General features: G+C 42.8%; 1 protein-coding gene across 4 annotated transcripts; it reads left to right on the top strand.

Annotated features, from left to right (window-relative positions):
- The first annotated feature begins 12,391 nt into the window (after positions 1–12,391).
- On the top strand, positions 12,392–69,928 carry IDO2 (indoleamine 2,3-dioxygenase 2). Of its 4 annotated transcripts, XM_061592412.1 has the most exons (12): positions 12,392–12,616; positions 16,224–16,319; positions 20,805–20,924; positions 23,658–23,776; positions 25,218–25,232; positions 31,299–31,398; positions 33,032–33,149; positions 36,693–36,744; positions 53,881–54,029; positions 55,277–55,412; positions 61,228–61,361; positions 67,645–69,928. In XM_061592412.1, exons 1-11 carry the CDS (start codon positions 12,506–12,508, stop codon positions 61,316–61,318), a joined length of 1,107 nt encoding a protein of 368 aa, XP_061448396.1. In that variant the 5' UTR covers positions 12,392–12,505; the 3' UTR covers positions 61,319–61,361; positions 67,645–69,928. The 4 variants fall into 4 exon arrangements, with proteins under 4 accessions (XP_061448396.1, XP_061448395.1, XP_061448397.1 ...); XM_061592413.1 differs by lacking the exon at positions 61,228–61,361 and having other exon boundaries at positions 12,393–12,616; XM_061592410.1 differs by lacking the exon at positions 67,645–69,928 and having other exon boundaries at positions 12,393–12,616; positions 55,277–61,319.
- The last annotated feature ends 2,161 nt before the right edge of the window (positions 69,929–72,089 follow it).

Here is a 72,089-nt window from a genome sequence, read left to right as displayed (position 1 = left end):
AAAGGATGGTTAAAGAAAAGATAGACGGCGAAGCTCTAAGCACAGCTCCTCCACCTACACCGCCATCTTGCTTCTCTATGGTTCTATATGCAGGAATGATGTGTTTTTACCACCTTAAGACTACAAAAGCTATAATGGAATCTGCCACCCATGACACCCTGATAAACGGAAATATCAGGTGTCTTTATTTAAAGGGGTGAATTGATTAAAGGAAGCACAGTCAGAACTAGGGATGGGAGAGATATTCAACTCAGTTACATTTAAAGCTGAATCTATGGAATTTACAATTTCCAAAACCGTATGAGAACTGAAACACAGCTATTGTTCAAAATATGCACACATCTAAATTTTGCAATGCTGTTCTCCAACCAAAGAATGTTTACAAAAATGAATATATTGAGGGAATGTGTGTATAAAAATGAATATATTGGTGAAAATAACACACAGTAATAACATAGTAGGTGGGTTCCTAGATATTACTTCTTTTACACAAACTTCTTTAACAGAAACAGAGTTAGGAATAACATGGAAAAAATAGGGATTGGTTCCTACACCCCCTCATAGATGGTGGGGGCAGTTTCAACAGGGGCTTTAAAGGCTGCCTACCTGGCACACACCTACTCCCCCTTCTCCCTTCCCTCTTCCCTCCTTCCTGTCCTCTTGAGTCATATTGACTCCTTCCCTCTCCAGCCCTGGGAACAAGCAAGAGACCTCTTTAATTCAGAGCAAACACATAGGCATGTCAATTTCACCCTAGCAAAGCAAAGGCACAGGCCGGTCAGTTTCACCTTAAAGCAAAGGCACAGGCTTGAAAGTTTAGCCCTAGCAAAGCAAAGCTGCTCAGTTTCACCTTTAAAAAAGTCTTCCTTAAAAGGAGCTTTGATCCTGGAGGATTCCTTAACTGAGGCATTACTGCACAAAAATGCATTCTATTAGGAGAAATTGCTTGCAAAAATATGTACATTCTGAGGAAGGCAATGGTAAACCACCTCTGAATACCTCTTAATATGAAAACCCTATGAATAGACTATCCAAAATGCAACAAGAGATAGTGCTGGAAGATGATACCCCAGGTCAGAAGGCACTCATCAAGCTACTGGGGAAGAACAAAGGACAAGTACAAGTAGTGCTGTGACTAATGACGCAGCTGGGTCAAAGCCAAAAGGAAGCCCAAAGGCTGATGTGCACAGATGCAAAAGTTGTACAACGTACACAATGGGAACATGGAATGTGAGAAGCATGAACCAGGGAAAGTTAGAAATTGTCAAGCAAGAAATGGTATGTAGCAAAAATCTGAACAGGGTGGTTTATAACAGATGCTATTGGAGGTTGGTGGTCATAGGGTCACCATAAGTTGTAATTGACTTGAAGGTATATAACACCACCAAAGTAAAAACCGCATACAAAAATGTGTGCGATAGGAAAAATTCACACTAAAATAGTGAAGAATTTTCATGAGGATATTTTTTAAAGCATTGCAAATTGCTACAGAAATGTGGAGAACTGAATTTAAGTCTAGAAAGATGAGGAGATAACCGAAATGGACAGATCCTTCCATCTCTTGTCAGAACATACCGAATTTCAAATTAGTACCCAATTCAAGGTGTCGGTCTTAACCTTTAAATCCCTATACGGTCTCGGCCCAGTTTACCTGAAGGAGCACCTCCAGTACCACCAACTAAGCTGCCCGACCAGATCAGCCACACAGGGCCTTCTCTCCGTCCCACCAACGAAAACAGCTAGGTTGGTGGGGACTAGAGAGAGGGCATTCTCAGTGGCGGACCCCACTCTCTGGAACTCCCTCCCGTTCGATCTTCGCCATGCCCCTTCCCTAGATACATTTCGCCGAGCCTTAAAAACATGGCTCTTTGGACAGGCCTTTGGGGTCCCCGGGGTGGGCTAATTTCTTTATATTGTTTTAAAATTGTCTATTGATGGCCCTGTACTGCCGCTTTTTAAAATGGTTATTGTTGACTGCACTGTATTTTATTATGTATTGTATTATTATGTATTGTTGAATTTAATGTTGTACGTCGCCTAGAGTGGTTTCGGCCAGATAGGCGACACAAAAATTAAATTTATTATTATTATTATTATTATTACCTGGACTTTTTAGCAGCACATTGAGGACTGCACAGCACTGGAAAAACACTTCTGGACTGAATACATAGAACTGATACACCAAACATTAGGGTTTGGCAATAACAGAGAAAATAATGTGCCACCTTAAGTCAGTAAGAAGCTACAAAGCAGCAGACTCATACTTAACAAACTGGAGTGACTTTATTTCTTTCGTTAATCGGGAAGATGGTGAGCCACAAGTCCCAGCCAGATAGACACAGATTTCGGACTCGTAAAAGGTTTGATCAAATTTGTAACAGCAGACTAGAGTTGGAGATGCCACATTCAACGATAGTCCCCAAGATGACCTAAATGTCAGAGAAACACAAAAACAGAATATAGAAATTCTTCTCACCAGCACCTGGGATTTGATGTTATTACACATTGTTATGAATGACTATACTGTTTAGATATGTTTATGCTGTATATGTTAGTTTGGAATACCACTTGTTAAAAAATAAAATAAAAACTAAGAAAAAAATAAATTCCATCAAATGCCCAGGTGAAGAGGAAAGTCTTCACCTGTTGCTTTACAGATGTCAATGCTGGTGACAGGTAGACCTCACTTAGGAGGTGAGGGAGGAACACAACTGAAAAGACCCTCTCCTTTGTAGCCAACCACCAAGCCTTTCTTGGAGGGGGCACATGGCAAAGACTCTCAGTTGATGCTTGAAAGGTCATCTAGAATAGCAGCCATCTTGTGACAGTAAGATCCATTATGAGTTAGGGGATTCACACAACCCCTTCATACCATGAAAGTGTAGAGCGGGCCAAAGGCCATGCATGCAAGCCCTGGCCCTACCACCAAACTCCACCTCCATTGTCCATGCATTCACAGTATGCCAGAAGGAGTTCTACTCATGTACCAATGTATTATTATAGGACTGAGGGTTTGGATGATATCTGTGAGACCCCTTCCAGCTTATAATTGTGTGCCTGTAAGATACAACCTGCAAAGGAAGAAACCTGCTTCCTTGGTCAGAGAAGTTTCCTTTGTTAATCTAATAGAGTGACTAACGGGTCTGTCAAGTGCCCCCATTAACAAGTGTAAGAATCTGCCAGAGAGGCAATTGGGCCTTTTAGAATTCTTTCAGGAGAGAGGCCCTCCTCCGCCCATCACCTGGCTGGAGGCTCCCCCATCCTGGTGCCTAGGAAAGGCTTGTGTTTTTAGTCTGCTCTGGAGAAGTGGGGAATTAGGGACACATAGAGAGGCTTGCTCTCTACACCATGGCTTTGGGGTGCCTCCCTACAAGCCTGATGGAAGAGCAAGATCTATCTGACTGCTAATGCTGCAAACCCCTGAATTTGAAGCTCAGGTTGCGAATATGTGTAAATGAAAACCATACATTTTACAAGATGCCATAGTCTCCACTGACCTTTCCCCCACTTTCCCCACCAAACTGGCTCCTGAGCAGAATTTTAGGACCCTTTTGGGCAATTTTGAATCTTTTCCCATTTGGGGAATCCTGACCTATGGGTCACATTTTTTGACTTTTTTTGGACTCCTGAGCTGGAGTCAGGGTTTTCAAGATTTTTTGGAACTGAGAGCAGGAAGTCACATTTTCCTCAGTTTTCATGCCAAATTGGCCCCTGAGCAGCATTTTAGGACACTTTTGGGCAGTTTTTGAAATTTTCAACATCATTGGGAATCCTGACCTGGTTCACATTTTTTTTGTGTTTTTGGACTCCTGACCTGGAGTCAGGATTTTCAAGATTTTTTCAAATCTAGAGCGAGGAGTCTATCTCAATCCTCATAACAAACTACAGCCCTCTTCCTGCTTGATTGTTGGGCTTTTCCCCAATTTTGACTCCCTCAGGCTGCAGTCTGATGCAGTCATGGCTTCTCCCAAAGAATTCTGGGAACTGTAATGTATGGGTGCTGAGCGTTATTAGGAAACCCCCTATTCTCCTCACAGAGCTACAATTCCCAGAGTGGTTTAACCAAGCAATCCCACTTCCCAGGAACATTTGGGGGGAATAAAGTGATATAATAGTGCTGTATATTTATGGTGCAGTGGCCCCAGTCATCGCTAGAGAGGTCAAGGCAGCAGCAGAAGATGAATATGGAAGAGGAGAGTTAAGATACTGAGGATCTCATGAACGGGATCTCCTGCTAGACAGGCTCCAACCCTCTCCTTCCCTCACCAACAAGATGATGTGCCTGCTGAAGGAATGGCTGCCTCATCCGATTCAGAGGTACAACTTACAGGCACCTCCAGGTAACCCAGGAAAGGAATGCACTTCCATGTACCTCTCTACAAAGCCTCATCTCCGGGGGTTGTCCTTCAGTCCGGGCAACTCATCTAGTGAGAAGATCCTGCCAGACTGAGGTCCTGCTCTCCACTCTTCCTCACAACTGACTTTCTGTGCAGGTTTCAGAGTTTGGATTTAAGACCAACATCATTCTCTTACAGACCTGTCCCAAAGGACCAGAAATGGGGAAGAATATAGGATTAGGCATTTATTGTCCGTGTGCTGATCCTACTTCTTTTTTTCTGGTTTGTGCAGGCCGAAACAATTGTCGTTAAATGCATCTTTGTATTTAACATGCAGGTTCTTTTTTAAAAAAGTAAAAAGCACCAACTCTGGGGTATGGCTGATAATTTTGGGGATTGCAGCGGGCAAGGAGGAGGAATTTCAATTTAACCATTTCCTCCTCTGCTGCAATCCTGAGGGAAAGGGCTTCTCTGAAGACAGAACTGGCCTTTGGGAGGGGAAATCTGCTATAGACATCAATAAGGAATTGCTTCCTAATACTAATACCAGCTTAAGAGGAAACTAGTTTCCTAAGGACTGCAGCAGGGAGGAAATAATTAAATTCCCCTCTACCATGCCTGCTGCAAATCCAAATCATCAGCCCTCCCTGCAGGCTACTCCTATTTCAATAGTTTTAAAACCTGCATGTTAGAAGCAAAGACTACTTTAACATCATGTCTGCTTTGGCTGTAAAATTGCGTTGGGTGTGGTGTACACACTTTCTTCAGGGGTCTTTGTATCTGCAAGGTCTAAAACAGAGAAGGGGGACGTGTGACCTGCCTGCTGTTGCTGGACTACAACTCCCATCATCCCTGACCGTTGGTCATGGTGGCTGGGGCTAATGGGAGCTGGAGTCTAACCATTCCTGAAGGGCCACAGGTTTTCCATTTCTGGTCTGGAAGCATACATCATCATCATTATCATCATTATCATCATTAATCATATTAGTGATAAATATTATTATTAATATTAACAGAGTGAAACCTCAGTCAGATTGCTGCACCTAGGAATGAGGGAGAAATTCGATCTGGGTAGCATTTAAAGCTGAATTTATCAAATTCCCACTTCTAGAACCAATACGTGAACCAAAACACAGCCACCTCTCAAAATCCACACTTATCTAAATTTTGCAGTGCCATTCTCCAACAAGTGTTTACAAAAATGGGGGGGGGAAATGAGCATAAAAATTAATATATTAGTGAAAATAACATACAAAAACACATCATATCAGGGGAAATTGCTTGCAAAATATGTGTTTCTCAAAACTGCATACAAAAATGCGTTTAGTAAGAGAAATTTGCACTAAAATGCTGAAGAATTTTCATGAGGTTTTTTTAAAAAAATTGCAAATTGCTGCAGAAACGTGGAGAACTGAACTTAAAGCTGGAAAAATGAAAAACGGAGAAAACTGAAACTGACAGGTCTCTCTATTCCTATCTGCACCCAATCTCATTTTTTGTGTGTGCTAATGTGGTGCGAATGTGGAGTGAATATAGCCAGCCTTCTACATGCATAGTTCTTGTGGTCCTTAATGTTACATTCACATTAACTTGAGAACTGCTTTGCTGGGTCAGACCAAAGGTCCATCTAACCACAACAGGCCAGGCAGTGCGGGGCCCGGGGCAAAAGCATAGTTGCCCCCCCCCACATTCTTTCTCTCTCTGTATATATATTGAGAGAGAGAGAGATTTTATTTATTTATTATTCATTCCATTAATTTTTTTCATTCCATTTCTATACCGCCCTTAGCCTATGGCTCTCTGGGCGGTTCACAGCAAGGAATAAAATACAATACAGTAAAATAAAAATCAGATAAAATCACTAAAAAACATACAGCTTGAGCATTTAACCACTTGGTATAAAATTAACTTAACAATAAACATTAAACATTAAGCATTAAAACATTAAGCATTAAAATGCCTGGGAGAATAAAAAGGTTTTAACCTGGCGCCGAAAAGATAGAAGAGTAGGCGCCAGGCGCACCTCATCGGAGATACTATTCCATAATTCGGGGGCCACCACTGAAAAGGCCCTGGATCTAGTAACAGCCCTCCGAGCTTCCCTATGGGACGGGACTCGGAGGAGGGCCTTAGATGTTGAACGTAGTGAGCAGGTAGGTTCATAGCGAGAGAGGCGTTCCGCAAGGTATTGTGGTCCCGCACTGTGTAAGGCTTTATAAGTCAAAACTAGCACTTTGAATCTAGCCCGGAAACAAATAGGTAGCCAGTGCAAACGCGCCAGAACAGGTGTTATATGTACGGACCGTCTGGTCCTCGTCACCAGTCTGGCTGCTGCGTTTTGCACTAGCTGTAGTTTCCGAATTGTCTTCAAAGGCAGCCCCACATAGAGTGCATTGCAGTAGTCCAATCTCGAGGTTACCAGAGCATGGACGACTGAGGCGAGGTCATCATTATCCAGATAGGGGTGTAGCTGGGCTACCAACCGAAGATGGTAGAACGCATTCCGTGCCACCGAGGCCACCTGAGCCTCAAGCGACAGGAATGGATCGAAAAGGACCCCCAAGCTACGAACCTGTTCCTTCAGGGGGAGTGTAACCCCATCCAGAACAGGTTGAACATCCACCACCTGGGTCGAGAAGGCGCCCACCAACAGCGTCTCAGTCTTGTCAGGATTGAGCTTCAGTTTGTTAGCTCTCATCCAGTCCATTATCCCGGCTAGGCAACGGTTCAGCACATTAACAGCCTCACCTGAAGAAGATGAAAAGGAGAAATAGAGTTGCGTGTCATCAGCATACTGGTGACAACGCACTCCAAAGCTCCTGATGACCGCTCCCAGAGGCTTCATATAGATGTTAAAGAGCATAGGGGACAGGACCGATCCCTGCGGGACTCCACAATGGAGAGTCCAGGGCATCGAGTAATGTTCCCCAAGCCCTACCTTCTGGAGACGATCCACCAAGTAGGAGCAGAGCCACCGCCAAGCGGTACCTCCAACTCCCAATTCCGTGAGTCTCTCCAGAAGGATACCATGGTCGATGGTATCAAAAGCAGCTGAGAGGTCAAGCAGAATCAACAGGGTTACACTCCCCCCGTCCCTCTCCCGACATAGGTCATCATACAGGGCGACCAAGGCTGTTTCAGTGCCGAAACCAGGCCTAAAACTGGATTGAAATGGATCAAGGTAATCGGTTTCATCCAAGAGTACCTGGAGCTGGTTGGCAACCACACGCTCTAGAACCTTGCCCAAAAATGGGATGTTCGCAACCGGTCTGTAGTTGTTCAGATTATCTGGGTCCAAGGAAGGTTTCTTCAGGAGTGGTCTCACCACCGTCTCTTTCAGACAGCAGGGGACCACTCCCTCTCTCAAGGAGGCATTTATCACTTCCCTGGCCCAGCCGGCAGTTCCAACCCTGGCAGCTTTCACTAGCCAAGAGGGGCAAGGATCCAGTACGGAAGTGGTTGCACGCACCAGTCCAAGTACCTGATCAACGTCCTCAAGCTGTACCAACTGAAATTCATCCAATAAGTGAGGACAAGACCGTGCTCCGGATACCTCATTAGGTTCAACTGCCATAATATTGGAGTCTAAGTCCCGGCGGATGCATGAGATTTTATCTTGGAAGTGCCCAGCAAACTCATTACAGCGGGTTTGAGATGGTTCTAAGATATCCGGAGGGCTAGAATGAAGAAGCCTTCGGACAACTTTAAAAAGCTCCACTGGGCGGTTGAGAGATGATTTAATAGTGGCAGCAAAATATCGCTTTTTTGCTGCCCTCACCGCTTCTGTATACCGTTTAGTGGAAGCACTTACCAAGGCATGATTGCATCCGTCGGGAGTCCGCCTCCATCTGCACTCGAGCCTCCTCCTCTCTTGCTTCATCGCTCTCAGCTCCGAGGTATACCACGGAGCTGCATGAGCTCTGCAAGCGAGAGGGCGCGCAGGAGCGATCGTGTCCATGGCCTGGGTCATTTCGGTGTTCCATAGTTCGACCTCATATTTACATATGAGGCTAACAACCTATTAAATACAAATATGATTACCTTCACTTCAGGGAATAGGCCTCTAGTCAACCTGTTCCATACATATCCATTTCTTCACTGGTCTATTGACATCTGTCTTCCCTTTGTTGATATCTGCCCACCTTTGCATCACAACAAGCTGATAGTCATTAGGCTATGGCATGACTAACCAGGTTCCACTTGTTGATCTTACTACCCTTACCTGGCATTGAAGGGGAAGCTGGCTTTTCAGACTTAAGGTTGCCTCTGTACATGGTGATAAAAGTATTAGCAATTGTGGCAAATATCCATTGAAGGATCTCCATGCAATTTGCCTCTTTCTGTTTAACACCCTCTAAGCCTGTGACCAGCACTCCATCTTGTGGCAGAGAGTGCCATAAGTTAAAAATGCATTGATATTTTTTAACATTCAGCTGAAGCTCATTGGACAAATGCTACATTTATCCTGGATGTCAGCCTTTATAGTAGATACTGTCAGGCTTAGGTGGGCAACACAGCCAGTTCCAGACAAGACTGTTAGGAGTTAAAGACACAGTGAAGCCGGTAATTGACAGCACTTGGCAGAAATGCCCAAGGTCAGGCTGCAGCTGTAACTGATAAGTGAAGCAGCAATAAAAAGGCTTCAATGAGCACACAGAGGTGTGGGGGTAATAGGAAAGCATTATAGAGTTGGTTGGTGAGAAAGAGATGGAGCACGGTGTGAAAACAGTAAAGTTTTGTTTTCTTAAAGACTTGGCTGATGGTCTATTATTTCGGTCGGTGACTGGCACTGATACACAAGCTAAAATGCTACTGGACTCTACTGGTTATACTGGTAAATTGGTGCTGCACTCTACAAGGGTTATGGGCCCAGTTCCAAACCAGTAACACCCAGTTAAAACCAGTGAGCAAGCTTGTGCTATGCCGGACAACCGAAGGAAGCTGAGCCGGAGAGCTGGTGAGCTGTGGGAGAGTGGCAAAGCAGAGATAGAGAACCGTGTTGCCTGGAAACCAAAGTGATAAGAGGTCTGCAAGAATGACTGGAGTAACTTTGGCTGGCATTCCACTGGAACGTCTCTCTGAATGAAATTACTCATGCTGGTGGCTGCGGATGCAAGCCTATCTAAACAGAGAAGATTTATGGCAGGTAATTGACCAACAACCCCCCTCCGTTCCACCACCTGCTGAATGGCTACGTTTGGATGAAAGAGCGAAGTCATTAATTATCTTGGCTGTTGGAGACTCGCAACTACTGCTTCTAAGAGGTAAAGAGACTGCTAAAGAAATGTGGACTGCTTTAAGAGCATATTATGTTCAAGAAACAGCTAGCAGTAGAATAAGTCTTGCGAGAAAACTATACAGAATGCAGCTAACTGACGAAGTAACTATGTCAGAACACTTAATGAACATTACAAGCCTGTTTGTAGAATTACAAGAAAGGGGAGTGGAACACTCTGAAACGCAGCAGATCTATATCACTCTTTCAACACTTAATGACTCTTGGAATCCTGTTATCAGCGCACTTGAAGTGATGCCCGATTCTGGACTTTCGTTTCAATATGTTGCAGACAAACTAAAGCAAGAGTGGGAGAGAAGAAAAGAAACAAAACAAAGGCAAGAGGGATGGAACGAAAGGAGTGAAAGAAAAGAAAAGACTGAGATAAAGGCTTTTGGGACTAAAGCTTGTTACAACTGCGGCTTCTTGCATCATTTAAGGCGGGACTGTGACTTACTGAGAAGGAGGAGGGACGGAAGAAAACCCTCACACGTGCAGTTGGTGAGTGCAAAGACAAAGAATGAAAAAGACTTTGTTAACAGAGACAATAGTTTGTGGGTCCTGGACTCAGGTTCCACCCATTCACTAATAAAAGATAAAAGTCTATTTAAAACAATGGTGCCGGCTAATGAAGACGTGAGTTTAGCTGATGGCACTAAACAACAGGTGATGGGTAAGGGTACTGTACAGTTATGTGCTTTACAAACAATAATGACAAATGTTTTATTTGTGCCTAATTTAACTAACAACATTCTGTCAGTTTCAAAACTATTGCAAATGAATCATAGTGTGTTATTTAGTAACAAGAAATGTGAAATAATGAAAAGGGGAAAGGTGTGCCTAAAAGGATATTGTGAGGAAGGAATGTTCTATGTAAATGTAAACCCTGCAGTACAAGCCTCACTAGTAACGCATAAGAAAACACATGATAGATGTATCCATGAATGGCACCGAAGGCTGGGGCATGTAAATTATGAGACTGTGAAAAAGGCAGAGCAATTCAGTGCTGATGTACAACTAAAAGACTGCAAGCAATACATGCAGTGTGAAGTATGTCAGCAGACAAAGGCCACTGTAGCTCCAATTAACAAAGTAGCTGAAAGAAATACAGATAAGCCTTATCAGACAATACATGTTGATTTAGCAGGACCATTTCCCAAAACAAAAGGTGGTGCTAAATATTTTCTCGTGATTGTTGATGATTTTTCAAGATTTTGTCATGTAAAGTTATTGAAAACAAAAGATGAGGCTGCAGAGCAATTAAAACATTTTCTAAACAGAGTAGAAGTGCAGCATGGTACACAGGTGCAACACATTAGATCTGACCAGGACGGGGAGTTCACAGGAAAGTCCCTGGAAGAATATTTGGAAATGAAAGGAATAGACCTTGCTGTAAATGTGAATCAGAATGGGACAGCTGAAAACAAAACATTGCAGGATGCAATGAGAGCAATGTTAAAGGATTCAGGCCTTGATCAATCTTTCTGGGGAGAAAGTTTAATGTATGCTGCTTATATTCAAAACAGAGTACTACATAGAACTATTGCCATGTCACCATATGAACTGTTGTACAAAAGAAAGCCCAGACTACCACACATACTGAGATTTGGTTCCCCATGCTGGGTGCATGTTCCCAAGGGAAAGAGAAAGGGAAAATTGGCTCCCAGAGCGAAGAAAGGATATGTGTTGGGGTATCAGAATGTAAATTACCGCGTGTGGGTTCCACAGGATGGTAGTGTAACACTCAGCAGGAGTGTTAGAACACAAGAACAAGACTCAGAGAACCACAAAACATATGTAAATCTAGATTGCAGTGACACAAATGGCATAAATGCAACAGAGCCTGCTCAACAAATAAAACAGGAAAGGGAAGAAACAAAACAGGAGATAGAGACAAGCAGCTCTGATTCCAGTAGCAGTGCATCAAGCACAGACATAGATACAGAACAGGAACAAGAAACAGAAACATTAAGGAGGTCAACAAGACAAAACAAAGGGAAACCTCCAGAACGTTTCCAAGTATCAGCCATACAGGGTGAGACGAACAAAGTGAAAAATGCCTGAAGACTGTACAAAGTAAAAAAAAAAAAAAGCAAATGTATGTAACAAAGGAAATGTATAATTGTACTGTGAAAAAAAAATGTAAAATTGTAACTTGAAATGTCTGTCTGGAAGGTGGGGGCTGTCAGGCTTAGGTGGGCAACACAGCCAGTTCCAGACAAGACTGTTAGGAGTTCAAGACACAGTGAAGCCGGTAATTGACAGCACTTGGCAGAAACACCCAAGGTCAGGCTGCAGCTGTAACTGATAAGTGAAGCAGCAATAAAAAGGCTTCAATGAGCACACAGAGGTGTGGGGCTAATAGGAAAGCATTATAGAGTTGGTTGGTGAGCAAGAGACGGAGCACGGTGTGAAAACAGTAAAGTTTTGTTTTCTTAAAGACTTGGCTGATGGTCTATTATTTCGGTCGGCGACTGGCACTGATACACAAGCTAAAATGCTACTGGACTCTACTGGTTATACTGGTAAATTGGTGCTGCACTCTACAGATACTACTATGCAATGCCCTTATATTGTGCTGTTTTCCTTACAGCCTGAATTAACAAACTTTTCTTGTAGGACGATTCTGTAATATGCCACTGACAGTCATCCCCCCACTTTGATCTACTTAGGGCCTTATCATCAACCTTCAACAATGTTTACTAAGCTACACTGGCTATTGGTCAGCAAGGATGCTCCACCCCAGCCAAAGGTTCAACACTCAGAGTCACAAAGGGAATGCTTTGCACGATCAGCACATACCACTTGTAATTTGTAGCCGGTCCCTGTAGCCTGGCCAGCACCCAATGCAGTAGGGCCAACACTTCCAGAAGAAGCCCCCAAGTCTGGCTGCATGCACATAACCATGGAGATGAACAATGAGCACCCAAAAGAACAGCTGCCATTCACATTGAGGAGATTCCATATTTCTGAAGATTATGGCTTCCTTCTTCCTGACCCACTGGTGAGAAGATGGCTGCATAAACTTATTTGGGCAGAAGGGGTCTGGGGTTGGACTAGGGATGGGCAAATCTGTCAATTTTTTCCAAGTTTCTCACTTTTTTCTAATCTTAAATTCAGTTCTCCACATTTCTGCAGAAACTTGCCATTTTTTTAAAAAAAAGAAAATTCATCAGCATTTTAGTGCAAACATCTCTTTAATAAATGTATTTTTGTATGCAGTTTTTGACTAATATACACATTTTTGCAAGCAGTTTCCCCTAATATAATGCATACCATCATATTTTCACTAATATATGCTTTTATGTGCGCATGTTACCTTCATATGTGCATTTTTCTACACATTACTCAGCTGGAGAACTGCTTTGCAAGATTCAGAGAAGTGTGGGTTTTGAAGGCTCGCTGTGATTTGGTTCGCATCTAGTTTTGAAAAGTGCAAATTTGTTAGGTTTGCCTTTAACTGTGAACTGAATTGAATTTCTCCTCCATCCCTATCAGGGAGAGGAGAGGATTAGAGATCTAGAGGAAGGGGGGATTTGTGTATTTTTTACCAAAGTCAATCATTGATGTCTAATCACAGGTGTGTGGAGAGAGACTGGCTTGGAGACTGTTTCTTTAGTCTGAATGAGCAAGGCTTTCTACAGGCTTTTGAGAAAGAAGGGAAAATTTGAAGAAGAACTTAAGCATTCCAGCATTCTCAGGCCCCATCTGCACTATACATCTAAAGCAATATCATACTACATTAAACAGTCATGGCTTCCCCCAAAGAATCCTGGGAACTATAGTTTGTGAAGGGTGCTGAGAGTCATTAGGAGATCCCTCTTCCCCTCGCGGTGCTACAATCCCCAGAGTTTCCTGACAAGAGGGATTGACTGTTGACCACTCCAGGAACTGTAGCTCTTTAAGGGGTATAGAGGTCTCCGAACAACTCTCAGGCCTCATGACAAACTACAGCTCTCTTAACTCCCAGCTTGATTGTTGTGCTTCCCCCCCCCCAAAGTTGACTCAAAATTATAATTGGGGATAAGGCACCTGTCCGGTGCCTCAGATGTTGTTGTTGGACTACAACTCCCATCATCCCTCTAACCATTAATGATGCTGGCTGGGGCTGATGGAACCTCTGAAACCATTTCAGAATTTTATCCCGGTTCAGTATGATTGCAATCCTTTTTGAACAACAGCATAATTTCAGATATTTAGGACTCGGGTTTAATGCCCAACTTTCATGGAAGTTACATCTGGATACAGTTAAGTTGAAATCCTCCCTTTCTATCCAGGCTTTGATGTGCTTTTCTAAATTCCAAGGGGGGAGCTTGGTTGCACCTGCAGTTGAGGTATTTTGGAAGAAGAGAGTCCCACAACTGCTGTATGGCGCAGAGCTTTGGGGGTATACAAATGTCTACTTTGGAGATAGTGCAGAATTCCTTCATGAGGTCCCTATTAGCTGTCCCTCAAAGTTAACCTGCATTTCTTTTGAGGGCAGAAACAGGGCTCCATTCTATAGAATCTGGTGCACATGCTGCACTTGCTTTGTATTGGCTGAAGCTGTCTTGCATGAATGATTTGTGCCTGCCAAAGAAATGTTTTTTAGAACAATTGCAATCCCCAACCCAAAGTTGCTGGGTAAATTCTGTTAAATCTATTCTGTCTGCTTATGGCATTAGCACGGAAGTTTTACCCACTTTCATTATGGATGGAGTAAAACAGCTGTTCAAAGACAGAATTTATCTTTACACTAAACAGTGGGACCTCTTTTCAGTTTCCCAAATGTCATATTCTATTTGGTACCCACTATATAAAACAACATTTGGCATGGAGCACTACTTTACATTTCTAACAGTGACTCCCTTGAGAAAATCATTCACAGCTTTATGACTCCAGACTATGCCCTCTCCTTTTCTGGATGGGAGGTTTTCTAAAACTCCGATCCAACAAAGACTTTGTATCTGCCACTCCGGTGACGTTGAGGACATTACACATTACTTACTAAGATGCCCCCTATACAAATCTCTAAGATTAAAATTTCTCCTTTGCATCATGCACTCCTTACCGAATAGAATTCCCCTGGAGCACATATGTGTCTTGTTAGCAGGCAATGACCAATTTATTACTACTCAGGTGGCAAAATTTGCATTAGCTGCAGGAAAAGTAAGAGCTGGCTATCTAAAACATTATGCAGGATGAGTGGGCTGTGCCCTTGCGCTATTTTGATGGTAGCATCTATGCATTAAGATATGGGATGGGTCAAGGTATCTTCCAGGAGAGGAAATTTTATTTGAATTGTACTGCTGCTCTTCCATTTTATGCTAAAGAACTGTGTTTTATTGTAATATGATATGTTTTAATATGTATTTTGTATTTTTTTAATGCCTGTTTAATTGTGGTGGCCTATGGCTGTGAACAATAAAGATTCATTCATTCATGAAAATAGGGAGAGCAGGTAGTGGTACTGGTGCATGGGAAGGGACTTGGAAATAATGCCTGTCTTCAAACCTAGTTCACTGTGAACAAGTCTGAAAACTGACCTTGTGTGAGAAACAGCTTCATTAAGACACTTTTGTGCTCTGATCCAATGGAGCATGTGAATAACAACCAGGGCTTGTATCCAACAAAGGCCCCATCCTCATGATACATTTAAAGCATTTAAAGTGTGGCAGCACCTACCATGTGGAATTCCCTCCCCTTGAATATTAGGCAGGTACCATATCTGCTATCTTTTCGGTGCCTTTTGAAGACTTTCCTCTTTTAACAAGCCTATCCTAGTCTGTGTCTGTGTTAGAATTGCTTAATATGTTTTTTAATAATGTTTTTAACCATTTTTTAAAGTTGTTTTTTTTAAAGTGTTTTTAACTCTGTTTTGTTTTAATGTATTTTAAGATCTGTTTTTATGATGTTTTAAAGTCTTTTTAGCGCGTTGTTTGCTGCCCTGGGCTCCTGTTGGGAGGAAGGGTGGGATATAAATTAAATAAATAATAAATAAAAAGTAGTAGTATATTGCTTTAAACAGTCATGGCTCCCTGCTTCCAAAGGATCCTGGGAAGTGTAATTTGAGAATTCACTGATTTCCCTGGGAAGAGGGATTGATTGTAAAACCACTCTGAGTATTGTAGCTCTATGAAGGGAATAGCTTTGGTGTAGATGGTTAGAGCATGCAGGGAGGATGGCTGTGCCTTCTACTTTACAGAGGACAGTTTTCTATTTGAAAGGCTGTCTGGCAAACTGAGCAGGCACACAGGTCACCCGGTCCAGTCTTCCCCTCACTATGGGGAGATGGATTGTATTTCAATTTCAATTTTAGCAATTATATATATATAGTTGTATGCAAATTTGATGCAAATATACACCCTCTATTTTGGCAATGCTTAAGTGGCTAGCCTGTATGCGGAGCTGTTTTCATCTTCTTGGGCTGTGTGTTGGAAATTTTTGGCCTTCCAGATGTTGCTGAACTACAACACCCATCAGCCCCAGCAAGCATGGCTAATGGTCGGGGATGATGGGAATTATAGTTCAGCAACATCTGGAGGGCCAAAGGCTCCCCATATCTGGCCTATATCAAAATCCATCGTAAACTAGTCTCCTGATAGTCATTGAGTCTTCCTTTTTCCCCCCAGAAAGAACTTCCTCCTTTCTACAGTCCTTGGATGGAGATTGCTCACAAACTGCCTCAGCTGATTGAGAACCATCAGCTTCGCTCACATGTGAATAAGGTATCACATTTCCCATCATGCCACTGGGTGATGGCCAGTCACCATCTCCTGACATCTAAGTGTCTTACCTTTGTTCAGAATTGCTGTCACAATTTCTGGTGTGGGTGCATGTCAACGAAATTGTACATTACTCAGAAGTAAGCCCCACTGAATTCCATTGGGATTGCTTCCTCTGATAAGTATGTATAGAATTGCAGCATGAGTTGGGTAGCCTTAAAGGTGGCACACAGGAGTATTAACAAGAGTCCCCATACATCTCTAGACCTTTGCGAAAAGATTATTCCCCTCCCCCACCTTGTTCACTTCTATATCCAGAATGTGGAAGAAGGAAGAAGGATATGAAGAGGATTAGGATCTGGGAGATAAGGTTTAAAATCACCACTCAGCCATGAAGTTCACTGTGTGATTTTGGACCAGTCACTGTCTTTTAATCTAACCTACCTCACAGGGTTGTTGTGAAGATCAAATGGCAAGAAGGAGCCACCTTGAGTTCCTTGGAGGAAAGCTGGGAAATACATATATAGTAATATTACTGAAATGCCATACCAGCTAATTAAACACTGGTTTGGCTGTCAGCCTTGCCCTGTTCCCCACACTTTAAGCCAAATGGCCACTTTTCATTATTAGCTTTAAAAAGAATGCATGCATATTTGTGCACTAATCCTTTCGTTATTCATGTTATTTATTAAAATGCAAAGCTGCTCCAGAAATGGAAGAGGAAGGTTTCTTGGTGACCTCACAGGAGTGTGTGTGTGTGTGTCCGCATGTCAGCGCTGCACAGGGTTAGGTCCTGCAGCAAACTTGCAAATGTCCCCCATGTGACCCCTGCCCAATTCAGTCCTAGAGAGCAAAAATATGTTCAGCTTGAATGCAGGGAAAATTACTTCTAGGTGGGCCTCGCTGCTTTCAAAATGTACACTGCTCCTAAACTGCTTTGTTTACCCCGTGGAGGAAAAGATGGGGGAAGCATATCTTTTCTCTATGGCTGGGAAAGCAGCTGGAGGGAGGAGGGGAATTTTGAAAGGAAAATGGCTGGCAGGCAAAAATGAAGCAGTTCCTGACCTCCCTTCAAAATTCCAACATTCCACCATTGCTCTTCCTTTAATAAAAAAAAAAAGACAAAGAAAGAATCAGGTTAGAGAAAGTTGAATAACGTGTTTTGCCCTTTATGCCACGTAATAAACCTATAAAGCAGCCTTTGCCAACCTGGTGCTCTTTAGACATCTATTCCCCTCCCAGAGCTACAATTGGCAGAGTTCCTTGGGAAGAAGAGCTGACTCTTACACCACTGTGGGAGCTGTAGCTCTGCTATGGGAAGAGGGGTTTCCTAACAACTCTCAGCACCCTTCACAAACTACCTTTCCCAGGATTCTTTGGGGGAAGCCATGCTTGTTTAAAGTGGAATAATAGTGGAATAAATGTCTATTGTGGTCTGGTCTATAACTCCCATCAACCCCAGGTGCAATGGCCATGCTGGTTGGGGCTGATGGGAGCTTTAATCCAAAACTTCTGGAGGGCACCAGGTGGGTGAAAGTTGGTGTTAAGAGTAGGGTGTTTACACTTATCATGCAAGCTACACATGTTGGATTTCCCTCTTCTACCCATCTATTAACGGCACTAGCCACTCTAATGAAGAGGCCTCAGCCAGGTCAAAGATCAGCCTCCACCTACTCTCCAGATGGAAAGACTACCAGAGTGGCTTACATAAGATCAGTGACAAACAAGACAGTCCCTTCATGCAGGTTTACAATCTGTAAGACATGCCGCAAAAGGAAAAAGGGATGGGGTGGGAGAAGGAAAAAGAAGTAAACTGAGGTATCACTTTAAGAATTGTCTGATATTGCTTTTTTTCTCCTTTTCCCTCTCCATTCCCTTGTCCTTTTCTACCATATTGACCAATGGGGATAGAAGCTATTCAAGGAGATGAGGAGCTAAGGGCAGCTGGTCTTTCAGCTGAGTCAATGGAGTGGCCCTGCTTCTCATCTCCCCCTTTCTTGCAACCAGATGGGATGCTTGCTGCTAGATGTCTGGTATATTTTAACTTGGATTTCTGCCGGAGGTTGGACTTGATGGATTTATAGGCCCCTTCCAATTCTACTATTCTATGATTCTATGAAGATGCAGATGCAGCTTGATGCTGAGAATGCAAAGATGAAGGAAACAGGGTGTTTGTGGAACACAATGTTATGTTTTTCCCATAGGTGAGGATGATCTTAGTTCCTTGCAATTTTGGCCTCTAATCTGGAATGCTTTTAAAAAAACCCAAAAGGTGTAGATGAAAGTGTGCTACTTAAATGTAAATGTACTGCCTTCAAGTCGATTCCGACTTATGGCGACCCTATGAATAGGGTTTTCATGGTAAGAAGTATTCAGAGGGGGTTTACCACTGCCTTCCTCTGAGGCTGAGAGGCAGTGACTGGCCCAAGGTCACCCAGTGAACTTCATGGCTATGTGGGGATTTGAACCCTGGTCTACCAGGTTGTAGTCCAGCACCTTAACCACTACACCAAACTTCTTAGCCCAATGCAAATGAAAAGAACCAATTTTCTGCCACATCTGCAATGCAGAGAGAATTCCTCTAGAGGTCAGTAGTGCTATAATAGTGAAGCAACCTGAAGATCCTGCTCTTAGGAATGAGGTGTTCATCAGCATTAAATTCCCACAAGTGCAGGAATTTAAGACTGTTGCATCAGGAACTTTAAAATCCAAGAGCCTATGTGAAATCGACACATAGCTCTCTGTTTCATCCCAAGGGATTCTCACGGAGACACAGATAAAAGCAGAGCTTGGAAAAGTTACTTTGTTGGACTACAACTCCCATCGGCCCACTCTCATGGCCATACTGGCTGGGGCTGATGGGAGTTGTAGTTTAAAAAAAGTATAAATCCAAAGAAATATACACCATTACAAAACAGCAAGGCCTCAAAGGTAGAACTGGCTGGAGGTGTTTTAATACCTGTGCTGAAAAATGCAATGAAGCTTCCACTTTGCTCTGCCACAAATTTATTTAAGCTGCACTTTCCAAAACCGAAACAGATACCCTTCAAAATTCACATTTTTCTGAATTTCACAATGCAGTTCTCCAGCTAAGTAATGTGTACAAAAATACATACATTAGGGGAAAGTGTGCACAAAAATGAATATATTAATAAAAATAACATACAACCATTACATTTGGGGAAATTGCTTGCAAAATATGTATATTGTCAAAACTACATACAAAAATGTGTATGACGAGAAGTTTGCATTAAATATTTGAGAAATTTTATGATGATTTTTTTAAAATAGTAAATTGCTGCAGAAATATGGAGAACTGAATTTAAGATTGAAAAAATGACAAAGTGAGAGAACCGAAATTGACAGATTTGTTAATCCCTAGCCACAGGACTACTGCACTTCTAATAGTTGTACAGAAAAGGGATTTCATCATTGTAGCTTACAGGCTCTGTGGAAAGTCTATTTTCTCTATGGCCATTAAAGGTGCAACAGTTTTGTTTTCTTTTTGATCTGGCCAGCCTACAAGTAATGAATGACTTCCTGCTTGGTGGCAGCATAAATTGACATTGGGAGAAATTAAGACAGGCAATTCAAGTGACAATTAAAAAGCTGTTCATTATTATCCCTCCAACAACCATCAACAGGAGTCAATAAAATGGATGGAACCTGCAAGCAGAAGACTTTCAGTTAAAGGCACACGAGCCACAGAAAAGCTTCAATAGCGTTTGCCTGTCTGCACTGGCTGCAATTGGATTTTATTGAACAGAGAGGTGGAAACCCCATTACATAGTACAAATACATTAGAGCATTGAGAAGTTTTAATGGGGAAGGCTTTCAAGTAGTGCGCAGCCAGGTAAAAAAGAGGGCAGAACTGCTGCATTTTGAATAGTTGCATAGAAGAGGTCATTTGAGCAGGCCTAGGTTGTGCAAGTTACACCTGCTGAAATGTCCTCTTCTACACAACTATTGACTTGCTATTAACAGGAATCTAGATCTCTTTTTCACCAGGCCACCCTACTTTCAAACAGCCTCCTATGTGGCTAATGGAATGCAATAAACTATGGTGGCTCACAAAATAGAAGTGATCAGATAGTGATCCCCAATACAACAGCCCTTAAGGTACATCTTAAGGTATATCTACATATATCACTTCATTTCTTTCATCTTGTTTGTTCAGTATACAGTGTTATTCTTAGGTGACTGTGTGATCTGATTCTGTTGAAAAGTGTTGTGCATGAGACACTGAGGAGTGACAAGCAGGTTCTGTCAATAGCTTGTTTGTGATCTGTGATGGATGATTCACACATGCAAAAAACTGTTCAGTGCTGCAGACATCAGGTGATGAATATGCATGTGGGAGCCAGCCGGCCCCTAAAGATTTCTGAACTAGCAGCTTATAGCATGCTGGAGAGAAGCAGCAATTTCACCAACTTCCATAATAATGAAAGGATATTAATGGAAGATAATATTTCATCACTGTTGTAACAGATGCCTCTGCTGAGCAGCCAGTATCTCCAAGGACACAAAGAACTATATTTGGCTCACGTGGTCCTCAGCTACATCACAATGGGCTACGTCTGGCAGGAAGGTGAAAAGGGGACCATTAAGGTACTGCCCACATCCAATTAAGGATGTTGAAAAAACTGATATTTGTGAATTCTGAAGGAAATCATTCCATATCTTCCAAACTAACCTGCACTTTTTGCTTCCCTAATGTTCTGACACTGTTCTCAGCACAAAATAAATATCAAAATGCCTTTCAAGCATGCATTTTGAGAGGAAATATGTTTAGTATATATTTTGAGGTGAAGTACATTTAAAATGCATATTTAATTGATATTTAAATATAACTTTTTCATATTGTGCATGCATGTGTTTAAAAGTAGCAGTTTGATGCAGAAACAGGATGGAACAGACGAACACATGAAAATATATGAACACAACCATCTTTACATATAATGGAGTCTTGGAAACAAAGTTGCTTTTGGGAGACAAAGAGAATTTGTTGTCATCCATAGGGACCTGAATATAAACCTTGGCATACAGTTATGAACACAAAAGGGGCTAGCAGAAATATGCCCAGTGACTACACCCCTCCCAAACAGTGATGTGTTAGGATCCTGTTCAGATGGAGGAGCCTTATTCTTGTATAGCTATATGGGCATGAAGCCCCTTTTTCACAAATGTTGAACATGTGGCCAATCAGTGTGTGTGAGAACAGGCACATGCCGATCATGTGGGAAGGTGTAGCCAGTGGGAGGATTCCCAGTACCTCTCCCCCACATTCATTGAACATAGGAAGGGTTTCATATCGACATTTATTTATTTACTCACTCACGCACTCACGCACTCACTCACTCACTCACTCACTCATATGGGCATTTATTTATTTACTCACTTATGTATTCCTTTACTCAATTATTAATTTACTCACTCATATAGGCACTCAGTTATGTATATATTTATTCATTTATTAATTTCCTTACTCATATGGAAACTCATTTATGTATCTATTTACTCATTTATTAATTTATTAATTTACATACTCATATGGGCACTAAGGATGGCATCTGTTGGCCAGTGCCAGTTCAACAGCATTCCATCGACCTAGTATTTACTCGAGGCCAGTATCTATTCAAGTTTGTTCTTTGTCCAGTGTCTGCTGCTTTTAAAGGTAAAGGTAAAGGTGTCCCCACACTTTTTGTGCGAGGTGTTTCCGACTCTTAGGGTGACATCTTGCAACATTTACTAGGCAGACCATATATATGGGGTGGGATTGCCAGTTTCTTCCCCGGCCTTTCTTTACCCCCCCAGCGTATGCCGGGTACTCATTTTACTGACCACGGATGGATGGAAGGCTGAGTGGACCTCGACCCCTTTTACCAGAGATTCGACTTCCTCCTTCCGTTGGAATTGAACTCCGGCCGTGAGCAGAGCTTCAGCTGTGTTACCGCCGCTTACCATTCTGCACCACGGAGGATCTTCCTGCTGCTTTTACTAATCTGCTTTTCCCATGCAAAAAATATTGATATTAATATCTATACTTTGAAAAGAAATACTATGTTGAAAGAAAATATCTATAAATGAAAGGAAATATCGATAAAACAATTGTTCTTAATATTCATATTTTAGAAATAGTTTTTTCCCTAAAAAAAACAGTTTTCAAAAATAGCCACGGAAAATCGTTGCATAAAAATCCGATCCACAACGATATAGAGAATAAGCAACTTAATGGAAAATTCAGTACCAAATCCAAATTGGGCAGAATTCTAGCACATCCTTAATGGGCACTGATTTACTTACTTACTTTTTTGACCAAAGAAAAGGTTGCTCACTGGCTGGAGTAAGATCTGGGATTCCTCCCCTAAAGGGCTGGGAGGCTGGGACAAAAGGCAGGCTGGTGGCAGAAGTGGGAAAAGAGGTTCTTTCACCCAGGCTAGAAGCCTCGATAGCAAGCCCAGTCCGGGGGGGAAGCAATGAGCTGCCTCAAAGGGGCACCATGAGGGAACAGGAAGAGGATGCTGCTACTCCTTTCCTAGTGCTGGCTGCAGGGGGGCTTCAGATATGGCATCCTCGGTGGTGCTCTCCGTAACCTGGAAGCAGTGGGATGCAAACTGAGAATTCTCTCAGGCTACATCTAATCTTCTTTGATCCTCTGTGCAAAGTGGAAATAGGATCATTGTCACCCTCTGCCAGTCTTGGAGTCTTGGCAAATGCCTAGAATTGCCATCCTCTGGAGCCAGGCCTTTACTTCCCCCCACTGTTCCCAAGCTCAAGCCTTGGCTGCCCTTAGAGACTGCATCATTAGAACTGATTTGTAAAATGCTTTATTCTCCTATTTCTCCCAACAACCCTTGGTGGGAAGTGACGGTGTCACAGCCCGTTTTATAGATGGGAGGACTGAGGCAGAGAGATGCAACTTGTCCAAGGCCACTGCATGAGTTCAGGGCAGCAGCAGAAGCCTAAATTGCACAAGCAGCCTAATCTGTCACTTGAGGGCAGCAATCTTTGTCTCATCGGACAGGTGTACCCCAGAGTCTCTTGCCATGTCATACCGTAATCAGGGTGTAGCATTTGGATCAGGCGTGTGTGGCTGCATGTGACCAAGAATGGCTCCATTAAGATTCTCTGCAAAATTTTAAAAGATCGCATAGCAGTCACCAGCCATCAAGGGCATGAAGCAAGCATCGTCAGTTAAAAAGCCTGTCCAAAAGCCTCATGGGGCAGTAACTTGCTGCCTCAGTCAGCACAATAGCGTAGCATCCCCTTGATAACAGGTTCAGCTGAATGGCTTAATTTTTAGGAGCACCTGAACTGGCTTGCTGGCCTTTTGATTTCCAGGTCTTGCCGCGAAACCTTGCCATCCCCTTTGGAGAGATCTCGCGGGTATTAGGACTGCCTCCTATCCTGGTTCATGCGGATTTTGTTTTAGTCAACTGGAAGAAAAAGAATCCTTATGGGTAAGTCATGGGACTAATGGACAGAAATCAGGTCAAAGACTGAACTACACTTCTTAGGATTCATTGGACAGAAATGAAAATGGTATCATTAGATGTAGGGTGGCCAGATGGAAAGATGACAGAGCTCTTGCACCTTTAATGGATGAACCGAAGAAGGCATTTCCACAGGTTTAGCATAGTTACACCTGCTGGAAGTTCCTTCTTCAAGACAACTATTTTTTAAAACAGGAAAATAGTCTGATTCCCCCATTCCCCCCCGATTATCATCAAGTACACATTTCAACTCCACACATCCCTAAATATGGGTCTATGTAATTTGTTTTCTTTTTCATTTTTGCAATGTGTACAGAGGGAGGGACATAGAGCATTTAACAAACATTTTGCAGAACAGTTATTAATGTTATGTTCTCCATATTTTTAAATGTACTGTTTAAAACATGGAATTTAAGATTGGAAAAATGAGAAACAGAGAGAACAGAAACTGACAGATTCTTTCATCCCTAGGGACAAGGGTGGGAGAGGGAATGGCCATTTAAACTATCAAACCCATGTGCTGCTTTCTTTATTATAAAATATTGTGTGTGTGTTTAAAAAAGTAATTGTAGCTTGGATAAATTGTGTTTTTATATTTTGGGCTGGGTAGAGGGTGCTTTAAGACCCTCTGTGACGCAGAGTGGTAAGTGGCGGTAATGCAGCCGAAAGCTCTGCTCACAGCTGAAGTTCGATTCTAATGGAAGGAGGAAGTCGAATCTCCGGTAAAAGGGGTCGAGGTCCACTCAGCCTTCCATCCATCCGTGGTCAGTAAAATGAGTACCCGGCATATGCTGGGGTGTAAAGAAAGGCCGGGGAAGGAACAGGCAATCCCACCCCATATATACGGTCTGCCTTGTAAATGTCGCAAGACATCACCCTAAGAATCGGAAACGACTTGCACTATAAGTGCAGGGACACCTTTACCTTTAGAGGGTGCTTTGTTATTACTGGTCCATTTATGTTGTAGATGTTTTGTAGAAATTATCTTTTATTTTGCATTTTTGAGTTGCTGTATTTTTAAAATATTTATCTTGTAAACCACCTCGAGACAGTTCTTCTCAGAAAGGTGGCCCAAAATATTTAAAATAATAATAAAACCATTTTGAAGCAGCAATCCTATTCCCAGTTTACTGGGAGTAAGCCCCATTTAACTAATAGGGCTTACTTTTGAGTCGATATGTATATGATTGGCACTGTAAGTCAGTAATGTAATAATAAAAAAGGAAGTCTCTGGGGTGTGTGTGTGTGTGTGCAACTGCTGCAAGCAAGACAGGGCATTTGGGGAGATTTTGGTTTTCAGGACAAACACAGGATTACCATGTGGACCGGACTTTGCTCCTGAACTGATTTGGTTCTTTCTGTTTCCTTTCCATGTGTGTTTTCTGCTGATAACACAATCTCTCAAAAGACCTCTGGAATTTGAGTAAGTATTCGAGAGATGTTGTTTGCCTTTCTGGTTCAAAGTCTGTTTAGATCTCCGAGGTCACTCTTGAGCAGAGCTTGGAAAAGTTACTTTTTTGAACTACAACTCCCATCAGCCCCAGCCAGCATGGCCACTGGATTGGGCTGATGGGAGTTGTAGTTCAAAAAAGTAACTTTTCCAAGCTCTTCTCTTGAGACTGCTTGAGGTTAGACAGCTGCCAACAGTGGTTTATATTCGAATGATTCTGAGCTTTTAGTCTGTCTGGTTTTGCCTGTATTTATTTGTTTCATTTTCATTTATTATTACATTGTAAACTGCTTTGAAGCTTTATCACAACCAAGCAGCATATAAATTTGCAATAAAGAAATATTTTTTTTAAAAAAAATCACAATCTTTTGCCAAGGTGCTCGCTACTTTGTAGTTCTCTTCCACTTACTTTTATCCTTTCAACAACCCTGCAAGGAAGGCTTGTCTGGAAAATAACCAGTTACCTAGTGAGCTTTGTGGCTTAGTGGAGATATATGAATCCAGTTCTTTTGGTTTCACCAAGCCAACATTTTCACCACTACTCTGCACTGGTGAAAAACATGACTGTTTGTGTCGGGTTGTTTTACAAGCACTATGCTCTGCTTAATTTTGTAAGCCACCTGGAGGTTGTTTCAAGAAGACAAATAGCAGGGTAGAAAATTTAATTTTCCAGCTAAGTAAAATTTGTCACCATACTATAGCCCAGCTTTAGTTGTGAGATGCAGCACTGTTTTTCCATCAGCCTAAAGGTGTGCTAACCTTGGGTGGAGGGTTGGGTGATTTTGTCTTTAGCATAAAGGAGACAGAAATTTACGGTATTGTACAGCTGTATTCAGAATATTACATAGCTGTATTGAGTCCCTTTCTGCCACTTCATCCCTTTGCTTGCACTGACCAAGTCAAAAGCGCAAAAGCATCTAGTCTAATCCTAGTATTTTTTTATTTTTTTATTTATTTTATTAGATTTATATACCGCCCGACTAGCAATAGCTCTCTGGGCGGTGAACATAAAATAGCATAAAAATACAATAAATAACAAAATAATACTAAATAATACAATCAAAAATCCAATACAATAACATTTTTAAAAGTAAATCAATTTAACTTAAAATGCTTCAGAGAATAGGGAGGTTTTGACCTGGCGCCGAAAAGAGAGCAGAGTCGGCGCCAGGCGTACTTCCTTGGGGAGACTGTTCTATAGTTCAGGGGCCACCACTGAGAAGGCCCTAGATCTCGTCACTACCCTCCGGGCCTCCCTGTGAGTTGGAACCCGGAGGAGGGCCTTCGTAGCAGAACGTAATGTACGGGCCGGTTCATATCGGAAGAGGCGTTCCGCAAGGTATCGTGGTCCCGCACTGTATAAGGCTTTATAGGTCAATACCAACACTTTGAATCTGGCCCAGAAACATATTGGCAACCACTGCAAGCGGGCCAGAACAGGTGTTATATGCTCGGACCGCTTGGTCCTTGTCAGCAATCTGGCCGCCGCATTTTGCACTAGCTGTAGCTTCTGAACTGTCTTCAAAGGTAGCCCTATGTAAAGCGCATTACAGTAATCCAAACGTGCTGTAAGGTCCTCTCTACTCAAATAGGGACGTAGCTGGGCCACCAACCGAAGTTGGTAGAACGCATTCCTAACCAACGAGGCTACTTGAGCCTCAAGTGAGAGGGAAGAGTCTAAAGAGACTCCCAGACTACGAACCCGGTCCTTTAGGGGGAGTGTAACCCCGTTCAGGACAGGGTATATATCCACCACCCGATCAGAGAACCCGTCCACCAACAGCATCTCAGTCTTGTCTGGATTGAGCTTCAGTTTGTTAACTCTCATCCAGTCCATTGTCGCGGCCAGGCAACAGTTCAGCACATTGACAGCCTCACCTGAAGAAGATGAAAAGGAGAAGTAGAGCTGCGTGTCATCAGCATACTGATGACAACGCACTCCAAAACTCCTGATGACCTCTCCCAAGGGCTTCATGTAGATATTGAAAAGCAAGGGGGACAAGACTGACCCCTGCGGGACCCCATATTGGAGAACCCGCAGTGTCGAGCAATGTTCCCCAAGCACTACCTTCTGGAGACGACCCACCAAGTAGCAGCAGAACCACTGCCAAGCAGTACCTCCAACTCCCAACTCCGCGAGCCTCTCCAGAAGGATACCATGGTCAATGGTATCAAAAGCCGCTGAGAGATCAAGGAGAATCAACAGAGTTACACTCCCTCTGTCTCTCTCCCGACATAGGTTATCCTACAGGGCGACCAAGGCTGTCTCAGTGCCAAAACCGGGCCTAAAACCCGATTGAAATGGATCTAGATAATCGGTTACATCCAATAGCACCTGGAGCTGGCCAGCAACCACTCATTCTAAGACCTTGCCCAGGAATGGAACATTCGCCACTGGCCTGTAGCTGTTAAAATTGTCTGGGTCCAAGGAAGGCTTTTTCAGGAGTGGTCTCACCACTGCCTCTTTCAGACAGCCCGGGACCACTCCCTCTCGTAAAGAGGCATTTATCGCTTCCTTGGCCCAGCTACCTGTTCCATTCCTGCTAGTTTTTATCAGCCAGGAGGGACAAGGATCCAGTACCGAAGTGGTTGCACGTACCTGTCCAAGCACCTTGTCCACGTCCTCGAGTTGAACCAACTGGAGCTCATCCAACAAAACAGGACAAGACCGTGCTCCGGACATCTCACTAGGATCAACTGCTATAACTTGAGAGTCTAGGTCCCGGCGGATACATGAGATCTTATTCTGGAAGTGATCGGCAAACTGATTACAGCGGGCCTCCGATGATTCCACCGTGTCCGGAGGGTTTGAATGAAGAAGCCCCCGGACAACTCGAAATAGCTCTGCTGGGCGGCAAACAGATGATTTAATAGTGGCAGCAAAATGATGTTTTTTAGCTGCCTTAACCGCTCCTACATAGAGCTTAGTCGAAGTACCTCTCCTCACTGTGTTCTTAGCTCCTTGTGTTGGTGTCATAATAATAACATGCCTTGGTACAGTACTTTAGATCAGTACAGGTTTGTTTTTGCAACACATGGCCCTGATCAGAAGATTCTAGGGAATCTTTGGCCTTCCAGATGTTGCTGAACTCAGTAGTGTAGTGGCAAATTCTGAAATGCAGGGTCCCTTTGTGATAATCACAGCCACCCCTCTCCCATTCTCCCCCCCCCCCACTGGGTTGAGAATGAGATCCTTGTTAATGCCTTCTGCCACAACAACAGACGTCCCTAGGAGCCAATCAGCATGAAAGGAGAGAGGGATAGCTACTGAGAAGAGTCTTCTCTGTGGCTGACTCACCTCCTTTCACTCTGATTGGCTCCAATCAGCAGGGAAGGACAAGGAAGCATGCTATAAAGACTCTTCTCTGTGGCTAATATGCTCCCCTTTCATGCTGATTAGCTCATAGGATGCTGGAGACAGAGAGACCCTGCTGGGACCCTGCTCCCCAAAAGCAAAAGGGCTAAGACCCCCTGAGTCCCTAGACGAGTACACACCTGGCTAAACTACAACTCCCATCACACCCAGCAAGCAGGACCAATGGCCAAGGATGATGGGAGCTGTAGTTCAGCAACATCTGGAGGGCCAAAGGTTCCCCACACCTGGGCTCTAGTCACTATTCTAGTGCAGCCTTCACCTAGTGACCTCCAGATATTTTGGACTAGAGCTTTCAAGGTTTTGTTTTGGACAGTTGTGCTGACTGGGGCTGATGAGAACTGTAATACACCCATTTGGAAGGCACCAGGTTGGTGAAGGATGGACTAGTGCCATGTGTAAGCATCGTGGCAGTGCAGGTTTGCTATGCAGTCTTCTTTGTGCTGGTCACGGAATTGTTTTTAGTGGTTTGCAGTGGACTGTTTAAAAAGTACAGGCCAAAAATGGAGGCAGCATCTTTAGGCCCCCTCCTGCATCAACAGGGCAGGGTCACCTGCCAGCTGCGGCGGCTGCTGGTGGCAATGGGCAGCAGTGCTCTGATTTGCAGTCACTTGCTATTTTAATTCCCCACAATGCCCACCAGTGTAGCATAATTCTGGAGCATTGTGGGAGATGAAAACGGCAGCTACCATTTCAATTTCCTAGAATGGTCTGGAGTGATGCTCCATTGGAAGCAGTGTGGGGAGTTAAAATGGGGAGTGACTTGCAGACCCAACCACCCAGGACCAAGGGTCCAGGGCATTACATTTTTTGGGGGGAGGGGGAAGTGCTGCTAACCTAGTGTGCATAGAATCATAGAATAGTAGAGTTGGAAGGGGTCTATAAGGCCATCAAGTCCAACCCCCTGCTCAATGCAGGAATCCAAATCAAAGCATAATGCACTCTACTATACATTGAAACCTTCTAATGGGAAAGGTAACAGTAGGTCCCCATGTGAGCGTGATTGATTGACTGATTTTGTAAAGGTGATGCCTCACCTTTTTATGATGTACCAAATGCAAAAACATGGCACATGATTCTGGATGATGGCTGAGCACAGGGCACTGAGGCTGCTGAGAGGAAAAAATGGTTCACTTGACATACGAATGCTCTCGAGGCAGCTTTCATTTGGGGTGGGGGAGGTGGGGAGAGAGAAAACAACAAACAAATCCAACCAGTCCAACTTAAGCACAATAAAAACAAATGCAGTTTTATTTATTTATTTATTTAAAATATTTCTATCCCTCCCTTCTACCCTATAATAGGACACTCAGGGCGGCTTACAAAAATAAAATCAAACATGTACATAATAAAATTGTAAACAGTAAAATCACAAAACATTAAAATAAATTTAAAATACATAAAATACAACTAAAATACATAAAATATTATATATATATATACACACACATATATACTAAAGGGTCTACCCATCAAAAGGCCCTAAAATGTTAAAAGACCTGGAAAAAACAAAATAAGTTTTTCCCATTTGGGGCTGAAATGACATTCAAGTGAGTCTTCCTCAAGAGAGCATTCCACAGACTGGGAGCTGCCACTATGAAGAAGACCCTCTCTGCAGCCATCACCCAGGTTGTCTCAGACAACAGGGACCTTTGGAGGAGATCCTCCCATGATGGCCTTGGTGTTAAGGGAGCCTGGATGTATTGGGAGGCAGCCACTCCAGTGTTTATCTGGACCCTAAAGCTGGGGTGGTGAACCTGTGGCACTCCAGGTGTGGTTGGATTACAACTCCCATCAACTCCACCTTGCATAGCCAAAAGTGAGGGATGATGGGAGTTGTGGTCTAGCGACATCTGGAGGACCACAGGTTCCCCATGCCTGCTTTAAAGGTAAGTGTCAGAGCTTTGGACTGGGCTTAGAAAGTGACTGGGAGCCTAACAGGAACAGCGTTGAAGGGAGCTGAAGGTAGGGTTGCCCAGGTTTCCTGATACTCAAGGGGATGGAGTTCGGGGGTAGAAATGGTAGGGAAGTGGCAAAGCCTAGGAACATATAGCAGGGGGCTGAAGACTAGTGGTGCCTGGTAGTCCAGGGTTAGAGTCAATAGCCAAAATTGCCAAGCCAAGCACAAAGTAGCATGTACCCCAAGTCCTTCCCCCTGGAGATTCAGAGAAGGAGGTTAACTCCTGAAATTTCAGATGAAACCTGAGACCTGTCAGCCTGAATGGAAGGTGATTTCGACACGGCTATGCCTGACCTTATTGTGACTGACCTAGCTGAACTTGGTCAAATGCAGCAAACCACCAGGGGTTTGAGAAGCCCTCTTTGGCTGGCTGCCTGGATCACAAAAGCAGGGCTTGGAAGCTATTGCGCAGGTCACCCTATGCAGCTGAAGGTGCATGGTGACCCGTTGGCCAGGCTTTTGACAGTGGCAGCATTCCTTGTGGTATACATAATCATGTATTTGTCCTGCTGCTGTCTCTGGTTAAATAGGTGGCTCAGGTTTTTAAAGCACTGCAAAAACCTACAAAACCTGTGATTATAGTGGAGTGATTTGGACACACCATGTGCATCTATGTTTCTCTCTACCTTTGGTCTCTCCCTCCCCGGTCCTTAAAATCTAAATGTGCACTGCATTTTCTGAGCTCTCAATTCTGCCATCCTCACAGGAATTTGGAGCCCATCATTTGCTTGCCTGGAGGAGCGAGCCTCAGAGGCTTCATTCTTGTCACTTTCCTGGTTGAGAAAGCTGCTGCACCTGGGATCAAGGTATAGTCTGTCCCAGATTAGTTGACATCCTTTGCTTTGGATGCTTTATGAGCTGACAAGGAGTGGATTCTCCATGCCCATTTCCCAGGGCATCATATATTCTATAATAAAATGGAATTTTAAAATTCTGCCATTAAAGAAACTCAAAATACAGCACCAGGCAAAACTGAATTCTGTTACCTGTATACACAATAAGCAAATTTGCACCTGGTTGGCCTGATTTATTCTGTTTCTGTCCGTCAGGGAAGGATCAAGAAGCCGCATATGGAACTGTCTTCTCTGAACATTCTGTACATGCTTGGCCCTCCCTTGCCATAGCTCCTTAGATTTGTCCGCATAATATTTTAGCTCCCTTAAGGACTAGAAACTTGATTTTATTCTTTTTTTTAAAAAGCAGAGAAAGAAACCAAGCAAGGGGCCAAATAGAGATGGGTTTGCCGCAATCATATGTAAAATTGTGTTTGTGTGTGTGGTAGTCTAAAGTGCAAAAGAGCCAGATAAGTGGTGGGGTGCCAAAAGTGTTCATTGTCTGCTGACCCCAGTGCATTCTTCTAGTGGTCTTGTCCTCAGACGGGTTTACATCTGGCATCAATATCTTGAGGGGGGTGGGGGACGAGGAGAACAGAAGCAAAAGTGACCAAAAATGCCAAGGGAGAATTCTTTAATACAGTTGAAATGCTGGAACCATTGCAAGAAATATCTTCAATGGGGGAACATGCTATGTCAACCAAAATGCTTGGGAAGCAGCTTTTGAGACAGGTGACCTTTTCAATTATTGGGCTTTGAAATGTTGGATGTTTGCCTGATCCTTCAGCTGTTAGGGAGGCTGGCAGTACATATTCTCTAGTCATATAAACTGCTTAGAGATTATTATAATTAGAGAGGGGAGAGAAATTTGATTCAGTTCGCATTTAAAGCCAAATTGATCCAATTTGCACTTTATGAAAAAAGATGAGAACGGAAACACAGCCATCCTTTGAAATATGCGGTTATCTGAATTTTGTGGAACAATGTTTACAAAACTGCATATATTATTGGAGGAAGGGCAGGATAAAAATTTAATCTAAATAAATAAATAAAATGAACATATGAGTGAAGATGACATACAAAAATGCATTGTATTAGGAGAAATGGCTTGCCAAAATGTGTACATTAGTCAAAACTGCAGACAAAAATGTGTTTATTAGGAGAAATTCTCACTAAAATGCTGAAGAATTTTCATGAGGATTTTTTTTATCACAAATTGTTGTAGAAATGTGTGAAACTGAATTTTAGGCTGGAAAAATGAGAAACGGAGAGCACTGAAATGGACAGATCCTTCCATTCCTAATTGTAATGAAGCAGTACAGTAGGGCCCCACTCATACGGCGGGTTACATTCCAGACCCCTGCCTAAAAGCAAAACTCGCTGAAAAGCGGAACTCCATCCCAACGCCAAAAAAAAAGCTGTAAAAGCAAAACAAGCACTGTATGAGTGGGGCCTTACTCTAATTACTCTAATTGAAAGCTGGCGTATTAGCGGAATGCTGAAAAGCGGGCTGCTGAAAAGTGGGACCCTACTGTATATAAATTGCCAAAATAAAATAAATAAGCCATAGACTCCCACATGCAACACTCTCTCTTGTGTCCTGCAGGCAGTGGCTCAGGTTGTTAACAGCATCCTTCAGCTTGATAATAGACTTCTGGAAAAAGCACTGCAAGAAGTAGCAAGCAGTCTCAGAGACATGACCAGGGTGCTGAAGAAAATGCACGGTAAGCCTCCTGATGTGTTACTGGCCTGAGAATGTTAATGTTTATCACTCTTTTAAAAAGGTTTCTAATTCATATGGCTGTGATGATAAACTTGAAAATGTTTGGGAAACGCCTTGTGAAATCAGCCAGAAGATCAAAAAGTAGCTGAATGTTGGAAGATTCAGGGGAGACAAAAAAGTCCTTTTTCACACAGCGCAGTTATACTATGGAATTTGCTCCCACAAGAGGATGGCCACCAACTTGGATTGCTTTAAGAGAGGATTAGACAAATGCATGGAGGAAAAGGCTATCGATAGCTCCTAGCCATGATGACTACGCTCTGCCTCTATAGGCTGAGACAGGATGCTTCTGAATGCCAGTTGCTGGAAGCCACAAGAGGAGAGTGCTCTCTGCACTCAGGTCCTGCTTGCAGGCTTCCCACTGATATCTGGTTGGCCACTGTGAGGACAGGGTGCTGGACTAGATGGGCCACTGGCCTGATCCAGCAGGCTCTTCTGATGTTCTTAGGAGTAGCTGAATGTTATTTTATTTATTGCACTTCTATGCCACCACATTCCTCCAAGGAATTCAGGGGAGCCCTTGCTATCCTTATAACAACCCTTTGAGGTTCAACAGTAGGCTGAGACAGACTTGCAGAACCAGCTGATGGGGTCTGCTGTGCTGCTGGTAGGAGTGGGTGCTGTCCTAGTGTTCACACCAACTTTACTGTGCTGTGGGCACCACATCATTCTTGCTTTGTCCATTATATGCTTTGAAGTCTGGCTACTGCTAAAGCAGATGGTGCCCTGAAACCCAGTTTCAATAGACAGTAAGGGGAATGTTGTATGCTTGACGAGGAAATGTATGTGCTCTTACATGTGATCTTTATTTATCCTGTAAGGCATTTGGTGGTGGTGGTGGTGCTAGTGATTGGCTGAAGTGATGTCACAGAAGGGCAGAATGATCAGGGCCTTTGGTTGCCATTTGCTGAACTATTTAGAACCTAGAGACTTTTCTTCTCTCATGAAAGAGGTTTCCATTTTTTTGCCACGTTTGCAGGACATTTTAGAGTGTCTTTAGAATATCTTTAAGATTTCAGTAGGCACAGGATGGCTGAGGGTGGTGTGTGTGTGTGTGTGTGTGCACACTTTTGTATTTCTGTTAAGCATTTTTCCAGTTCTCTGCAGCCTCCTTAGTTGCCCACACTTAGGAACATAGGCAGCTGCCTTATACGAAGTCAGACCAATGGTCCATCTAGCTTAGTATCGTCTAGACAGACTGGCAGTGGGGGAGCTGCCAGGGATTGAACCTGGGACCTTCTGCTTGCAAGACAGATGCTCAGCCACTGAGCTATAGCCCTTCCCTGCTTCCTGACCTAGACAAGCTCCATGGGATGGGTTACTTCATGATGTCTTCCTTTGGACTTTAATTGAAGCCAAGTTGGGAAGGCTGGCTATTGAGCATCTGAGATGAGTGCACTAATGGATTTTGTTTAAAAGAGACATCTTTCTTTAACTTTGTTTTCTAGAGGAACTCCACACTGACTTCTTTAAAAGCAAAAGTAAAAAAAATAAAATAACAACAAACTGCTGACAAGTGTGCAGTAGGAAGCCTTCCCAAAGCCTAGCCAAGGGCAGCATGGGATTTTCTGGAAGCACAGGCACCTAGGGAGGCTGCACACAACTGGAAAGGTGACTTGTACAATGAAAGAAAAGGCACTCAGGAATAGGGCAAATTGAAATTTCAGTATCTCTGAAAGCATAAGCTTAAGTTCAATTCTCCACATTTTCACATTTATTTATTAGATTTATATCCTTTCTCCCAGTAGGAGCCCAGGGCTGCATTGGTTTGTGATTTTTTTTAAAAAAAGTTTTCATGAAAATTATCTGCATTTTTGTGCAAATTTCTCTTACTACACCCATGCTTGTATATAATTTCCTATAATATACACCTTTTTTGCAAAGCAATTTCTGGTAATGTAATACATTATGTATGTTACTTTCACTAATAGAGGAATACCCCGCATTAACGTACGCAATGGGTCCAGAGCGAGTACGTAAACTAAAAATGTACTTAAAGTGAAGCACTACCTTTTTTCACTTATCGATGCATGTACATGCAGGAAACAGGGCGGGCAACAGATCTATCTTATCTATACACAAAGCATGTCGGAGGGGAGCTGGGAAGGTAGAATTAGGTTAAGGGAGGAGGATTTCCTGATCTATGATCAGAGCAGCTCAACAGCGGACTATCCTTCCTCAAAGTTTTTTTTTGGGGGGGAGCTTTAATAAGGGCACCTCATGTATGGAATATTTTGTTTTAATAAAAGGTCTGTGACCCACGAATTTTATTTATTTTAATCATTGCAAATTCGGGGTGTGTGAAACGCCACTTCCTACTAGCAGTTTTTATGCCACTGGCAGATTAGCTCCCGCCCCTTTGCTGTTCACTTCAAATCCTCTTAAAAGGCCAAGGAAACTTTACAATTACAAAAAAAAAAAAAAAATCCAGCCCAGGGGGCTCCTGAGTGGCTGGTGCGAGTTTAAAGAGACTTGATTGGATTGTGCCACACCACACACGTGTGCACATGCACACGCTCACGCGCCTCTAGTCAAGGAAGAACCTGCCCAACTTTTCTTCCTGAGGGCTGGCTGTCACTCCCGCTCGGCAAAGCCAGCCCACAAGTTCTCCCTCTGCTGGATTTAAAGAGGCAGCGAGCATCCTTGCAGACACGCACACACGCTTGCGTTATACATGTGCAGGCACACACACATGTTCTCTCTCTGGTTTTTCCGGTGATACTCAAACTGCCTAACAGCATTTCTGAAGGCTTTCCGTGTCTGTTCTTGCGAAGCGACCGTACATAGACAGGGGAATGGTGCTACTGTAAATATGTCCGTACTAGCGAGTGTCTGTAAAGTGAAGGTCTGTATAGCGGGGTATTCCTGTATACACATTTATATGCACATTTTACTCTAGCATATGATTGTTTTACATGTTATATGGCTGGAGAGCTGCATGGCAAAATTCAGATTAGTTTGAATTTTGAAGGATTGTTTTGTTTTGGTTCTTGTATTGTTTTGGAAAGTGTGTATTAAGGAGGTTCACCCTTAAATGCAAACTGAATGAAATTTCTCCTTTCCCTACTCACATCCCCTGACAAACCCCCTCAGCCATCTCAAAAGTAAAGAAAGTAAGCACAGCAAAAACATTGCACCTCACTCATGAAAATTTCACTGAAATATTCTCTTTTTTTGTAATTTTCAAATGCAATTTTGTTTCTCATTAATTGATGGCAGATGACTGGAAAAAATGGAAGGGATGTTCATCCTGGAACAAGAAAAAGGCTTCTCAATTCATCATTTAATTTTTAAAAAAATATTTATTTATTTGATGGGCAAAGTCTATCAAATCCAACAAGTGGATAGAGAACTGTTTTCTGCGAAAAGCATTTCTTTTCTTAGCTTTTGGCAAAGAAGAAATTGTTGTTGTTGGGTCTTATTAATAGGTTATATTAATAGATCTGTGTTCCCCCCTCCCCATTTTTCAAACTTTGCTTCCTAGATTGTGTGGATCCTGCAATATTTTATGGTGTGATACGACTTTTTCTTTCTGGGTAAGTACAGCATTTATGCCTTTGGCTGTTAAAAAGTTTTCTGAGCATGACTGAAGGGCAGTGGCAAGAAGATGTACATACTTGAGAATATCCACACTCTGGGAATAGCCGCAGTGCAGACTGATTCACACCATCTTTATTTATTTATGTATTTGATTCCATAGATGCATTGCTGTCCATCAAATATCTCAAGGCAATTTGACAGTAAAAATGTCAACAATAAAACCAGTTTCATTTTCATTTCAGCGCCATGTGCATCTGATGGCACTATATAAATAAATGATAACAATAATAACAATAATAATAATATAATCCCATGAAACACCCTGCAGTGATTTCCCATACAATAAAATATATGCAGAATAGCTGCATATGTGAAAATAGCTAAACCATGTGCCTACGTAAAAGAATTTATATATATACAATTTAAAACAACAGCAACAACCAACACATACATGCACACACACACAAATCAATTCAAATCCAATATAGATACCAACTGGGGAAAAAGTATCCACTTAGAAGGCTTGTTGAAAGGGGATCATCTTTAACAGGTGCCGAAAGGACAATTGAGAAGGTGCCTGCCTAAGTTCTAGAGGGTAGGTGTCGCCACACTAAAGGCTCAGTTCTGACATTGTGTGGAACAAGCATCCTAATAGGATGGTAGCATGCAGGATGCTCTCTCCGGCAGAACACAGTGATTGGTTGGGTATGTAGGGGATGAGATGGTATTTTAGGCATTGGAGACTGGTGGCTGCAATGTCAGTGGGGCAGTGATAGGAAGTGGTAGAAAACCACTGAAAATTCTGGGGGGAACAGGGGACTTACCTGTACAAGCAGGCAGTGGCAGCAAATGGCTCCATGTTAGTGGAACAGTGGAATCTGCTCCAGGTTTTAATCCAAACTTTCAGGGAGCTATCCAAGATGCTGAAATAATCTTGGACAGCACCTTGGGTGGCTCCTGGAAAGTTCAGACTAAAACCCAAGGGGATTCCTCAGCCCAGGACCTCAGACAGCTCCTTGAAAGCTCAGGCTAAAATGCAGAGTGGATTCACTGCCCCACTGACATTGGGGCCACCAGCCACCACTGTTAGGCATCCTGGTCCCAGGTTGTATAGGGCTTTGTACACCAATCCCAGCACCTTGAACCTAGCCCAGTAGCTTGTTTGTAGCCAGCATTTTTTTTTTAAAAAAATTCAGATTAAAAAAACAAAACAAACTCAAATCTGAAATAAAGATCTCCACTTACAAGGCTTGTTGAATAAGGAAGGGCTTCACTAGGCACCAAAAAGATAGTAGAGATGGATGTCTGACTGTTATGTGATATTAGGCAGTCCCAAAGGGTAGATTTTCCCCACACTGAAGGCCCAGTTCCTATGTTGTACAGAACAGACTTCCTGGTAAGGAGGTATCTGCAGGAGGCCCTCTCCTACAGAGGGCAGTGGTATATAAGGGGAGAGAGAATCTTGTAGGTGCCTTGCTACCAAGCTATATAGGGCTACAGACTGGTTCTCCCTTCTCATCAGAAGCAGGTATGATCTCAGTGGCAAGCAATAGAAGCAGGAATAAGTCTGTGGTGTGTAGGACGGGGGATACTCTCCTCCAGCAAAAAATCATCCCTCCCCACTACTAATAGCCCCACAAGGGCAATTTCCATTTGTGGTACAAGGAGCTTTTCTCTTTGGGTGAATTACAATTTTTCTTGGGGTTAGTTTGTGGAATTTGAATCATGTCTGCCATAGGAGGGGAGTGTTAACTTCCCTACCCTGTGCACGCTGGTTATGATCCTGCTCAGCAACCTCTCTGTGACAGCTACTGACATTTTTTGCTTACACACAATCAACATAGTGTAGTCTCTTTGGCTCTCCATTTGTAGGGTGCAGACAGCTGTTTGTTACATTTTCCTGGCATTTCCTTACCTAATGATTTCCACATTTTATTTGGTCTTTTACACAACAGCTATATTCACAAAATAAATTTATTCTATTATTCCAATTTAACCAGTCATGGCTTCCCCCAAATAATCCTGGGAAGGGTAGTTTGTGAAGGGTGCTGAGAGTTGTTAGGAGACCTCCTATTCCCTTTACAGAGCTACAATTCTCAGAGTTCTCTGGGAAGAAGGACTGCCTGTTAAACCACTCTGGCAATTTTAGCCCTTGTGATGGGAATAGGGGGGTCTCTTAACAACTTTCTGACCTTTCACAAACTATACTTCCCAGGATTCTTTGCAGGAAGCCATGACTGGTTAAAGTTGAATAATAGCAGAATAAATGTATGGTGTGAACGTGGCCAACATAAAAGCCACTTCTGGAAATCTAATGAAATTTAGTGGAAGTTTAGTGCTCATTTCCGTGTTAATTGCTTCCAGGAAATAAATCTTTTTGCAACCCAGAAAATTGTGGGAGTACAGTGATGACATTTGAGGTGGTCCACTGGTACAATAGTTCTTTCCCACCATTTTCATGGGGGAACAAAAGTGTGCATCTACTGAAATGTACATTTCATTCACACCCCGCCCACTGATGTGAATGAAATGTAGCACGACATGGCAGTATATCAATCAAAAAGCCACAGTTCCACAATGCAACAGGTACTGCAGTTTGAAAGGAATGTTAGAAATCATAACAGATGTTATGCCAGCACATAGTCGTGGAGTGGAGCAAGTGCACCCCTGCCATCTCTGAGCACCTGGCATGCATACCCTGCCTTCAACCTTCCCATAAGGGCTGTCACATTACAATGTGACCAACATGCATAAAATGCTGGATCTTGTCTAGGGATGGGAGTGAAATTCAATTCAGTTTTTGTTTAAAGATGGAGCGTACCTAATTAACACTTCCCAAAACAAAATTTGAATTGAAACACAGCCATCTTTCAAAATTTACAGGTCTTCAAGCTTTGCAAAGCAGTTCTTCAGCCAAGTCTTGTGTACATAAATTCAGATAGCAGGATAAATTGTGCATAAAAATGTGTACTGTATCTTAGTGATGCGTTTTTATTCACAATTTATCTTGCTATCTGAATTTGTTTTTGTACAATGCATACTGTATCTTAGTGACCTCCTCTAGGATGCACACCTTAATGTGGTGAGGGGATTCGAGAGTGTTGAAGAAGCTGAGAGCAATGCCGTTAGGAGTCCAGACCAAGAGGCTAGACTCCTAACAGGGTCACCCAAGGCGGAATGGCCAAAGCTGAGACACCAGACTAAGATGCAGCTAGACTCAGAGGAAAGCAATGGTAAACCACCTCTGAATACCTCTTAACATGAAAACCCTATGAACAGAGAGAATACATGATTCGCTAGAAAAGACAATAATGCTGGGAAAAACAAAAAGGAGTAGAAAAAGAGGAAGGCCAAACAAGAGATGGATTGATTCCATAAAGGAAGCCACAGACCTGAACTCACAAGATCTGAACAGGGTGGTTTATAACAGATGCTATTGGAGGTCACTAATTCATAGGGTCACCATAAGTTGTAATCGACTTGAAGGCACATAACAACAACAATCTTAGTGAAAGCAACATACAAAAATGCATGATATTTGAGGGAAATGACTTTGCCACAATGTGCATATAGGCAAAATTGTGTAGAAAAATGTATACATCAGGAGCAATGAGCACAAAAATGTGGATTTATGTCCATGAGGACCTTAAAAAAAAGAATTTGCAAAATGATGTGGAAATGTGAAGAACTGAACTTAAGATTGGAAAAAGAGAAATGGAAAAGAGAGATTTGCCCATCTCTAGTTGAGTGCTACTCTGCTGGACAGGCTCAGAGACATAATGGTCTTCCCAATCATGCCCTATGGAGACAGATAATCAATCATATGATGATAATGCTTAATCCCCACATGCTTTTCTTTCTTTCTTTTTTTAAAAAAATTCATACAATATAATCAAATAAATTGTTACAGTCTTCATATACCCCACACACCCGCCTCATTTGCTCATGCTTTTCTGCAAGTTTTTTTTATGGCTCTATGTGCTACAGAGAACATGGCTGAAGGTTGGTGTACACCTCCTCCTCCCTAATGCTTGGCTTTCTGGAGCCACATAATCTAATTCTGCTACCTTTACTTAATCAGGCTCCCTCATTAAACCTTCATTAAAACTTGGATGGATTAAAGTAGGGGGAGAAAATGATGACCAGAAGGACTTGAAGGCTAGCTTTAATGCAAGAGCCACACTTTGGGGACTGCAGGCTCCCTGAATGACTGCAATGAGGGCTGTGTTTCTAGGTCTCTGATTGTAATCGTTAGCAAAAGTAGGTTATGTGGTATCCTTTATGACTAAGAAGTGATTTGGCCAAGTCCCCCAAACGGGAGGGATCCTGACATGCAGTACATGAACGCTTGCATGCACATGAACACACCCAGCCACATAAGAGAAGCACCATAGATCCATTTCAGATTGGATCCCAAGAAGCCTGGCTTGGGCCTAGAGATCAGTTTGCATTTAAAGCCATATTTGTCAAATTTGCACTTTCCAAAACAATATGGGAACCAAAACGCATATCTCCTTTACATGCATTTTTGTAAACTGTGCGGGTTGGCAAACTGCCTTGCAAAATTCGGACAAGCACAAATTTCAAAAGTTGGCTGTGTTTCAATTCTCATATTATTTCAGGAACTACAAATTTGGTCAGTTCAGCTTAGAATGTAAACTGAATTACATTTTTCTGTGCATTCCTAGTGTGGATCAATCTGAAATGAATCCAAAGTTGTCCCTGTCCCACCGACAGCATTCACCCAGAGTTATGGGCATTATGGATGGTATTCAGTACTAGTCCTCCTTGGAGTAAACCCATTGAAAATGGACATGATTAACTTGGGTTCATTAATTTCAATGGGTTTTCTCTGGGTAGGACTTAGTTGAATACAACCTCATGCTTCATTGCATCTTTGTTAGATACTGCTGCAAATATGCATAGCCGTGCCCAGAGCCAGAGTCTGCAGAGCCCCCTGGAGCTGTTTCTGCTTTGTAGATTGGCCCAGTAAGTCTGAAGGTAGAGATAGGAACATATGGTGGGGACTAGACTACAGAACAACCTTGGCCAGACAAGTGTCTTCCAGCTGTCTTCCAGCATGCTGGTTGGGGCTGATGGGAGTTGTGGTCCAAAACCTTGGGGGGGCACCAGGTTGGCCCAGGCTGCTGCATTGTCTGGACTGCTTTCCTTCACACTGGCACTAGCACAACAACTAGCATGCAAATGTCCAGAATTATGTGAGGAATGTCTGGGTTACAGAGCGCTAAAGGCCACTGTGAGGTTTTCCTCCAGTTTTCCATCAAAAACTTATCTAGCCTTGAAGATCATCAGCTTGGGGGGGGGGAAGAATGTTATGTTAAAAATATTCTGTGTGTTTGTGTAACTTTTTGACACTGAAGGCTTTCTATATATACATGTCTGGGATCAGCTAAAAATAAGTTTGGATAAAAAAATTGTTTCTCTTTCTGTTGTCGTGCAAGAGTGGCTGTGCCAGAGAAAATATGTGAAGCACCATTCACGTCCCTGTAGAGTTCTCAAGTATGTCATTCTGTTAGAATGAGGAAGTTCATATCTCTGTGGCATGGCTGATGAGCTGCAATTCTGGCTCCTTCCTCTCTTTTCTCCTTTGCTCCTTTCTACTACTGCCACTTCCTTGCATTCCTTCTTTGTTTATTATTTATTTATTTATTTATTTATTTATTTATTATTTGATTTATATCCCACCCTTCTTCCCAGCAGGAGCCCAGGGCGGCAAACAGAAGTGCTAAAAACACTTTAAAACATCATAAAACAGACCTTAAAATTAATTAAAACAAAACGTTAAAAACATTTTTTTAAAAAACTTTAAAAACATCTTTTAAAAAAGGGTTAAAAACATATTATTATAAAAAACATATTAAAAAGCAATTGTAACACAGCAAATTCTAATTGCATATATAAGGCACAACGTGGGCAACTTGTACAGCTCTCGGTAAGCAGAGCATTCCCAGGGTTATCCAGTCCAGCAGCTTTCAGGTTTTCTTTCTGCAGAGGACCCATGTCGCATCAGTTGGGCTGTCAAGGCACTGCTAAGCATTTTCTGTGGAATCCTAGCATACTGCAAAGTATTGTAGGATTTCTAAGGGCTTGGTTCCCATGGTTATTTATTTATTTATTATTAATTTAATTTATTTCCTTTACCTGGAGGTTCCAGGGTGGTTGACCACAATTTAAAATGCATCCTTAAAAACAATTTAAAACAACTTTACAAATTTACTCAGTGGTGAAGCATCTGCCTTGCATGCCGAAGGCCCCAAGTTCAATCCCTGGCATCTCGATATAGGGCTGGATTTTAGAGCAAACTTTCAAGGAGCTGTTCAAGGTGCCGAACCTATCTTGGGACAAGGTTTCAGCACCTCAGACAGCTCCTTGAAAGTTTGCACTAAAACCTGGACCAGATTCACTGTTTCACTCACATCAGAACCACCAGATTCCACTGCTTCCAGGTATTGATTCAAAGCTCTGTACAAATATTTAGCTCAGGGGGTAGATATAGTGGACACTATCCTGCTTCCTCCATCCATGCATTGGTTTTACCCAGCTTCCCCAACCTGGTGCCTTCCTAAGGTTTTGGACTACAAAACCCACCATCCTGGCCATTGGCTATGTTGTCTGAGGCTGATGGGAGTTGAAGTCCAGCAACATCTGGAGGGCACCAGGTTGAGGAAGGCTGGCTTTACCTGAATGGTTGTCTGAACAGGGCTGTGCCTAAACATATAATGCAGTCTCTATCTCCCATAGGTGCTCTACATTCCTTGGCAGAAATGCTCAAAACGTGGGCCCTGTTCACACGTTACAGTCAACGAGTGTACAGTCTGTGTACCTGGGTACAAAAGTAGCTGGGCTGTACACTCGTACAGTTATTCACATGTAACATTCAACGAGTGTACAGTCTGTTATATACACATTTGCTGCCAGGGAAAGAAAATGGCTTCAATGACACTGTTTAAATGCGCCATTGAAGCAAATCCCTTTTACTGGCAACAAGGCAAGGCATGCTGGGTCTGTTATACTTCCTGAAACTGTTTCCTGTCAAGGGGTACATTCAATAGAAAGAGTTTTGGCAGAAACAGGAATGTAGTTTTACTCTTCATTTTTCCTGCAGATTCTTAAGTTTTTAAAATCAAAACCCCAACTTTTAAAAAGAAAATACTCACCTGTAACTATCATAATTATAGTTATTAAAATATTGCATTTTTCATTGCCTGTTATTAGAGTATGTATGGTTTTTGATGAAGGCTTTCATGAAACAATCCTATACATGTCTATACAGTCCTATAGAGATCAATAAGACTTACTCATAGATAAATCTGTGAAAGTGCAGACCTAAATATATTGAATATTTATATATGAAAATATTTTGAGGAGGGGGCTGCAACAAAAACAAGCTGCTTAAAAGAGTATGAACTGAAACTATTCTTCCAACATGGTACACCTGATTATTTCTTGAGGATATCATGCGTTTTAATACACAAAACTACACTCAAAATATAAATGTGGGGAAAATTCTTTATCAGTTGGGCTTTCCAGCCTACTGCTCCCACTGTAACATACTCTGTCCCCTGGAAAGCCTTTCCTGGTATTTGGGAAACAAGAAAGCTCTGGACTGTGGTTTTTATGGTTTTTCAGTAGAAATGTTTGTAGCTCAGTATCAAAGTGATCATCCGTATCTCTTCTTATGATCTATGTCAGTGGTTCCCAACCTTTATGGGTATGGGACCCCCTTTATAAGCTCAAAAAAAATTGTGACCTCCCTCCAAGAAGGCAGCTAGGCTGCCAGGAAGGAAGGGGGAAAGTAGCCTTTGCTTGCAGCCTTGCTTCTTTTTGCTTCACTAAAAGCCCTCATTCTGAGTAAGGGCATCAGCAGCTGTGGTAGTGTGAGGAGACGGCAGACAGTGGTAGTAATTCTCTTTTCTTTCTGGTAGCTTCACCCTCAGCCTCCTTTGGTGTCTGCCATGTATTTTATACCTTTGGTGTGCCTGAAAGATGTTCCAGCACTTCAGCAAAAGTCCTCCCCTCTCAATTGGAGCAAGGAGGTGTCATTTGCAGTGGCAGTGGGGAGCAGACAGTGTCCAGGGAGTGAAGACTTTTTTTAAAAAAATAATTAATTTATTTACTGTTAGCAGCCCCCTCTGGATTACTTCGTGGCCCCCAGGTTGGGAACCGCTGATCTATGTCATAATATTTAGCTTTTGGATAGCACTTTAAATGCAGGGTGGGCAGAAAGTAGATCAAAATGTATTGGTGTATCTCAGGATGACTCACAGAAGATCAGTGAGGATTTCAGACTCCTGTTTCACAATGAAAACAAGAAAACGACCCCCACACACACCATTATACTGCTGAAATGAAGAAAGTGGGGAATATCAGAGTGGAGTTTTGTGTGGAAATGCTGTGAGCTCAGTTCAATTTTGGAACTCCAAACAAATTCCTGGGCTAAGAATTATTTAACTCTAAGTGCATATATTTTGTGGCTTGCTCTGGTTGGTGGATCTTGGGTTTTTGTAATAATAACAATAAAATCAATACAAAAAACCTGAAGTCTAACCATTCTGATCTAGAGTATTAGATCCTGGTCTAACCATGAAGTCTAACCATCCTGATCTAGAGTATTAGATCCTGATTTAGTCTAACCATGAAGTCTAACCATCTTAACCATAGAGTATTTGCCACCCTGGGCTCCTGCTGGGAGGAAGGGCAGGATATAAATCAAATAATAAACAAACAAACAAAACATTACAACCCTACAAGGCAGGTTTGTGTTACCATAAAACCATGTAATACAGCTACTTCTGACAGCAGTTTCTAATGGAGGCAGCCATTATCATGTGTTTGACCATCAGGTGTGTCTAATTTTGATGCATGACACTTGACATAGAAGGTAAGAGCTGCACAGAGATGAGCAAATCCACAATTTTTCTCTTCTCAATTTCTGGATACACAGTAGAAAGGTGACATTGCTTTTTTGAAAATGCCTTCTTTGGCAATGTTTTGAAGAGTCTTACCTCTGCTACTGTAGTTTCATTTTTGCAAGCACTCTTTTGAACCATGCTACAACAACCCTGCAAGGTAGGTCTGTGCCTATACAAATGATTTAGTGCAGGGATGGCCAGAAGATAGACTGTAATCACTTGGTAGATCTCTGGGAGATTTGTAGTCAATTGGCAAGCGCTTCTGGCTTCCAGTTGTTTAACAATAGCAACAAAAGGGCACACATCCGTTTGGAAATTTGACAACTGAAATTAAGAATACTTGTGTAAAGTAGGAATAGATCTATGTGTGGAAAGACTGTGAGCTCATCTCAGTTCTGATAACCCTGTGCTCAGCAGCTTCGCAGAGACACCATGTTCTTTCATACTAGACGTATGTCTTTTGCAGCTGGCTGCAGTTGGTGGTTCTTGAGGTTTTAGCAAAACACAGGGTGGATCCCAGACTCTGCCTGTAATGGCTCTCTCAGTAATGGCAGCATTGCCACTCACTGAATGGGGCAAGGTGCCTGAAAGTTCAGAGCTGGTGACACCACCATCCTGCAGCAGGTGGGCACACACCTGCAAGCTTGTGCTGCATTCCACCAAAGTACCCCCAACTTTGCCATCTCTGTGCCACTGCCATTCTCTCCCCCCCCCATGTATCACTACTGACCTATGTCATCAAATTATTGGAAGAGTCTTGGCCATATTTCTCTTTCTTGACCTTTAGGAGGAAATAGAAAGCACACAACATAACTTACCTTACCATTGATTTCAATAGGTTTTAAAAGACCAAGGAAGAGAAATATTGTGGGTAATTTATATTGGATTTATAGAGGTACTGTAGTGTACAAGTTCTGCAAAGGCCAGTGTGGTGTAGCGATAAGAGTACTGGGCTAGGGCCTGGGAGACCTGGATTCAAACCCTCATTCAGCCATGAAACTTACTGGGTGACTTTTGGGCTAGTCACCTTCTCAACCTAAACTACCTCATAGGGCTATTCTGAGGTGCTGTGTGTACATATGCCACACTGAGCTCTTTGCCAGAAAGTTGAGATGTAAAGGAAATAAGGCATTAAATAAGATTAAGGCTACAATCCTTTGCACAATTACTTGAGAAATTATATATATAATTTCTGGGCAATGTGTTACTTAGCCATTTAGTTATTTTATTATTGTAGTTGTGATAGCAGCTATTATTCATTACCTGAACAAGGGGGTTGGAGCAAGTTTTGGAATCTATTTGTGGCACTATCCTGAATAGTAGGTGTACTACTTGTAACAAGCAACAATAAGAGTCACATGATGACACATTGAACATTTAACAGACATTATAAATTTTATAATATTTATTGATAAATCACCTAGTATTTAAAGGAAAGGATTGAATTTAGAAGTTAAAGGCTGTAATTCTATATTCACATTCACTTCAGGAGTAAGCCCCATTAAACTCAGTGGGACTCACTTCTGGGTAAACATGGGTAGGACTGGACTGGACTGTGAGCAGACACAGAGACAAACTCCCCTCCCTTTCTCTGCCCCCCCAACTGTTTCTTTTAAGGGGCTGGAATCCTAATGCTTCTTACCTGGGAGTAAGTCCCACCAAACTGAATGGGATTTACTTCAGAGTAAGCATGGGGTTAGTATTGTACTAGGAATGTAATCAAACTTAATTTTGTAAAAATTAACAATGTAAGTCCTTGCCTAGCTCTAGCTTCTCGGACAGAACACTTGCTTTTTTTAGGCAATCCTACCTCCACTTACCTGTGAGTAAGCCCCATTGAACTAAGTGAGACTTACTTTTGAGTAATGTTTTTAGAATTATATTGTGAGCCCTCAGAATCTCTGCCCTTCTCTCTCTTCGCTAGTTTTCTGATTACTGCTTCCTTCTGCCCTTCTCTCAAGATGGCAGTTTCCACTCGCCTGAGCCCACAAGAGGCTTAAACTCCATTTAAGTTTGTAAAACAAATCTATTTTTTAAACCTAGCTCTAGCTTCCTGACAAGTCTCTCACATTTTTAGTCACTCCATTTACCTGGGAGTAAGGCCCATTGAACTCAGTTCAATGATTTACTTCTGAGTAGACTTTTAAAAAATTGCAGTGAGTCCTTCAAAGCTCTCTCCCCCCGTTTTTTGCCTCTCCCCCCAGTTTTTTGCCTCTTCCCCCCATGTTTTGCCTCTTCTCCCCCCCCCCATTTTTTGCCTCTTTCCTTCCCTCAAGCTCTTTCCTTGCTTCAGGCTGGTCTCCCTTTCCTCTTCCTTGCACTTGCCTCCATTTTAGCTTTACTCTTCTTTCCCTCTCTGTGGCTCCAGCAACTGACATTTTTCTTCAGCCCATTTCTGATTGGCTGTTGCTGCTGCTGCTGCTGGTACAAGGCTCACGCTGTCCCCAGGGAGAAAAACTGATTGCTCACGATCAGCTCCACGGGGACAGCATGCAGGGAGAATCACCACGTGAGTAGAAGACGGCTTTTTTCAGGATGCCTGTACACTTGGTGATTTTTGAAATCACCACATGTAGACTCTTTCTCACGAGCAGCTGTACCCAGGTACAGGGGGCTTCTACCTGGGTACAGAGTAACGTGTGAATACCCCTGTGGTGAGTCTTCTAAGCAGCTGATGGGGAGAGGGCTTGTCAGCTCATGATTTTCTCTCTCTCTGTGTGACCACTTTAATAAAATATCAGGCTAAAAATAGAGACTTGCTGATTGCCAGAGTCTTGCCAACATTTGGCAGGGGCAGATGGCAAAGGATGCCTAATGAGCCTGCACGCAGCTTGAGTCCTAGGCGAGCCCGACCCTCGTTTCTAGCTAAAGCACATCTCCTGCAATGCGTCACCCAGCAGAGAGGCATGGAGGCTCTGCGGCCTATCAGCCTGGCACTGGGGGGGGGAGCATTTACTTTGATTGCAGCCAGAGAACATTGTGAAGCACTGTTCATGGGAAGATCAGGATTATAACCAGGGGCTGGCTCCTTTACAGATACAATTTCACTTCCTATGAATCTTCTGGAAGCAATTTCCCAGTATTCCTCTTTATTTATTAGTTGCATTTTTGCACTCAGGTGCTACAAAGCGACTCACACAATAAAACAGAATAACAAAGGTATTCAAACCAGATAAAAACAGCAAGACACAAAACCCTAAAATGCTCATCAAACAATATATTTAAGAGGAACAAGTCCTACCCCTCCTCACTTGATGGACGAGTACAACAAGGCCACTGACATATTTAACTACCAACCCAATGAAAAGCCATAAGCCTGGATAAAATACATACCATAAAACATATATAAAATGACTAATTAAAACATATTATGTATATAAAAGAGAACCAGTGTGGTGTAGTGGTTAAGCCTTAAGGTGTTGGACTACCTGGGAGACCAGGGTTCAAATCCCCACACAGCCATGAAACTCACTGGGTGACCTTGGGCCAGTCACTGCCTCTCTCAGCCTCAGAGGACGGCAATGGTAAACCCCCTCTGAATAGCGCTTACCATGAAAACCCTATTTGTAGGGTCGCCGTAAGTCAGAATTGACTTGAAGGCAGTCCATTTCATTTCCCCCCCATGTATATAAAAACAGTCAAAACAATTTCAAATCCATTCTAGATATTGATTGGGATGAAAAATTCTCCTTTGAAAGTTTGCTGAAAAAGGAAGGATTTCAACAGTGGCTGAAAAGATGACAGAGATGGCCCCTGTCTGATATCTAACTAGATCAATGAGCTGATATTTAGCCATGCTCATGAATCAAGTGGGTCCAGTGTTATTTAATTATTTAACATGAATTAAATTTATATCCTGCCCTTCCTCTCAGAATAAGCTCAGGGTGGCAAACAAATGACAAAACACTAAAAAATCTATAAAACATCTTAAAAACACAACATCCTGTAAAAAAAAATCCTTAAAAACAATTCCAACACAGATGCAGACTGGGATAAGGTCTCTACTTAAAAGGTCTGTTGGCATGTAATACCCTGCTTTTCAACAATCATTTTTGGAGCAGCTTCCAGAACAAAAATACAGTATAAGACAACACAAAGTTGGAATTAATGACAGTTCTTGAAAAATAAACACCCTAACCTAAACAGGTAAAACCCAAGTAAAGAGAGAGAGAGAGGACCTGAGAAAATAATAACAGTTTTTAATCTGATGCCCCCAAAGGACAGACTCAGTGTCACATGAGCCTCTCTGCAAAGAGATTTCCAAAGGCAGGGGGCCACCATAAAGAAGGTCTGGTCACCACTGGCATCCCTTCCTTTGGTCGTCAGACCAGAGAAAAGCTGCCTAAGTCAATCATAGTGCTTGGGCAGGATCCTGTGGTAAGAACAAGAGGAAAGTTGAGAAATGGGATTGCAATGGACCCCTCCAGACATCCTTTTTATTGCACAGTCATGATGATGTTGTTGTTGATGCTATTGAGGTGGTCACACACAATCCCAATTTCAATACTATTTGCAACTGCAAAAGTTTGAAGACAGTCATACTGCTTCACTTCCAGTCAGAGCATATCCCATAACTTCCTGCTGAAATCCCATATCTTTTAATAGCACAAATGTTTATTTTTGTTTTGCTTTCATTGGGCTACAGCCCCTCTGGACAGCAATAATGCAGTAGCATTGCAGAAGCAACGAAGCAGAATAAATCCACTGCTAATGCGCTATAATTGTGTTCAGAAAATGTTTCAGAATTCACCCCCAATCTGGAGACAGACCCTACTCCTTATGGGCTTGGTGGCTCTTCTGCACATAGTCTACATGTGTGCAACTTATACTTTCAATTGGGAAGCCTAAAATATCAGCGGTCCCATTTATTTATTTATTTACATACACTTCTATTTTCCCTTTCCTTTCTGGAGTCCAAGGTGATGTACATGGTTCTTTCCCTTTCCATATTAGCCTCACAATAACCTTGGGAGGTAGGTTAGACTGGCCCAAGATTAGCTAGTGAGCTTTGTGGCTTAGGGTATTTGGACTCTGGACCCCCAGGTCCTCTGATCCAACACCCAATGCACTACACCACTATGGCTCACGAAGACAGAGTGTCAGGCCTGGAGCCTCCCTTCTGCCATAATGCCTGCACCTGGACAGAGCCAAGCCTTTTGCAAAAGAGGCAGTGTTTCATTCCCAGCCCTCCAGGTATTAATTGATCCCAGTTGGTCATATGTGAAGAGCTCCAATAGTTCTCTAAACTGGTCCTTGGATTCCTGAAACCACATATCTGAAGTAGCCTCAGGTTGCCGCTGAACAGCTGCAAAACCAAGGCAATGGGAAGGGACAGACAGCTCTGTCCATTTCAGTTCTCTCAGTTTCTCATTTTTCAGTTCTTAAATTCAGTTCTCGACATTTCTGCAGCACTTTGTGATTTTTTTTTTAAATCCTCATGAAACTTCTTCAGCATTTGAGTGCCAATTTCTCCTAATACACACATTATTGTATGCAGTTTTGACCAATGTACACATTTTTGCAAGCAATTTCTTCTTATATGTTGTATTTTTGTATGTTATTTTCATGAAGATGTTCATTTTTATGCACTCTTTCCCCTAATATATGCAGTTTTGCAAATATTGCTTGGAGAACTGCATCACAAAATTCAGATAAGTGCGAGTTTCGAATGATGGCTGTGCTTCAGTTCTCATATTGTTTTGGAAAGTGGGAATTTGATAAATTCAGCTTGAAATGCAAACTGAATTGAATTTCTCTCCCATCCTTAGCAGTGGGGAAGTTAGATGTGTGTGGGCTTAACCTTTCCCACTCAGCAGCCCCCTCCCCAAATCCACAAAGTGACAACAGCACATCTGGAATCCTGGCTGATGTTGCTATGGTGGAAAGTCTGGATTATTTCTATTTCTAGGCTGTTAGCTACTTTGAGCTTCCCTGTTGGAAAAATGGGATGGACATATCTGAAATCAATAAACCTTGGCAGACAGGGCAAGGGTGCAGCACCCTCCTCCCCCTAGCTGCTTCTCCTCTGTAAATTGCCTCCCTCACCCTTGCTGCTTTGTAGAGACCTTAATCCCCAGGCCCAGGTCTACTGTTGAATGGGGAATTCTGGCCTATGTCCAGGCAGGATGGCTCAGTAAAAACAGAGTACCATCATCAGTCCTACCACCACAAAATCTGTTAACCAAAGATGGTGAGATAGGGGTGTTAGTGGTGCTAGGGCAAGAAATTTGACTCAGTTCATATTTCAGGTCAAATCTATCTAGTTCACACTTTCTGAAACAATATGAGAACTGAAACACAGCCGTTCTTTGAAATTTGCACCTATCAAAATTTTGCAATGCAGTTCTCCAACCAAGTAATGTTTGCAAAAGTCACTATGTTTGGGGAAAGTGTGCATAAAAATGAAGTATATTAGCAAAAATAACACTCAAAAATGCATTCTATTTGGGGAAATGGCTTGCAAAAATGTGTACATGAGTCAAAACTGCATATAGAAAATGTGTTTATTAGGTGAAATTCACACTACACTGCTGGAGAATTCACAAATTGCTGCAGAATTGTGGAGAACTGAATTTAAGATTGGAAAAATGAGAAACTGAGAGAACCAAAATTGGCAGATCTTTCCATCCATAAGGAGAGCAAAGGCTAAAAAAAATTTTCATACCCTAACTCCACTATTAGCTGCCTGTAGAGAAGGTTTGCATGTGGTTCAGTCACATGCACCATGCAAGTTTGTAGCCTTTGTACACATTTTTATCTACTGGGTGGACATGATAAATATACAACTGTGAAGACTGGACATTTTCTATCTGCAGTAACTGATGAAAAGAGAATATTCGTAAGAGAGAATGTATGCCTTCCCAGGGTCAAAATTTTGGGTTGTATTCAACTAACTTTTACTCAGAGTACACCCATTGAAATTAATGGCTGTGCCTAACTTAGGCTCACTAATTTCAGTGGGTCTACTCTAAATAAAAGTTAGTTGAATAAAAGTTTGTTATGCTTTTATTCATTTAGGCTTTACATAATTGTATTTGGATTTGCATAAGTTCATTTTATTCCATCCCATTTTATTTTATTTTAATATTTCATTTTCATATTTGTTAAAAAAGAACATCCCCCCATTTAAAGGGGCATGTTGTGACCTGCCAGAGAAATTCAGCATTTTAAGTTTGTTTATCATTTATTTACTTTATTTATGAAATTTCAATCCTGGCGTTCCTCCCAAAGGAGCCCAAGGTGGCAAACAACATCTAAAAACATGCTGACTAGGACAGTTCTATACTTTAAAAGGCTTCTTGAAAGTGGAAGGTCTTCAATAGGTGCCAAAAAGACAACAGATCTGGTGCCTGTCTAATATTTAAGGGTCGGTGCCACAACACTAAAGGTCTGCTTCCTACCTTGTGTGGAATGGACCTCCTTATAAGATGGCATCTGCAGGAAGATCTGCAGAGCGCAGTGACTGACTCGGTATAAAAGGGATGAGACGATCTTTTAGATATCCTGGTTCCAAGCTGCATAGGGCTTTATTCACCAGAACCAGCATGTTTATGTTGTAGTTTGTTGGGTGTGAGTTAACTTCTAATGATCTTACCTTGTGATACTTTCATACTGTTAAACTTTAATTTATTTATAAACATATTTGGATACTGCTATTTAATTTAAAAAAAATTAAAGCAGTTTACAACAAATAAAAACTGTACAGTAGAAACCATTTAAAAATACAGTGAAAACAAAGATCAGCTACTGCAAAAAGGCATATTCTTAACTGCCTACATAAGCCTGGCAGAACAGAAAGGTTTTCAGCAGGCATTTACAAATCAGAACAAAAGGTGCCTGCTAGATCTCTATTGGCAGAGCATTCCACAGGACTGGGCTAATGACACAAATGGCTCGATTTCTTGTTCCTGTCAAATGAGCCTCGCCAATTTGGGGGATGACCAACGATGCTCCTGCAGATGGTCTCAGTGATATGAAGGTTCAGGAGGTCCCTAAGGCACCCTGGACCCAAGTTGTTCAGTGCTTTGTGAATTAATGCAAGGACTTTGAACGTGGCTCAGCAGTAGATGGTAGCTATTGTTTTGTGATAATCTGTTGACTAAATACAAACAAACAAGTCTACTACTACTACTACTACTAATCAGAACTGCCACACAGCTCTTGGTGATGCAATCTCTCACTGCCTTCCCTTCCTTTCAGCTGGAGGGACAATCCTGCCCTCCCAGAAGGGCTGATCTATGAGGGTGTCTGTGACAAGCCACTGGTGTACTCTGGGGGTAGTGCAGCACAAAGCACCACACTGCACACCTTCGACGAACTCCTTGGAATCCAACATTGCAGGGAAAGCAGTAAGTTGGTCACTTGATTTAGGGAGACCCACTCGTCCACCCCACTGCTCATGGGGTTTGCGCTGGATTGCAGGCTTTTAAGCCTGCGGGCACATTTGGAATTTTGAGAAAGTGCTGTGGGTGCCAGTCACAAAATGTGGGGCATGTGGAACAACACGATATGGTTGCCACACGTATTTTCCACCAGAGGTCTAAAATGGCATGGTCCGCTAAGTGTGGTGTTATCACATGGTGTACTATTTATTTTGTCCTGGTTTATTTATTATAGGGAAGGGGGGAAACTGTGGCCATTCAGGTGTTGCCAGGCTCCAGTTCCCATCAGCCTCAGCAGCACGGCCAGAGGCAGGGCTGGTTCTAAAGGGTGGCCAGGTGGGGCACTGGCCTGAAGGCCCCTGGAGCTACAGAGGCCCCTGAAGGGCCCCTCCACTCCCCTTCTGTGATCCGTGGCAGGAGCCACAGATCGCAGGACAGGAGGAGCTTCCGAGCTGCCCACCATCCCCCCGCTTCACCTACCTTTCTCTCTGCTGTTTTTTGCAGTGTGCGCAAAAAGCTGAGGTTTCTGCAAGGGGCTGAAGCCTCTGCCACCATCTTGGTTGATGTCAGCAATGCACGCACATGCGTGCCATCAACCAAGATGGCGGCAGAGGCTTCAGTCCCTTATGGAAACCTCGGTTGCCATCTTGATTGATGGCAACCCTGTATGCACAGTGCGCGCAGCCGCAAAAAACAGCAGAGAAAGGTAGGTGAAGCAGGGGGATGGCGGGCGATCTTGGAAGCTCCTGTCCTGCATGGAAGGGGAGTGGAGGGGCCTGAGGCAGGCTGGTGCCCAAGGGCCCCGGTATGCCCGGAGCCAGCCCTGGCCAGAGGTCAGAGATGATGGAAGTTGGATTTCAGCAATATCCCTAATCCTGCCACACAACAATACAATATTGACTTCATAGTGTAAACCCTGTTAAACCATGGAATAGTAGTTTGTTGAGGTTGCTGGACATTGTTAGGAGGCCTCTCTTCCCCTCACAGAGCTGCAGTTTCCAGAGTGGTGTAACAATCAATCCCTCTTCCTAGGGAACTCTGGGGACTGTCGGTCTATGAGGGGAACTCTCAGAACTCTTAATAAACTTCCGTTCCTAGGATTCTTTGGGGGAAACCAGGGCTGTTTAAAGTGGTATGGTACTGCTATAAATGTGTAGCGCAGATGTGACATATGTTTAATCCTACTCACCCATCTTCTTTGTGTTCTTTGCTAGCTGCATTTTTGCACCAAATGAGGGAATACATGCCCCCTCACCACCGGGCTTTCATCAAGGAAATCCAGTCTGTTCCTCCGCTGAGGAGTCATATCCTATCCTCCAGAAACGAGGGTCTCTGTTCTGCATACAACATGTGCGTGTCTGCCCTTTCTGACTTGAGGACCTACCACATTGCCATGGTTGCCAAGTACATCATCGCGGCAGCTCGCAATGCCAAAACCAAGCCAAGCGAGCCCACTTCATCAATAAGCCCCCCCTCTTTCCTGGAAGAGAGGGGGACGGGAGGTTCTGAGGTTCTGAGCTTTCTCAAAAGTGTCCGTGACACGACAAAAGAAGCCATGTTAACTTTTTAAAAAGCTTGTTCTTTTTCTCAGTTTGGGGTTCAGCTAGGATGGCCAGTGATGCATCACCAAAAAAAAAAAAAAAGCACAAAATGTTTATATGCTCATTTATATGTAATCAGTACAAATTTAGAAATGACTGCTATAATTTAAATAGGAACTGGGTACATCTCATCACAGTGTCACCAGGTGAGCTGTGTGTGCTTGTTCGGTCTGCTCTGCAACTTCTAGCCCCTTCTGTTCCCTTTCCCTTCTTAGATATTTTTGTCTTTCAACCCCAAGACTTAGACCAGACAGTCCTTCAGATAGAGGACTACTTGAAATAAAGCAGCATACCCACCTTTTTGGGCCTCGGGGCACATATGTAAATCTAAGAAACTCTCCTGAGCACCACAAAACACCCATTTCAGAGAAGAAAATCTGGCAATGTTTAGGAACCCCTCCCTCCAAAAAACAACCACCAGCCAAATTCCCTAAAATCCCCTAACCAATAAAACACACAAAAGCAATCAACCCCCTGAAAAACAGACATCCCACCCTTGAGGAAGGGCTGCCACTCAGTAGCAGAGCATTTGTTTTGCCTCCAGAAGGTCCAAGGTTCAATTTCTGGCATCTCCAGGTAGGACTGGAGACCCCTGTCTGAAGGCCTGGAGAGCCACTGCCAGTCAGTGCAGACAATACTGAGCTAGATGGACCACTGGTGTGACTCAGTCTAAGGCAGCTTCCTAAGTTCCCACTAAACAAAAAAACCCCTCACTTTTTAAAAAGCGGAGGGGTTAGGGGTCCTTGGCAGGCACCATGGAGATGTGTGAGGGTGCCATTTTGGGAGTCCCAGTAAAATGTGAATGGCAATGCAGCTGTCCTTCAAAATTCACCCTTCTCTGAATTTTGAGATTATGTTCACCAAACAAAAAAGTGTATATCAGGGGAAAGTGTGCGTAACAATGCATCTTTTCATGAAAAAAATGCATTATATTAGGGAAAATATGTTGCAGAAATTTGTATATTAGGTACAACTGCTTGCAAAAATGCTTATATTAGGAGAAATGTCCACTAAAATTTTGACTTTTTTGGTCAGGTGTTTAATTTTTTATTTTATTTTATTTTCTGCAAACTGGTGCAGAAATACGGCAAACTGGATGTAAGATTGGTAAAATGAGAAAGTGTGAGACAGATTTGTCCATCCTGACTCTTCTTTGATGACAAGATGTCATGGAAGCCATACAATGAGTGCCTGTGACATTTGTGCAACCACACTCCATGCTGAATCTGCAATCACTGCTGTAGTGTTATGAAAAGGGGTGGGTGGGAATAATATTGAAGTCAAAGCTAAGGTGGTTTCAATGTTGCACAACAAATGGATCAAACTGCACAATCCTTGCACTATAAATCTGTCTTCTGGAAAGATTTGTAGATGGAACCAGAGGTGATGCTTCTTGATTCCTGGTGATTAATTCAGCATAAGTAAATTTAATTGCCCAATTAAGGATTTCTCCTCATTTTTTTGACACTTCTTTAATCAGTTTTCCCCACCCCACTCCCAATGTGTCAGGAGAGGGTTTTTGTTTAATGTCATAAAGGGGGAATAGTCAATGCTAGTCCTACTCAGAGTAGACCCATTGAAGTTAATGGACATGGCCAATCTAGGTTCATTCATTTCAATGGTTCTGCTCTGAGCAGGACTTAGCACCCAGGAAGTCCAGCTGAGGCAAGTTACACAGAAACACCACAGTCTTGATTCCGCAGCTAGTGAAAATCCTTAAAAATCCTTTATCTGAGATGAGAAAAAAGAGTTCCTAAATGTTCTGGGCACTACAATCCATCAAACGTTAGCCATGAATAACTTCCGTTGAAATCACTGGCATTTAAGTTAGTCCTGAAAAGCCTGGCCAGTACCTGGCCAAAATCTTGAAGAAACAGAATAGATCAAACCACCTCATTTGCAAGTGAAAGATAACATTTTTGAACGATTCCTCCCTGGAAGTAGAAAGTAGCATAGCGAGATCAGGTTTGGGCTAGAACCTTCCTCCCGATACCCTAGTTTTCTCTTTTTCTTTGAACTGCAGGGAAGGTTTTCTTTATGGGAGGACATCCAAAGGTGGCACAGTCTATTGCAAGGGTGGCAAACCTCAGGCCCGGGGGCCAAATGTGGCCCTCCAGACCTCAGTATCTACCACTCAGGACTCTCTGTATGCCACATCCCGCACTGTCCCTGCTCCATCCTTAAGTGCTGGAAGGTGAATTTTGGCACGGCTGGAATGGAGCCATGAAATGGAATCACATCCATTACTCCACCCACTTTTAACTCTGACCCACCCACTTTTGGATCTGGTCCCATCATTGGCACATGGCCTCCAGAAACATGCTCATGAGGAAATGTGGCTCTTGGGCTGATAATTTTCCTACTCTGGTCATTTCCAAACCCAATTCAAAGTGCTGGTTTTGACCTATAAAGCTGTTTACGGCTCAGGTCTCCAATATCTTCTGGAACTCCTCTCCTGATATGAACCTACCCAGACCCCTAGATCTTCTGAGGCCCTTCTCCAGGTTCCCCCCTCTGGGGGAGGCTCAGAGGGTGATGACAAGGGAGAGGGCCTTCTCAGTGGTGGTTCCCCATCTGTGTGAATATGCTCCCTAGTGAGGTCCACCTTCATTAACATATTTTCAGTGTCAGGTAAAGACTTACCTTTCCCCCCAGGCTTTTGATAGACTAAGATGATATTGTTTGTCATTAGTGTGCTTCCTGTGGCTGTTTTGGGGATGGTTGCTGTTGTTTGGATTTTAGTGTATGATATATTTATTTGTGTTTTTAACAATGTTGTAAGTCGTGGAGACCTTCGGGTAACAAGCAACTAACAAATTGAACAATAACAACTATGACTTCAGGACTATGCCACGCTGTTTTGCTACATGTGTAGGTGAGATCCAAGTTTTTTTTATTGCTTTCCTGGCAGAAACTTCCTGATCAAGAAGCAAGTCATAGAGTCCCATGGGACTTCATCCCAAGTAAATGCACATAAGATTGTCGGCTTAGTGTTGGCTAAGTTTTCCAGGTTTGTGCCCAGAATGACCCTGGGAATGGAGAATGATGGCAGATCCTTCCACATTCAAGCTGCTTTTGATCAAAGAGGGAAGCTGACTATTTCATAATATTATCATCTCACAGGCTCCGAAATAAGTATTAATACATATCCTGCCTGGGCTCAAGGTGTAGACAAGTAACTGGCCAAAGGACACCCAATATATACTGTGGCAGAGTGAGGATTTGAACCTGGATCTTCTTTGAACGACTCTGATAAAATACACAAAACAAACAAAGGGCATATTGGTCAAATGTGGACTATGGTCAATTGGTTCACCATCCTTAAGCACTCCCCATGGCTAAAACGATGTGTTTATTATGTTTGGCTGTAATTTGACCCTTTGCTCAAACTCTGCTTCATAGATATGATCCATCTGTGAACGCAGCTTGCAGGGAATCTGATGACCTTCGAATAACCTGGTGTCTGTTCTTTTCACGGAGGCTGTTTTCAAGCAGACTTCTAGCACACTGCAGTAAGTAGGTCACAAACCTTCCAACAGAGGATTGTCCTCTCTGAAGTAGAACATGCGGCTAGGGATGGACAGATCTGTCTTTCAGTTGCTCATTTTCCCAATCTTAAGTTCAGTTCACCACATTTCTGTATCAGTGTGCAATTTTTAAAAAAACCCTCAAGAAGATTTGGCACCATTTTAGTGGGCATTTCTCCTTATACACATTGTTATGCAATTTTGCCAAACACATGCATATTTGCAAGCAATTTCACCTAAAATACTGTATTTTGCAAGCTATTTTCACAGAAGCATTTTTATGCATACTTTCCTTTAATCTGTGCATTTTTCTACACATTTTGGTCAGAAGGGAATAGGAAGTCTCTTTTAAGAGAGGGAAATGTCACAGGGAACAACTAGGATGCAGCAGGCAGGCCTTGCCACTTTTAAAATCGGTCTCCTTCCTGGAGTTCACAGGAGCTTCAAAAATGTACTCTGGGTGAAGAATATTTTCTAGATCTCATAGTGAATCCATGGCTGAACTATGTATCACATAAGGCACTGCCCATTACATGAAAATACATGTAACGACCCCGGAGAGATGCATTTTGTAAGAAAAAGCAGCTTCAGTGGGCAGGTGATTTGGAGTAGAGAAACAGCAGGAGCAAAGGGGCATTTGATCCATACTGAGGGATGGAAGAATCTGTCCATTTCCATTTTTCTCAGTTTCTCATTTTCCCAGACTTAATTTCAATTGAACACATTTCTTCATCAGTTTATTATTATTATTTTTTAAAAAGCATCAGCACTAGGGATGGAAAGTTAATTTCTGTTCTCTCAGTTTCTCATGTCTCCAGTCTTAGATCTCCAGATTTCTGCAGCAATTTGTGGGCTTTAAAAAAAAATCCTCATGAAAATTGCCTGGCATTTTAATTCCAATTTCTCCTAATAAACACATTTTTGTCTGCAGTTTTGACTAATGTACACATTTTGGCAAGCAATTCCTCCTAATATAATGCATTTTTGTATGTTACTTTCACTAATATATTCATTTTTCCAAACATTCTTTGGTTGGAGAACTGCAATGCAAAATTCGGATAAGTGCAAATTTCAAAGGATGGCTGTGTTTTGGTTATCTTATTGTTTTGGAAAGTGCAAATATGATAGATTCAGCTTGAAATGCAAACTGAATAGAATTTATCGCCCATCCCTAATCGACACTATAGTGTGCATTTCTCCTAATTTACAAATTTTTGTATGCAACATTGCCTAATATAGACTTATTTGTAAGCAATCTCCTTTAATATAACACTTTTTTGTATGTTATTTTCACTTATCGACACATTTGACGCACTCCTTCCCTTAATATATGCATTTTTGTACACATTTTGGGAGGTTGGAAAAATGTAACCACTTTTCCTGGTCTGAAACCCTGGAGAGCTGCAGTATATCACCGTAGACAATACTGAGCTAGACAGATAATTGGTCTGGCTCAGTATAAGGCAGCTTCCTTGGTTCTGTTGCACAATTCAGGGACGTGCACATTTTGAAAGATGTATTTCAGTTCTTTCAGGAAGTGTGAATTGTAACCAAATTTCTTCCCCCTCCCCTCCCATACTCTACCTGTCAGTTCTCCCCACCCCTGTTCATGTGTCTTACCCCAAATGGGATTCCAAACAGATTTGTCCTCTCTCTGTGTTTTATTACTGCTCTATATGCAACCCAGTTAGTAGTGCAATCCCATTTTCCCTTGTAGGAAAACCTGCCCACGGAGTGCTTTGAAATACTTAGCAGCACCTACTCTTTTGATGTCAGATTTAAGCTTGCTAGAAGTTTTATCTGTGGGAAATTCTGCATAGTTCTGTTATGTGGGGCATATCCTGATGGTGCTGGGGTGGAGGTGGGGGGAGGCCCCTTCATCTTGCTGTCACTGTCTGGATACTGCAAAAAGCAGGAAGAGGGTCTGCAAATGGTAGATCCTCCCTCTTAATATAATGTTTCTCAGACATTTTTATGCAGTGGTGCACAATCTCATAGCCAATCATGCTCTGCTGCCTTCTGGTTCTGTTACTGCAGCTCTAGCTTGGACATGCAACAAGCGTCAGACAGCTGGGATGGCAAAGCCTCTCTGGTGGGTGAGTTGGTGGAGCAGCCAGAGAACTCTTGAGTGTCATCATTCCAACTGAGCCAAGAAGCCTCAGTGGCTGATGGTAGGAAGAACTAAAAACAGTCCTTTCAGCTTTGTAGAATTATAATCTGTGAAGGGCTATTAACTGTGCTGTCTGGAATCAGCCCATGCAGGGGCTTGGCATTTCTATGTTCCCAGGCTACCATACCTTTCAGCATTTGGGCTCCTACTGGGCTCCTACTGGGAGCAAGGGTGGAATAATAATAATAATAATAATAATAATAATAAATATAAACATTTCAAACAGAAAACAGGAACACTCCGGTGTCCTTGGAAAGCCTCTATTCTTGCATCAAGGGTCTAGATTTGTGTACCTCTGTACGCAATAGTTGGGTGATACCAGTAGTCTTCAGCCTTTTCAGACCTAGGACCCATCTTTAACCCAAACATGCATTTAGGGGAGCCACTTCTTAATTGCTTAGCATGTCATTGTATGGGAGTAGTGCTGTTGTTGCGACTCACCATTGTATGGGAGTAGTGCTGTTGTGACCTGCTAGTGGATCCCGTTTCTGACTCATCTGTTGAAGGTGTGTGGCCTATACAAACCAGCAAGTGTACACTCTTTCATGTGAACTGTTGTGAGCCCCATGGAGTGTTCCTGGAATAATCAAGAAGAAGAGATAGAATGTTAGACCAGTGTTCTTTCCGATAAGCCAAGGTCGAGTAGGCATCTCAAAATGAGGGATGCTGCTGCAGTCTGATGGTTGGAGAGCTTGGCTTGGAATGTGGGGGGCGGAGAGCTGGAGCTGGTGGTGTGTGGGACTGCTCCAAAACAAAGAGACAGTCCCTATTTGTTTGTTTGTTTGCTGTCCCTGTACAGATCATGATCCCAATCAGTCAAGTTAGAGAATTTTGGACTCTGGACTTAATAGTCTTTTGCTCTTCTTCCTTCTATTATTGTTGTTGTTATTGTTGTTGTCAGCTATGCAAAGGCTCTAGGCCATGGGTTGCCAATCTGGCACCCATGGACACCCACGTTCTTGCAGAGTAATACCCACAGAGTCCCCCTCCCTCCTTAATTAGGCTTTAGCCAATAGAAAGCTTCCACCCCCCCAAAGCCTAATCGCAACACAGGAATGATTCCCGGTGGGCTGAAAGCTGCAGCATGTGTAGGTTGTTCATGGCAGTTTCTCTGGTTTGCAAATGTGCCTTATGTGCCCCAAAGGCTGGCAACTTCTGTTCTAGGTAACTTACAGTAAAATATTTAAACACAACATAAATGCATACTATCAAGTCTTGAAAGTCTGCAACTGGCAACTGAATCTCCTCCTCAAGGACAGATGCAAACACAACTCCCCATCACGAGTTATGAACCTCAACAAATAATATCAAACACACTGGGTGATATATTTTTTTAAAAGGGTATAGTTGCATAGTTGTTAAAACTTAACATGGCTAAAACTGCCAAAAGCTAAGAAGCCTTGGGTTGGGAGTGGGGAGAAGCCTTTGTTTGGCACCAAATCGATTGTAGAGTTGGTGCCAGGCAAGCCTCTTTAGGGAGAGCATTCCACAAGCAGGGGGCTGTGAGGATCCCACCTCAGACCACCACCTGTTAGGTCCCACCAGTCAGGATCCAGGTTTTTATTTGTTCTCTCACCGGCTCTAGCACAGATCTCACAAGATCCCACTGCTAGGCAGCACCACCAGCCACTCCCTGTTTCACAATATTGCCTTAGGACTTTGTCTTAGTCCCCTTCTGGCATATTGTTACTTTGTGTCTGGGTGCACTTGCAGGCCACACACCCCCTGTATCTTTATGCCTATAAAGCATACAGCCCTGGGTTGCCCTGGATACTTGATGATACACTATCTCTTCACCGCTGCCACCATTTATTTGATACTGTTTTTCCACCTTGGTAACTACCCTGCCCTCCTTTCTGGTCTGTGTAAATCCCAGCCAAGGATCAGGCTTTTGGTATACCAAGAAAATATTTATTTATAAACACCAGGAAATAACAAGATTACTTAAGGTATATTTAACAAGCATATGGTTTCATATAGTGTCACTCTTTATGTTTCCAGTCATATATAATCTGCCTCAATACCAGCCAAATATAATCCAACCCACAACCAACTCCAACCCACAACCAACCGATCACCAACCAACTGTCATCCTCCCATGTATAACTTCAGCCACTCAAATGCTCAGCCAATAATCATACAGCATTCTCCAGCATTCTAGCCCATGTACTCCCTCCTCTCACTCAATCCACTTACCATGTATACTTTAATAAACCTGCACTTACCATATTTACAGTTATCAAATTACAGGGGCATCACATTGGGGTCACCACTGAAAAAGACACTTTCCTCTTGTTGCCATTCTCTAAATTTCAGCAAGAGGAATGACTGGGAGGAGGGCCATCTCTAGATGCCCCTGTTGCTTCTGGGATCCTCCTGTTCATTCTGCTGTGTAGGGCCTGGAACTCTGCCCCAAGTGGCAGCACCACTACAAGGTCCTGACATTTGCCTGTTGGCAATGTCTTGTTCAATTTTTCTTAGCATGGGTTTTTCAAGTGTACCTGCCAATTGCCTGATGTCATATATGATGTCAGGTGTGGGCAGACAAAAAGATGGCTGGGCCAAGAGGGGCTTCTGATCAGCAGATTGTCAGGGTTTCAAAGTGCCATGCCACCTGATGTCATTGTGATGTCAGGTGATTGACAGGTAGGCAGCCCCACCAACCTGTCAAATTTTAACCTGCAGGGGAGTAGGAGAGATAAGGATCTGTCCCACTGGCCAAATCTGGTCTGTCACTCCTATTTTAATGGGCCTGTCCATTCCAAGGAGTTCCCCCTCTCCAAACAAAATTTTGAAGTGAGGCCCTATCTGCACTATACATTTAAAACAGTTTTATTCTACTTTAAATGGTCATGGTGTCTCCCAAAGAATCCTGGGAACTGTAAGTTATCAAGGGTGCTGAGAGATGTTAGGAGACACGTTTCCCCCTCACAGAGCTACAGTTCTTAGAGTGGCTTAAGAATCAACCCCTCTTCCCAGAGAATTGTGGGAATTGTAGCTCTGTGTAGGGAACAGAGGATCTCCTAACAACCCTCAGCACCCATCACAAACTACATTTCACAAGACCATTACGCTTAAATAAAATAATAATAATATCCCACCATTCCTCCCAGTAGGATCCCAGGGCGGCAATTGACATGAAAATCTGTATGAAACTGCTTTAAATATATAATGCAGATGAGGCCTAAGTGAAGCAACACACATTACCCTCTAAAGAGCCTTTCCCCACTCCAAGTAAGACCATTCTAAATTCAGAATCTACAATTACCTAACTGCATGCTCCTTTCAGCTACAGCATCCCTAACAGATGGCCACCCAGCCCTAGGTTTATAGCTCCAGCAGAGAGGCCATGCCCTCCTGAGGCAATCTCCTCCATTGTCAAACTGCTCTGATTGAGCTAAGAGGTTTCTCCTGAGCCAAAATCTGCCTCTTCCCTGCAATTCCCACCCGTTGCTTCTCATCCAGCCCTCTGCAGCAACAGGGAAGAGTCTGCTTCATCTCCTGGGTGCACAACAGCCTTTCAGATGTTTTGAAGACAGCAACCATCTCTGCCCTTAACTTCTTCTCCAGGCTAAACATGCTGCAGCCGCTCTGTTTATATTTTGAATGGCTGGAAATACATTGCAGAAACCATTAAGTTGTTTGGGTTTATCCTTTACACAGCCAAACACACTAAACTGCTCTTGGCACTTGCAGCAATGGAGGACGGGGCTCTCACAGAGTAAACCGATATGCCATGCAAGTAGGCAGTGAAGAGCCTTCAGTCATGAGAAGCAGCGCTGAGTGACCATAGCTCAGGGGGAAAACACATGCTTTGCATGTAGGAGGTCCCAGGTTCAGTCCCTGGTCTCTTCAGTTAGAAGCATCTCATGAAGCCGGAGATGGGAAAGAGCTTTTTCTGCTACGCTCCTGGAGACAGGAACAGTGGGATCCCCTCTGGGTTTTTCCATGAGCTTCCCAACGTGCTGAAATCTATGGTTTCTTCTCCTCCCTCACCGGGATCCCACCCCAAATGCCCCCCTATATGGCAAGTAGATTTTTTTGGGGGGGGGGGTAAGCACCTGTTGGTATAGCAGTTGCTCCCATTGGGATCTAAGCTTGGTTATTGAGTTGTTTCAGAGTACATACCCTTCTCCTACATTTCTTTTAACAAGTAACAGTAGCTTCACACACACACACACACTTCCATTTTAAATAAAATGCAATAAAGCCAGCGATGACCTCCTTAGAGTAATGATAAAAATATCAGACACATTTGTGTAACACACCATAAAGCGACTATCCTAAGGAAGACCACAGAGCTCCCTGCTAATCTCTCCGAATCATAACTTTGCTTTTTTTCCTATGCCTTCAAGTTGATTACGACTTATGGCGACCCTATGAATCTTTTTTGGATATTTTTATTGATGTTTTAATGGTAAGAGGTACAGTAGGGCCCCACTCATATGGCAGGTTATGTTCCAGACCCCCACCTAAAAGTGAATCCCACCAAAAAGCAGAACTCCATCAATAGAATGGTGCCTGACGCAAGAAAAACACTGTAAAAGCAGAACAAGCACCATATGAGTGAGGCCTTCCTCTAATTGAAAGCCGCCGTATTAGTGGAATGACTAAAAGAGGGCAGCTGCAAAGCAGGGCCCTACTGTATTCAGAGGTGGTTTACCATTGTCTTCCTCTAAGCCTACAGCACCTGGTATTCTCAGGCTGTCTCCCATTCAAGTACTAACCAGGCCTGATCCTGCTTAGCTTCTGAGATCAGACGAGATCGGGTAGTATGGCTTACCAGCCCTTAAAGTAGGAAGCTCAGGATTGAAAAACAGACCCCATCTGCACTATACACTTAAAGCAGTATTATACCACTTTGCTTCCCCTCAGAGAATCCTGGGAGCTGCAGTTTGTTTAAGGGTGCTGAGAATTGTTAGGAGACTCCTCTTCCCCTCAGAGAGCTACAATTCCCAGAGTGGCTTAACAATGAATCCCTCTTCCTAGGGAACTGAGAATTGTAGCTCTGTGTAGGGCATAGGAGTTTCCTAACAACTCTCAGCACTGTGAACAAACTATAGTTCCCAGGATTTTGTGGGGTAAGTCATGACTATTATGATGGTACTCTAAATGCATAGTGCAGATGGGGCCTCAGTTTCCTTAACATCCCAGAGTAGCCATGTGCCCTACGTTACAGAGGATAGTCCTTTATTTGAAGGGCTGTCACAGTCCTCTATTGGAAGGTGTCCTCTGTGTGAAAGGCTGCCCAGTTTAAAGATAAAAGAGAACCCTAAGATGGGAGCCCATGAGAGGCCTTGGAGTTGCCCATCAACAGTGAGCATCTGGACAGCACAACTGAACAGGCACACACAGCTTCCCTTGCTTTGGGGCCATATATTTTGAGTGAAATGATTATTATACATTGGTGCTGCCCTGTGGAACTCCTTGCCAACAGAAGTTTGACAGAAGCCAACCCCATTTGTTTTTAGGTGTCTTCTAAACACTTCCAGGCCTTTCAAGACTTTCACTTTGCCAACCAGCTCATATTGATGCGATCAATTTTTTAACATTATGATACTGTGTTTTTACTCTGTACACTACCTTGTGGTTTTCTATTAGAGTGCTGTTTAGAAATATTTTAAATAATCAAGATCTGCATTGATCGATATAAATCAGCACATGCAAATTCTATGCAAATCGGTGCCTCCCTTTTACCTCTCTTTTTTGCATTTTGCATTCTTTTTTTTTTTTTTTTGCGATACATAAGTGGCCACTCCATTCCACCACCAGAATATGTCAACTCTATGTTTAGTTAGGGTTTGCCTGAGACGTGTTTGTTCCTGAGCTGGAAAATCTGAGAAAGCCCCATTTCCCACAGAGGGGCTGAATCCAGTGCTAGCATTACATAACTCCTTAGCAATTAGGGATGAGCAAATCAGTCAACTTTAGTCTCAGGCAGTTTCTCATTTTTCCAATCTCGCGTTCACATTTCCACGTCAGTTTGTGATTTTATTTTTAAGCCCTCAGGAATTCATCAGCATCTTACTGCAAATTTCTCTTAACAGACACATTTTTTTTGCAAAGCAATCTCCTCCTAATAGAATACATTTTAATGCACATTTTGCCCTAGCATATGCATTTTTGTACACAGTTTTTGGCTGTAGGACTGCACAGCAAAATTTGGAGAAGTGTGAATTTTGCAAGATTGCTGAGTTTCAATTCAGCTCGGAAAGTTTGACTTAGGTAAGCTTGTCTTTCAATGCAAACTGAACTGAATGTGTCTCCCATTCTTACTCATACAGACCATGCTATTTCTGATGGATGTGAAAGTTGGACAGTGAAAAAAGCAGCTAAGAGAAACCTCAACTCATTTGAAATGTGGTGTTGGAGGAGAGCTTTGCACATACCATGGACTGTGAAAAAGACAAATAATTGGCTGTTAGAACAAATTAAACCAGAAGTATCCCTAAACCTAAAATGATGAAACTGAGGCTATCATACTTTGGACACATAATGAGAAGACATGAGTCACTAGAAAAAAGAATAGTGCTGGGAAAAACAGAAGGAAGTAGAAAAAGAGGAAGGCCAAACAAGAGATGGACTGATTCCATAAAGGAAGCCACAGACCTGAACTTACAAGATCTGAACAGGGTGGTTCATGACAGATGCTGTTGGAGGTTGCTGATTCGTATGGTTGACATAAGTCAAAATCAACTTGAAGGCATATAACAACAACCCATCCTTACTTGGTATGGAAGAATGTTCTAGCAGAGAGGAGCCAATGGGTCAGATCTCTCTGTCTGCCATCTTTACTGGTGCTCCCAAATCATAGCAGATGCTGAATCTGTGTTTATCTCCTGAGTTCCCTACTATCAGTCTGTGGTAAGGGCTTGCCTCTAAAATAGGTTGTGCCTCTGTGAGTGGGCTGTAATTTCCTGCAACCCACTCTTGCTGGCAAAGGCTAGAATTATCCCATCACCAGAGCAGAGTTTATCTAATTCAGGGGAGAGGAAAGGTTGATGGTGAGGTGGCAGGAGAAAGATGCCTGAGTAATCCATGATCTGGTAGAGAACCAGGTATTACAGTGCTTACACAAGGTACATTTAACTCTGGAAATGTTAGCAGCCCAGCGTTATCCCTGAATGTGCTCTGCCATTGCACAAACATTTTCAGGTGGATCCGGGAGACAAAAGTTTGAATTAGAGAGCATTTTATTCATGCCAAATGTGTGCTGGTTCCAACTTCCTTCCTCTGCCAAGCGATGTATGTTGCCACTCTTGCACAGCTCTAACAAACTTGGGTCACCAATCAGCCAGTGTTTTACTGGTCTGGTCGGCACAACTGAACCAGAAAGGGGGGGGAAGGGGGGAAAGCACCAGATCAGGAAACAAAAAGGAGACATGATACTGGTAATGGGTTGTTTATTGAGCTTGATGTGTTTCAAGGACTCTCATCACTCTGAGAAATTCTGAATTAAAAAAAATCTAAATGGGAAATGGATGTGGGGTGTTGTCATCTGGGGTCTCAGGGAGTCTTAGACCTTTTATGTTTTTGGGAGCAGAGTCCCTGTGTCTCCAGCATCCTACAAGCCAATCAGCATGAAAGGGGAGTGTGTTAGCCACTGAGAAGAGTCTTCTAACATGCCTCCTTGTCCTTTCTGCTAATTGGAGCCAAACAGAGTGAAAGGTGAGTCAGCCACAGAGAAGGCTCTCAGTGCTGTCCTGGGCTCCTTCTGGGAGGAAAGGTGGGATATTAAATAAATAAATAAATAAAATAAGAAACGCTCTCTTCAGTGGCTATCACTCTCCCCTTTCATGCTGAATGGCTCTTAGGGATGTCTGTTGCTGGAGAGAAGGCATGAACAAGGATATCATTTTCAGCCCAGCCTCAAAAAAGGGGATGTGTGGCTATGACTATCTAGAAGGAACCCTGCACTTCTGAATTTGCTACTGCTACTGAATGTAAGTGGTGGTCAGACCCAGCCACTGCATTCTGCTCAGATTCTTGCTTGGATGCAGCGCAGCCCACTGCTGCCAAGGAAGGCCCCAGACTCTTTGTTGGTTCCATCCTATCAGGGGACCAAAATATCTGGAGGGCACCAGGTTGTGGAAGGTTAATACATTGGGATGTATACAGTGTTCTCTGTCCACTAGTGTAAGGGCTTGTGTATTAGCGGTTGGTTGAGTTTTAATGTTTCACAACAGAGGGATCCAAAGCAACAGTTGCGCTAGTGGAAACTTGTTGCATATCTATAGTGTAACAAAGTGACCATCAACCTGGTTACACATTCTCTTGCACAGCAACGTTCAGCTACCACAAAACATTTAGCCAGCGGAACAAGGATACTGCTAAGTGGCTTTAACTTAGTTTTTAATTTTAATGTTATAGTTAATTAATTGTAATTTTTATTAATTCTGTCTTAATCTGTTTTTAATGTGTTTTATACTTATATGTTGTATTCACATTCGCTGGTTTTAAATGTGTTTTTATTCTGTTGTACACCGCCCTGAGAGCCTGTTGCTATAGGGCGGTCTAAAAGTGCAATAAATAAATAATAAATAAATAATAGTGCTACACTGCATACAACCCATGATGTTTGCAAACCGCCTGATGCTTACATGAGCTTTGCATGGATGACCCCTCCCATCATCCCTGTTGGCTGTGCTGGCTAAGGTTGAGGGGAGCCAAATATCTAGAGAGCACCAGGTTGGGGAAGGCTGTGATAGGCCTTAAAATGGCAGCCTTACATAAGATACCTTGGTAAGTGGTTTTTGGTGCATTGTTGTTGCTGTTATTCCCAGCGACTTTCAGTTCCCATGTGCCAGTCACCTTTCATTTTCTCAGATTTCTCTCTCCAAATAACTGCTACATATTTAATGCAGGAAGTGTTTCTGCTGAGTGGATTGTTGGGGTCTGTTAAATGGCAGCCTGTTTGAGAAAGCAGCAATTGAAAATGCACACAACACACACACACACACACACACACACAGAGAGAGAGAGAGAGAGAGAGAGAGAGAGTGCAGGTCAACCCATATCAGAAATGAAGATTTCTGATCCCTTGGCCCAGGATCTGATCTGATATTAAGTGGCAAAACACCAGCAGGAAATAACAGTCCAAAACAAAAACAAAACAAAACTCTGGGCAAATGAAAACAATAATGTTTCATACCTCCATTTCCCCCCCAGCCATGGAGGTTTTACAGGGCCAGTTCCCTTGTGAGGAGAGAGTGCTGGAGACATGGGATTTTTTCTCCCGGCATCTGTTTATTGACAGATGTATAGAAAAAGGAAGCAGATGAGCCCTAGCCCAGTGGCAGAGCATCTGCTTTGCATGCAGAAGGCCCCAAGTTCAAGCCCCAGCATCTCCAGGTAGGGCCAGGAATATCCACTGTGTGAAACCCTGGAGAGCTTAGACAATACTAAGTTAGGTGGGCCAGCGATGTGACTCGGTTCCTATGAGTGCCACAACAGAATGCTTTGTCAACAAAATAGAATCAGATACCCGCGTCCCCAGCAAACGGTACGTTCTTAGAGTCCCCCACTCCTGGTTTGCCAGTCAGTTGCAAAGACACAGGCTGCTACCTCATTTGCTGGAAACATTTCAGCTGCCAAATCTTTTGTCTCCAGAATCCAGCAGGGCATATTTTAAGGAATTGTTACTGGGTGTCCCCTTTTTAAAAATTCCAATGGCTTGCCTGTGGAAGCCTTACTTCCATGTACAAGCCCTGACTGAGGCAAGAGTGGTTCAAGCTAGACCAACTGACCGACAAACAGGGAGTGAATACAGCCTTGCATTTACACAAGTTACTAGCCGAGCACAATTCTTGCTGGCCTGCCCACCTACCAGTAAATGCACAAATTAAAAAGCAAATTAAAAATTAAAAACTGCTGCTTATGATCCATGACCTGCTATAGCAGAATTCTTACGAAAGAAGAAAAGAAATGAAGGTGCAGGGAACCATCATCGCAGTGTACCGGGAGAGAGATTTTGTTAAGAGGTTTGTTTTTCAGAAAGATTGGTGGTTTGTAAGAATCCTAAGAATTATTGTGTCATGTGCCACTATGCCCTACTGTTTCTGTTCAATTTTGCTAAAATCTCATACCTCGTCCTCTAGTCAGTGTTTCAGTGGCTACCAATCTGATTTGGTGTTCTTGGTTCGCTGATTAAATGTAAGGTGTCCATTTGTGTCTACTGGGTGTCCAAAAGCTAGGACTGGATGTCCATTTTGATACACAACTATTACTTAAAAATTGCCTTGGAGCCCAAACTCTACCTGAGCATGTGTGTTCAGTAGCTAGTTGCCATCAGCCATCAAAGGCCATTAAAGAGCCATTAAAAAGCCATTAAAGAAACATCTTTAGGAAAGCCATTCGTGGAGCATCACCCACACAGGATTGACCCCTCCACAACAGCTGTTCAGCAGAGGGATCAATTCTGCAGGGTGTTGTGATGGGTCCCCCCCTCCCGATCAATACCTGCATTAAGGTATTCATCCTGCCCTTCTCCTGGCCATATGTTTAATTAGGGTTTTAAAACCCTAATTAAACATTAGCCCCGCCCTCAAACTTATTTGGGACTGTATCCAGGAGAGGATGGTGGTCCTCAGGTCAACCTAGGGTGAGTCGGCTCAATCTCCTCCCCCCTGGATCAGAGCCATGTTGAGGACGGTGGAGCTGTGAATAGCTCTAGTCATTACACAAAATCCTCGACATGGGCTTCTCTTCAATCTACATTATCACATTTGAA

Source organism: Rhineura floridana, chromosome 12, assembly GCF_030035675.1.
Source record: "Rhineura floridana isolate rRhiFlo1 chromosome 12, rRhiFlo1.hap2, whole genome shotgun sequence".
Taxonomy (NCBI): domain Eukaryota; kingdom Metazoa; phylum Chordata; class Lepidosauria; order Squamata; family Rhineuridae; genus Rhineura; species Rhineura floridana.
This window is presented reverse-complemented; position numbering and strand designations above follow the sequence as displayed.

Bases quoted from the DNA above. Each gene is read 5' to 3' on its own strand.
- IDO2 (XM_061592410.1), top strand. From the start codon at position 12,506: ATGCACATAACCATGGAGATGAACAATGAGCACCCAAAAGAACAGCTG. The intron at 31,399-33,031 runs GTATAGTCTGTC...TGTGTCCTGCAG, and splicing joins CTGCTGCACCTGGGATCAAG to GCAGTGGCTCAGGTTGTTAA. The intron at 54,030-55,276 runs GTAAGTTGGTCA...GTTCTTTGCTAG, and splicing joins CCAACATTGCAGGGAAAGCA to CTGCATTTTTGCACCAAATG.